This window comes from Vigna unguiculata, chromosome 1 (genome assembly GCF_004118075.2).
Source record: "Vigna unguiculata cultivar IT97K-499-35 chromosome 1, ASM411807v1, whole genome shotgun sequence".
NCBI lineage: Eukaryota > Viridiplantae > Streptophyta > Magnoliopsida > Fabales > Fabaceae > Vigna > Vigna unguiculata.
Window position 1 is genome coordinate 108,600 of NC_040279.1, and position 72,089 is coordinate 180,688.

At 34.3% G+C, this 72,089-nt stretch overlaps 5 protein-coding genes across 5 annotated transcripts; 2 read left to right on the forward strand and 3 right to left on the reverse strand.

The window, feature by feature from the left end:
• Positions 1-4,631: 4,631 nt before the first annotated feature.
• LOC114191509 (O-fucosyltransferase 9) lies at positions 4,632-20,953 on the forward strand. The gene is given in 12 exon segments (XM_028080716.1): positions 4,632-5,350; positions 5,573-5,645; positions 5,856-5,923; positions 11,094-11,181; positions 12,201-12,396; positions 13,343-13,547; positions 14,569-14,653; positions 14,656-14,742; positions 19,092-19,191; positions 19,193-19,256; positions 19,366-19,556; positions 20,500-20,953. Coding segments are annotated over 12 exon segments (1,695 nt in total). The 5' UTR covers positions 4,632-4,972; the 3' UTR covers positions 20,660-20,953.
• Positions 20,954-34,713: 13,760 nt separating this feature from the next.
• Positions 34,714-38,421, reverse strand: LOC114193353. The gene is made up of 5 exons (XM_028083108.1): positions 37,740-38,421; positions 36,681-37,139; positions 36,011-36,388; positions 35,867-35,934; positions 34,714-35,216 (listed from the first exon to the last, which is right to left on the reverse strand). Exons 1-5 carry the CDS (start codon positions 38,286-38,288, stop codon positions 35,000-35,002), a joined length of 1,671 nt encoding a protein of 556 aa, XP_027938909.1. The 5' UTR covers positions 38,289-38,421; the 3' UTR covers positions 34,714-34,999.
• Positions 38,422-44,787: 6,366 nt separating this feature from the next.
• On the forward strand, positions 44,788-48,675 carry LOC114163600 (putative methylesterase 12, chloroplastic). The gene is given in 9 exon segments (XM_028047908.1): positions 44,788-45,131; positions 45,134-45,225; positions 45,227-45,337; positions 46,063-46,087; positions 46,090-46,301; positions 46,392-46,461; positions 46,464-46,534; positions 46,855-46,989; positions 48,155-48,675. Coding segments are annotated over 9 exon segments (1,020 nt in total). The 5' UTR covers positions 44,788-45,100; the 3' UTR covers positions 48,428-48,675.
• A 511-nt stretch (positions 48,676-49,186) lies between these two features.
• On the reverse strand, positions 49,187-50,933 carry LOC114183160 (B3 domain-containing transcription factor VRN1-like). Its single transcript, XM_028070077.1, has 3 exons — positions 50,808-50,933; positions 49,730-50,317; positions 49,187-49,627 (listed from the first exon to the last, which is right to left on the reverse strand). The coding sequence occupies exons 1-3, from the start codon at positions 50,931-50,933 to the stop codon at positions 49,370-49,372; spliced, it is 972 nt and encodes a 323-aa protein (XP_027925878.1). The 3' UTR covers positions 49,187-49,369.
• Positions 50,934-55,388: 4,455 nt separating this feature from the next.
• On the reverse strand, positions 55,389-61,087 carry LOC114181268 (regulator of nonsense transcripts UPF3-like). The gene is given in 18 exon segments (XM_028067677.1): positions 55,389-55,427; positions 55,509-55,543; positions 55,546-55,623; positions 55,732-55,805; positions 55,807-55,819; positions 55,962-56,021; positions 56,024-56,191; positions 56,194-56,455; positions 56,819-56,898; positions 56,901-56,918; positions 57,834-57,936; positions 59,497-59,595; positions 59,846-59,925; positions 60,186-60,284; positions 60,391-60,456; positions 60,459-60,485; positions 60,603-60,709; positions 60,786-61,087. Coding segments are annotated over 18 exon segments (1,572 nt in total). The 5' UTR covers positions 60,950-61,087.
• Positions 61,088-72,089: the final 11,002 nt, after the last annotated feature.

Genomic DNA, 72,089 nt, shown 5'->3' on the forward strand with positions numbered 1-72,089 from the left:
TTGAACCTTTTAAAGAATTAGAGGACCAAATTGAACCTAAAAATAATAAGGGGACCAAAGTGAACCAACCCAATAAATTAGGGGACCAAAATGATAATTAAGCCAATAAATTAATATTGTAATATTCCAATAGTTTGAAACTAATAAAATAAGATGTTTTATCATAGTGTTCAAAACAGATAATCCAGTGTTAAAATGTATTAATACAGTATTATAAAAGATAAGACTATAAAAATATAATTTATATACTTAATCTAAACTAACAAACCTATACAAAACTAACCACTTACTAAAACTCCTCGAGACCTTCTACTACTCTAACCGATGGCTCCTTTCCCACCAGAGGTGTCCATACACCTACAACTTCATATGCTCCCACCAAATAGGTGATCATCACAAAAAAGAGAGACAAATAACACAAAAAGACACAAAGAACACAACATGGTAAACTAGTGTATCTGATCGAAGTCGTACCCGATCAAATAAAATAGATTAAATGTAGTATGTGAAAGTTGAACCAAGTCGTCTCCCAACGACAGATATTTTTGTCCACAACTTAATTTCCAGAATTAAACACAACACCAAAGGGGGAGGGGGGGTTTGATAGATTCCAGAAATTCAACACAACAATAAAACGTAATTGCAATTTTGATTAAACATCCACGAAAATAGCAGTGATTCCTTGCTTCGAATGAAATTTCACCTATCACATATTACAAACTGAATTGGTTTCGTTATTCCTCATGAAACTCGCTGTTAAACAACTAAGTGGAGGTTAACCACGAATTCAACATGCAATTAAGCAATGCAAGCGTTCCTGAATTTGTCAGAGTTCATTAAGCATGAAAATCAACTAAAACGAGTTTTCCACTCTAAAAATTAAGCAAAACCAGATTGAGTTCTTCAATTAAAATGCAAACGCAAATCCACAACGAAGAAACAACAAAATCCACCGAACAAAACATTAATCTCAAGGTTTCATTTCATTCTTTGCAAGGAATCAATGCATACGAAAATTAGTTACCCATAGAATTCGAAAAATATCCCAAACAGAAACAAAAATGCATTAGAACGAAGTGAAAGAGTAAATGAAAGGAAACAAACCAACGAAATTCGAATTGAAATTAGATGAAAAACGCAATATGCACAATCACCAATATGTAAAACAAAAACGAAGATGGAGAAACCCCCAAAATGAAAATGGAGGCTACCAAAGGGAAAAAGAAGAAGTGGTTGCATGAGAAAAATGACCTAAAAACGTGGTCACCTCAATTCTGCCACTCAGAATTACAAAAATGTTATCCTGCCACTCAGAATTACAAAAATGTCATTCTGCCACTCAGAATTACAAAAATGTCATTCTGCTACTTAGAATTACAAAAATGCCACTATGGGCTAAAAATGCTTGCCCAATGACGTGGACGGGCTGACTGACATGGCGCAGACGTGACAATGATGTAGAAATCACGTGACAGCTCTCTCTTGACCTTAAGATGAATGTCCAAGCTCCAAAATTGCTTCACCCAAATACCTAAAAATAATTAAAAAAGAAAATTAGGCCAAATACTATGAAATTAACCCAAATTCGGAATAGTGGCTCAATAAAGCCCAACAAACGAAAATGCACTAAGAACAACAATTAAGCACTGAACAACTATCAAATGGATATACAAAGGCTAGTGGAATGGAGGAAAATAATGACTCATCAGAATCAAAACATAATCATATGCTTATATACATATATACATATATATCCCACACAAGAAACGTACCATGATAGAATAAGTCATATCAATATCTTCATTTATACAATTAATTGACACTAGAATCGATTATCCACATCATGTGCTTGATATAGAATTATAAAGGAAGTATGCACATGTGCTAGTTTATAAACTCTGTAGAGTCTAGACACAATGAGTTATCACCCCAACCACCCACAAGGTTAATCTTATTATGCCTTAGGCCCAATACATCCCAATAATAGGATCTCCTACCACTCTCACCCCATAATTCAGTCTACTATATATGATTATGAACGATTATTAGACTTTAGAATACCTTCCTTATCTAGACATCTCTTATATCAAGACATACACTAAAAATACCACCACTTAGAATTTCTTCTTCAAATTCCTTCAACACCATCATCATACATGCTCACAACAACATATCACTTCTCCATAAAACATGATTTCACACCAAGTTCCTCATACCAAACAATCATACATAGCTCATTCATCATATTATCGTATATATCAACAAACTCATTATCATCATAGTGTCACAAAAATATACTATCACAATTATATGCATCCTTAACCATAATTTCATATTTCATAATTTCACGAAATAAGCACTCTGAAACATCATTGTTTAAGAACAACTAATATAATTTTCATGAAACGCAAAGAAAAACACAAATGTCACACATAATAGAGAGAAGATGAGAGTTCATATTAAAGATGAAGAAAGCAAACAGAAGGTTCCATAAGTAACCTGTGGATTTTCCCACAACCTATGGATTTGACTCTAGGATGCATAATTCAAACAATGGATTTCATAGGTAACCAGTGGATATTTCCACAACCTGTGGATTTAACAACAACAATCAGAATGTAAAACAACGAATCCCACATGTATAACCAGTGGATATTTCCAAAACCTGTGGATTCAACAACAACAAGCAGAATGCAAAATAGCGAATCACACAGGTAACACAAATATTTTCAACCATACAAGCGAAAATAACTATACTCACCATAGATCAAATTCATCAACATGCAATCATTAATTTAGAAAAACACTACAAAGAAAAATAATACTAGCTTCCCTTACCGTACAAAGCAGCTCAACAGACTCAAGGAACACCAAAACACCTTTACCTCCACAAGATGCTTTATCTATACCTATGAACAACACAAGAACGATCAGGATCAATCTTATGATCACTAACCAAAAAAGACGCATATTGATGATTAAAACCTCACATGCAACCAAAGAAGGGTCACATGCAAGCCAAAATAAAGAAGACCCACAAGAAAGCGAGCAAAAGTTTAACTTATACGGTCGAAGAAAATTGATTGGATAGAAAGGAACAACTCACCAAGAGGATCACCCTAGCAGTCTTTGATCGTCAAACAGATGAACATAAGATGAGAACTCCTAGAGAGAAGTCAAAAAACTCTAGAATAGTGATTTCTAGAAAGATGATGTGTTTTAAAATAATGAAACTTATTAACAAGATGATTAATTATTATAATTTCTTTATACGATTGTTTGTTAAATATTAGAATATTGTATATTTTCTATATGTATGAATGTTGATGATTATTATACTTTTTCCTTCTTTTTAAGCAGAAACAGTAGACTTAATGAGGTCTACTCCTTGAACTAAAGTGAAGAAGACTAATATGAAAGTTAAAATTAAAGTAGTGTGAAGTTACCTACAAATTTTAATTCGTGGGTAGTAAATAAATTTCTTGTACCATATTATCTCAAGGATATTAGTTCAGCGACGTGTTCTTTGACAAGGGGAGGATATGACAGAAACAGGGGATGGATGCTTCTTCTACTTTAACTTTTACATTAGAAAAACATTATGAACAATGTATTCTTTTTTGCATGTTTCAACAATAGATATATATAAATAACAAATAACCATTAATTTTAATAAAGGAACTCTTATAAGTTGGACTTAATTAGTCTTTTGGTCCTCGTATATGTTCTGTTGGTTCAATTTGGTCCTTTTATTTCTTTTGGATTCAATTAAGTCCTTTCACTTTTTAAAATAATTCAATTTATTCCCTTCCGTCATGTTGGAGTAAATGATGTTTACATAATGCTGAGTTATTAGAGTGGAAGTCAAACGTGGGAGAAATGGTTTCATTCATCTCATTTCTTCTATGTTCTCTCCTCTCTCAATCCCAAACACCAAAACTTCACTAACCCAATTTCCAACATGAATCCTGGGTATAAATAGACCCAAGACATGCAACAAACAACTCTTTAATTCAAGCACATTAAACTACCCCTACCTTTCTTGTTCCACACTATCATTACCCCCTTCTTAAACTCATTTAAACTCAAATCACGCCCATGGAAACACAACTTCACTATAGAAGAGGAAGAAGAAGAAGAAAAGTAAGAAGAGGAAGAAGAGGTGCTCATTCATAATGGGTTAGTGTGGTTTTGGTGTTTGGGTGTGAGATAAGAGAGAACAAAGAAGATAGGGGAAGAATGAAACCATTTCTACCATATTTTACTTCTACAATGACAACTCCGTATTATATAAACGGTATTTACTCCAATATGACAAAAAAATATTAAATTGAACCATTTAAAAAATAAAAAACTTAATTGAACCCAAAAGAAATAAAATAACCATATTAAACCAATTGAATCAATACGAGGACAAAAAACTATTTAAGCCTATATAAGTTATTAATGGTCTTAATCAATGAAGCATTGAATTGTCTTATTTAAGTAATTAAAGTTGATCACAATTTTAATTTGCTTATTTTACTGAGAAAGAGTTTGACTAAATGTTAGCAAGTGAAGGTGATTGTTGTGCTACATGATGCATGATGCGGTGTGTTTCTAAAATGGACACGCAAGCACGCACGTTGCACGTGATCATCTTTAGTGCTCCCTTCCTTCCTTCAAACACAACACCAGGCTCTTTCTTCCCCACCACTATCATCATCGCTACCTCCTTTCTCGCTCATTCTTCACCGACAAACACAACACCCTTTCCCTTTTCTCGGAATATTATTTTCTCCTCTTTTTTTTTTTTTTCGTAAAGGAAACCAAAAAAGGCCCAATTTTCTCCATTCCTTTCCTCTACCCTTTCGACCACACGCACGCTCTCTGCATTCTCTCGCACCTAAATCCATCCAATGTCTCCTTCTAATCCAACCGTTTGAAACTCAAATTGAGGTCTCCTTGACGGATCTCAATTACTCAAATCCAAATGCACGGTTACAGCCGCCTGGGCGGAGCAGCGCGGTCGCCGCCGACGTCGCCGCGGTTCCGCCACGGCCGAAGCAAGAACGGAAGCTGGAATTCGTCTAAGGAGAGCAATTCCATAGAGAAGTTGATCTTTATTCTTATGTCGGCAGTTTTCAGAAGGCGGGGTTTGCTTCTGTTTGCGCCTTTGCTGTACATTTCTGGAATGTTGTTGTATATGGGTTCCTTCAGCTTTGATGTTGTCAGTATAAAGAATGGTGTCGTTCTTGTACACAAGCGTGCACCTCCAGGTTCTGTTTATAGGAGTCCTCAGGTCTTTGAAAAACTATGGCCTTTCATGGAGGCTGAGGCTGCCAATGCTAATAATGGAACGGGCAATGTGGTACTTAATCTTTTTTTCCCCTTTTCCATCTTCCTGCAGTACTGTCCTGTTACGTCATTCCACGTTTCAAATTGAAAACAACTAATTCCCATGATTCTTACCATTGCTGTAAAAGAGACTGGGCTCTGATGTACTGTTTTTGCTGTTATTGATGATCAATCTATTGTTCTGTTTTTGCAACTGGAACTAATTGACTGAGAATCTGAGATGGAAATCATGCAGTTGATGAAAGCCTGGACCAGTGGAGAGCTTAGAGAGTGGAGACCCTGTGCTAACAGAAGTGTTCCTGAAGCAGGTATTTTCTACTCTAGATGACAAATTGTCCAATCTTCAAAATTTGTTTTAGTTGTTTGTTGCATAATCTTTGGCAGTTAGCTCTCTCCCATTCAATTTATTTTCAACTTCACGTTTAGTTATAAAATCTTGTTTATTTATTTTATTATTTGTCATTGTTCTCTTGTTGAAGGAATTTGCTTACCATTTTCTTGCCATTTTTTCGACTTAGAATTGCCAAAGTCAAATGGGTTCCTTATAATTGAAGCAAATGGCGGATTGAATCAGCAACGCTTGTCGGTATGCATATTGATGAAACCTAAGATTTAATACTTTACTGGTTTATTTATTTGGGATTCTTATATCATGTTCAGTACATGGGAATGGTGATTCCATTCCATGTAATGAGGAAATGCTGAAAAAAAACAGTCATGGAAGATTAATTCAGTTCTAGGTCTCATTATATAGAACCATAAATGAAGCATAGAATACCATTACATCAAAATGAGGGAAACCCAATGAAATCTCCTTAACTGGTGTCACTCCACTTGGGGCTGTGATTCCCGATATTTCCGAAACACCCCTGAGCTTGACGGGCTTCCTTGCGTCTTTGCCTATTTTGTAAGATCTGATTCATACTGTTGAGAATAAAGAAAATAGAAATTGAGATAATCTCCCTTGTGTATAAACCACACATAGGGTAATCTATTTATAATAGAGAGAGGTACAAGTAAAAGAGTAACTGAAAATAAAAAGATTAAATAGAAGATATTGTTTGATATTGTGGTTATCAATATCTAACAATATCTTAATAATATCAAACAATATCTAACACTCCCCCTCAAGCTGGAGCATACAAATCGTATGTGCCAAGCTTGTTACAAATATAATCAATTCTAGGGCCCCGTAAAGACTTAGTAAAAATATCTGCTAACTGATCACTTGAGTTAACAAATTCAGTCTTGATGTCTCCAGACAAAACCTTTTCTCGAATGAAATGACAACCAATCTCAATGTGTTTGGTCCTCTCATGAAAGACAGGATTAGAGCTAATATGAAGAGCAACTTGATTGTCACACACAAGTGTCATTTGAGTAACATCTCCAAATTGTAACTCTTGAAGCAATTGCTTGAGCCAAACAAGTTCACAGGCAGCTGAGGCCATAGCTTTATATTCTGCTTCTGCACTGGATCTTGCTACAATTCTCTGTTTCTTACTTTCCACGAGATCAAGTTACCACCAATGGAGACACAATACCTAGATGTAGATCTTCTATCAGAAGGAGATCCTGCCCAATCAGCATCTGAATAGCAAACAACTCTTGAATGGTTATTAGAACCAATCCTTTTCCAGGGGATCTTTTAATATACTTCAAGATACGAATGACTGCATTCAATGATCTTCACATGGAGAATTAAGAAATTGGCTTACCACACTGACTGCAAAAGAAATGTCAGGACGAGTAACGGTAAGATAATTTAATTTTCCAACTAATCTTCTATACTGCTCAGGATCAGATATAAGCTCCCCCTGATTTGGTAGAAGTTTAGTATTGGAATCCATGGGTGTATCAACAGACTTTGAACTCGCCAACCCAGTTTCCTCCAGAATATCCATGGCATACTTTCTTTGAGATATAACAATACCATCATTGGACTGTGCCACCTCAATACCAAGAAATATCTGAGTTTGCCAAATCTTTTGTCTGAAAATGGTGACAGATATGTTGTTTCAACTGAGAGATGCCATGGTTGTTACTCCCTGTAAGAACGATGTCATCAACATATACTATCAAGTAAACACATCCAGCACTCGAGTGTTGATAAAAAAACAGAATGATCTGTTTCACACCGAGTCATACCAAATTGTTGAATAACATTGCTAAACTTTCCAAACCAGGCCCTAGGAGATGTTTTAGGCCATATAGTGATTTGCGAAGACGACATACCATCCCAGAAGACTCCCCCTGAGCAACAAACCCTGGAGGTTGCTCCATATAGATTTCTTCTTGCAAATCACCATTGAGGAAAGCATTTTTAACATCCAGTTGATAAAGAGGCCATTGTTGAAGAGCAGTCATGGCGATAAATAAACGAACAGAAGCCATCTTTGCCACAGGGGAAAAAGTATCGCCATAATCCAAACCAAAAATTTGAGTATAACCTTTGGCCACAAGACGAGCTTTGAGGCGATCAATAGTACCATCAGGTCCAACTTTGATAGCAAACACCCACCTGCAACCAACAACGAGTTAGACGACTGATGGACAACAGGTTAAAAGGAGACCTAGGGACATAAAGAACATTATCAATGGTTAAAGAAGGGAAAAGTTTAACAGTGCCAACACCATGAGATGAGACTCTAGAACCATCAGCCAGTGTAACAGAAGGTAAATGATTAGGAGAGGATAAAGAAGAGAACAAAGATTTGTTACCAGTAATATGATCAGTGGCTCCTGAATCAAACACCAAGGACCAAGAGAAGAAGATCGAGTCAGACCAACAAAAGATGTACTTGTGTGAGCGATAGATGCAGTGGAACTAGAAGACTCATGATCCTTATACCATTTGAGAAATTTGTTGAACATAGCAGGTGTATCAGGTGAAACAGAAGGAGGATCCCCAGTAGAGGAAGGTGGGGAAAGGTTGGTCTGAACAGCTGCAGCAGAGCGAGGAGGACGTCCATGCAATGCATAACACCGGTCAATCTTGTGACCTGGCTTGCCACAATGTTCACACTCATGTAAAGCATAACACTTGTCAATCTTGTGACCGAGCTTGCCACAATGGTCACACTTAGGACGCCCTTTCCCTGTTTGCGAGAGCGAGTCCGGTCATCGCGATGAGATACCAATGCAGAAGAATCATCACAGAAGCAGGTGTATTAGTGTTAGGTTGTTCTGGTACACGCAAAAGAGTAGAGCATGTTGAAGTTAAGGTGGGGACAACCGGGGAACCCAAAATTTGATCACGAATATGTGAATATTTATCAGCAAGCCCGTGTAATGCTCCGAGCATGAAGAACTTGAGTGTTTGTTCGATCTCCGTGGCAGGGTCGGGGGAAGGAGGCAATAATTCATTGAATTCATGAAATAGAGCATGAATTTTGTCCATATAATCAGTCATAGAGTCTTGATGTTTAGAAGAAATAAGCGTTGCAAATTTAGAACAGACACCATAGAGACGTTGAGTATCATTGGTGTATAATAACTTGGCATACTCCCAGATTTGAGCACACGTTCGTAGGAACGAAAAAGTTGTTTTAACGAAGGATCAAGAGTACCCTTAAGAACCACACATAATTGAGCATCAATGGTTTCCCAACGGTCGTTCTCAGCAGGAGTGAGAGTAGATGCTTTCGGGGCAAGATGATTAAGATACCTCTGACTCTTAAGCCATAAGCGGACGTCTGATGACCATATGGCATAATTATGGCCAGTTAACTTGTCAATGGATTAGTGTACATTAACATAGTTAGTGTAGATGGACGGGTCAGACACACTAGAAGAGTTTTCAGAATGGGAAGAGGCAGTGGAAGACGCCATGGAAGAGGCACGACTTCAAGGTTGTCGGTCAGAATTGGCACTCCAGCAACAGAGGTCCGACGACAGTGGTCCGGCGAAGGTCCGGCGAAGGTCCGCATAGGTCCGGCGAAGTCCGGCAGAGTCCGGCGAAGGTCCGGCGGAGGTCCGGCGGCGGTCCAGCGGTGGTCCGGCGGCGACAGAGGCAGAGGCAACAGCGACGAAAAGAAAAGATACTTTAAGCTCTGGATACCATGTTGAGAATAAAGAAGCGTGGTGGGCCCATAACCCACAGGTCCCAGGATCGGAACCTGGCTCTGATACCATGTTGAGAATAAAGAAAATAGGAATTGAGATTAATCTCCCTTGTGTATAAACCACACATAGGGTAATCTATTTATAATAGAGAGAGGTACAAGTAAAAAGAGTAACTGAAAACAAAAAGATTAAATAGAAGATATTGTTTGATATTGTGGTTATCAATATCTAACAATATCTTAATAATATCAAACAATATCTAACACATACGTTTTGGAGAATTTAACATCCATCGAATTTAATACGACCTATCTCCTTGGAATGGGTTTTAACCGCTGCTTGAAGCTCTTTTAGATGAGTGTTGTTTGGCATGGAAGCTCAACGAAAGCACCAATGTAACTGAAACTATTTATATTATTGAAATGAACAAGCACAATGTGCACAACGCAAGAAAACAGTAAATCAAATTTCAAGAATCAATTAATTCCATTAGCTAATTGCCTTCTTCAATTCATGCTCTGCAATTCACCTGTACAAATAAGATATACCAACCAGATTTAGGATAGGAACAGAAAAGAATGATCAGTATTTTAGAAGGGGAAAAGAATTTCAGAGAGACAAAGCAGAGGGAGCAAACACCTGGATTGCCCTTCACACGAAATCCTTCAGCAGTATATTCTCTTTCCAACAGCCTTGTGCTTGTCCTGATTTTCCTCTCACCTGGATCAGCAGCCATGTGTCCACTCTTCCTAACCGAATTTGACACTAATTCTCTTTCTTTCTTGACACATGTTACAATGAGATTCATTAGTCTAAGAACGGAGAAAAATTGTGCAATTTTATAAAATGAATATGAACACTTCAACTTTCTTTCCTCTTCTTTTTGTGCTAAACAATTCTCTAGTATTAACTGTAGTACAATTCCTGGAGTCTATTTGTAACTGCCTTGGTTGGACAGTTACTATTAACTCTCTGAGTCTTTTTTGTAACAATTTGTATATATGAAGCTGAATTGCACAAAAGACGTCGAGTCCATCTGTTTACACAAGTATTTATATTCAGCAGACTCAACAGGAGTTGGTTATAACTGTCAAATTAAGGTAGTTACAGGAAACTCAAGTCATTCTATTATAGTTAATGCTAAAAAATTATTTAGTACAAAAGAGTTATAAACTCATCCTCACAAATAATAATATTGCTCTTATTTCTGCAAAATAGTTTGCTTGTAAATAAATAATAAATAAATAAACCTGAATGTTTCTTGTTTTGTTTTGCTTGCATGTAGCAAACTGTACTGGAAAATGGAAGTGGTCATGTCATTCCATTTTCATCACATGGAATCACCATTCTGTATATTAAACATGCAATAAGTCCCTTGGGAATGGGTGCAAGGGAATTTGAATCATGTTGGTGGGAGGGATTGGAATGCTGTTAATGGTGATTTTCTTCAACAATAATTTGTTTGTAAATTGGTAACTAATGAGTTATATCTAGAGGGCTTTATGAGGTTGGTGTATATTTTTCTCCTAGTGTTTGTCTTGGTTTCATTTTGCTCTGAATTGTGATATACTGTCAGGGCTAACCCAGTTAATGAATTGAGATGAAGGACATTGATTCTGCAAATTGCTATGTACTTTGCGTCGCATGTCCATATTGTTTTGGCACTTATTATTATACTACTCTTTATGCAGATATGTGATGCTGTTGCTGTGGCCGGACTACTAAATGCAACTCTTCTTATTCCTATATTTCATTTAAATAGTGTATGGCGAGACTCAGGTAATGCTTTTTTATGCTTATTTTAAAATGGTGACATAATTATGGTGGTTGCTTAATTTATGCATGTTTAGTGGCTGTTAAATCTCATTGTTGTAGCTCTAACACTTTTTTTATAACTATATTATTTACATACTAGGTATCTGAATTTGAAAAAATGGTCGATGTTTCATATTATGTTCTCTGTGCCGACCATTATATGACTGGCAAGCAGGACAGGTCAGATAGGATATCAGATCAGAAATATAGTTTAGATGATGAAAGCTTTGGATTGGGCTTTAAATTTAAGGGATGTATTATGCATAGGAAGGAATTAGTCAACTAATACCAAACATCTCAGTGAAGGGCTGAAAGAATATCTTGAACCATTATTTGAGTTTTGAGGTTAGGTATGACATACGGCATCCTTCTGTTTTTCTAGAACGGACAGCGATTAGTGCGGCTTTTGTAAATCATTTCAAGGAACTACTTTCAAATAGAATGACTGGACTGAGATTTGTAAATAACTAATGTGTGATACACCTGAAATGCAACACGGGTGAACAGAGTCATTTAGTTTCATATTAATCTATTTGAACTATTTTTTACTCTCTCTCTCTCTCCCTCTCCTCTCTCTCTATATATATATATATAATATAATATGTATATATATCTTGTGCTATTAAAGTTAATGGAAAGGTAATTTTGTAACCCATTCTATAAGAGTAAAAGAGTTATTCTTCTTTATGTTGTAAGCTGACTGGCTATCCGTCAATTCAGCATAGTTGTTTATTAAAGCTGTTGTTAGTTATTGGCAGCTCAGCAAAGTTATTTTCTTAGTTAAATTGTTGCTAGCTTAACAAAGTCTGTTAGAGCTTCTCTGTATTATGCACTGGTGTCATTGTTTATGAGACCAAAATATGATATACATGCAAAAGTTCTCATATTTTCTCTCAATTAGTTTCTTAGAACTCTATCACTTAGTGATCTTTATTGGTGTATTATAATTTGAAAAATTTATGCTTCTTCTTGATATCTGGCAGCTATTTGGTGAAATTTTGATGAAAATTTCTTCATACAATCACTTCGAAATCATGTGCATGTGGTCAAAGAACTCCCTGTTGATGTACTCGAACGATTTGACAATAACATAAGTAATATTGTCAATCTTAGAGTAAAAGGTTGGTCCAGTTCAGCTCACTATCTTCAGAAGGTCCTCCTCAGCTTTGGAAATGGGGTGTGTTCCTTTTTATCTTCTTTGTTTCCTCACCATTGGTTGGCTTCCAATCCTTGTGCTGTTTTTTAATTTTTGTAGTCTTTTCCATTAAGTTCAGTTATTCTCAATAGTAATTAACATATTTTTTCATATGGTAAAGGTGTAAAATGGAAGCCAAAATAAATAAGATAGAAGCATATGTGTTGTTCACTCCTGAAAAATAATTTCATCATATGTAATGCTGCTTGGAGTTTCCATTGATCAAATCTCTTTATTCACTGATACTTTGATATCGAAATCATTGACTTCTTAAATCGTACGTGTCATCACAGGAAGAATGGGAACTCTTCAAATTCATTATACTAAATAAAATCCCAAACAACAAAAATAAATACCTGATTTTTGGTCCCCAACAAGTAACAGCTAATTACTCTACAGTGTCCCTGTTGACTTGGTAGCCATATATAGTAATACTACTACCTCACTGACTTTTTGTTTCATTTTTTATGAGCATGCTGTACACAACCCATTCTTACAGTATATATAAGAAAAAGACATAAGGGACCATACACTTAGGTATTGGCACAACAAAGTTTCTCCTATGCCCTAATGTTGATTCTTTTGATAGATGTGCCTGAATTGTTCTATAATTTGGTTCTTTGTCATCTTAGTCTCACTCTGGTTTGATGAATTATTTTGCTGTCAAACAATTTTCTGATTACATTGTGATAATCTCTTGTGAAATCTGGAATCACTTAGGCTTATGCTAACACACATTTAAAACATAAAAGTAGATACACAGTACGATAACATATGAAAATTTGAGTAGTTGATTTTTAAATCTACTTGCTTAAAAAGTCGTTGAATTTGTTCTGATTTTTTATTATTATTATGATCACTGTTCTTTATTCCGTACAGCTAGTATGCCATATATTGTTGGCTCCTAAGAGGTGCTCATGCTTGTTGCAGGGCTGTTCGCATTGCGCCTTTCTCCAACAGATTAGCTCAAGCAGTACCCTCAAAAATCCAACGCCTTAGGTGCTTTGCCAACTTTGGAGCTCTTAGATTTTCTGAACCTATACAAGCACTTGCAGAAAGCATGGTTGATCGGATGATTAAACATAGCTCCCAAAGTGGAGGAAAATATGTTTCTGTGCATCTTCGTTTCGAGGAGGTGTTTTTCTAGTGTCTCTGTATTTATGTTGTTGAATTTACTAGGTTTCACTTTAGATAGTTTAAGGATTTTACCTTACCCATAGATATATTATGTTTTAGCTTTGATATTTGAAGCAAGGTTGACTATATACCTACTTTCCAATTATGACTTATAAATACCCTATTGATCACTTGATGCTGGTCTCTTTTGCCAATTATTGATAAACAAGCTGTGAACTTTTAAGTCTCTGGTGTTTTACCCCCTGGTTCTACATCGATTGATATTCAGAGCCTTGTCCCGCATGTTCAAATTATATGTTGCACCAGAAGCCTTTTGTCGGACAAATTTCTATAAATTGGTCAAGCTCTTCTGTGTGCCTGGAATATTCATTTTTCCATTCACTGAATGCTAAGCACAAACCAAGAATAATGAAAACTGCACCAATGTCTGCTGTATTAGAAAACTGCTCAAATGAGCTCATCTAGAGTCTTAAATTTCTGAATCTTCTCTGAAATCCCCCTGGGGTGTGTTCAATGAATTAAACGAAATCAGATCCAGGAGGCACATAATGGTCTCTGCACAACATCAAATACCAGAGGAGTTGCCTGCATCACTCTCTTGTAGATACGATGTTCTGAGCAAAGAATAAGCCTGCAGGAGATTTCTCTATTGCTCTCCTAAATTGCAGATAGGGGGATGTCGTATTTTTCTTACCGAGCCTCTTGAAATGGTTAAAGATGTTTACCTCTGCAGAATAGAGTTGTAGCGCAGGGGTGTAATGATGTGAAATAAATATATAGTTTAGGATAATTTAGGATATTTTTATGATTTCCCCTTATATCTAGATAAAGCAATTCATTTAAGCATTTAGTATCTGTTCATCTGATTGGAGTTGACTATATGTATGCTGTATGATTTAATATCCAGTTGTTACTTGCTGTGATATAGGCTCTTGTCAATTTTATGTGTGTTGTGTTTTGGCTGTTTAGTTTGCAGTAATTATATATATTTATTATAATTGTTTTATCTCTATATAAAGGATATGGTTGCATTTTCATGCTGTGAGTACGATGGAGGGGAGGAGGAGAAACATGAAATGGATATTGCGCGTGAAAGGAGTTGGCGAGTAAATTCAAAAGAAAGCATAGGATAATAAAGCCTGGTGCTAATCGTGTTGATGGAAGATGCCCGTTGACTCCATTGGAGGTATGCAGTTACAGACTCTTGTCCTTTGTTGGGGTTCTTCATCGTTTCCATTTTTGGCTGTACAGTTGTGGGTTTTTTCATTGATAGAAAAGATGGATATGCTTGATGCCTTAAAACCTAAATAGTCTGTTGCAGTTTGTTTGGCTAGAAATTTGATTTGAACATAGTAATTAGATTAGATACCCAAGCGTAATGTATTCCAAATGATTAGTAAATAGGACACTGTGAAGTATTCTCTATCTTTCATTTCTGAAGAGGTCAATCAGATGCTACTAGCATCAGTGGTGGTATGCTGTGATATAGAATGGGCATTTCTTTTTTCTCTTTTTTCCCTTGCTAATTTAGTTAAGCTTCCAAAATGATACATTTTAATTTTAATATGATCTGTAGCCATCTTAGATTCCTGTGAGTGTTACAGGAAATACTTTAGAAAAAAGAGACGAACAAAATGTATGCTTAGAAACATTGAAAGGCAAAATTAAATAAGATATTACAAGAAAAACACAATCTTGTGATGAAAAAACGTGTCTTGTGAGTGGAACTTATCTAGGGAGAAAAAACTCCGGGGATGTAGAGAACCCAATGGACGGGGAATTAAATTTTGGAGAAAATTCCCAGTGTTCAAGGGTAAGAATATTAGAAATGGGACTGTGATAGAGAAATATTTGGTGGTAATCGGTCCCTTCCAAATCACAACCACCACACATATGCATTGGTTAGTTACAAATCCAAATGATTGTGCATTGCCATTGCCACATCTGCAAATCACATTCAAAAGAAAATAAACCAAATAAAAGTTTTAACCAAGGTTGTTAGAATGAGAATTTACATCAACTCAGAGTTTCTGTATACTGGACTTGTAGAACCCCTTAAACTTGATTCCTAGCCTAAATAAATAACATAATAATTCAAAATTTCAATTACATAATAAAGCAAAATAGCTAGCTATAATATCCCAATACATTGCACTCTTGGATGAAGGAATAAACCAGGGTATTATTTAGTTTATTATATTTAATTTGTATATCATACAGTATGATTTATTAATTTATTACATTTAGTTATTATATTATATGTTATGCTTCAACCATTTTTTTAATATTTTTATTACTATTAAATTATTAGCTATTTAAAACATAAGGATATATAACAAAGATGCCCTTATGAATACAATTTATGTTTCTATTTTACCCTTAGTCATAACAAGTGTATTGTGTGACGTGAAAGAGTGAAGAATTAGGTTTGACAGGGAGTGCAATCTTGGTGGGTGAGACTCTATTAGTATCAGGTACGGCAGGACAGCGGGTTTGCCTGTGCTCGTCTTCAATGTAAAACCGATACCCATCCCAGTTCCTGATGTTGACATATATGAAATTCATGTCCCAATCGATTTGGCTAATGGCTGTACCGCCCAAATATTTGTTAAATGTGTTTTACAAAATATAAAATTCACAACAATGGATATAGCTACAAATCCCCCAATTCAAAACCTGCTTGAGTTGGTTAGCATTGTTATCAATATTGGATAACAAAAAATATTGGTAACTCAAAAAATCCTTTATGAAGATATATCGGATGCCACAATGAATTATGGCAGAAGCATAGCAGACAAAATTATATATATATATATATATATATATATATATATATATATTGAAATGCAAAAAATAATGAATGACATCCGTGGAATTAATGATAATAACAAGCCTAGACTTTAGAATTTCAAGTTCCAAGAATTAAAATAAGAACAGAACGTATGATTAATATCCAAACTTTCTAAGCATATGGCTCTTCCTCAATCCCAACATAATTATCCTCAATGTTATCCAATGGAGTATATCCCTCTTCCTCTTCCCCTTCAAAGAAAGCTTGGTTAAAGTTAAATATTTCTTCAGTATTTTCAAACTCAGTGTTAGAACTATCAAATTCCAATTCATAATCAACTCCAACTTTAATCATCTCTTTGTCCTTCCTTTGTGTTCAGGCCAAAGTTGCACCTCCTTTTTTTGGAAGATCCAATAACAATACGACCTTTCTTTATTGTTGCTTTTCTCCTTGTATAAAGTATTGGCTCACCTACACCTGAAGCTTCATAAAAAATTGATCAATTAAGAGTGAGATCATCATCAAAAGCCAACTCATTCCCCCCATCTTCATCATCATTATCATCCACTTCCCCCCACGAACCACTCATTGCACACATCAATGTCATTAAGTACAATAGGATCAATTTCATCTCTAATATTGTATCTTTGGGCAAGTTATTGTTTATACTTGATATAAACCAAATCATGCAGTTTTTTGTGATCTAGCCTATTTATCCTTTTTTAATGAATCTGCATTATGAATAAATAAAGTAATAATTACTTTCTCTTTTCCTACTTTGTAAGAATATAAAAATGAAATGAGGCACAAACAACAATTATTACTTGTTCAAATGCACTCCAATTGCATTTACATCCTGATGAGCTACATGTCAAGCTCAAAATCTTAATTGCTGGCCTTTGTAGTTTTGGAGCTGCGTGACTGTAATTCATGGACAGTTGAGATTTGTCCTCATTAGTAGTGGTCACAACTGTCGCTCCATTGCCTTCTATTATGTCTATATCTTCATCCACTGGTTCTTCATCCCTAGTGATTGGACGCAAGGTGGAAAACCATTGAACTCCTAGAACCAGCTCACAGCACCCCAAAACTAACACCATCACATTAGAAGTAAATTTGGATTGTTGTAGCTGTCAAGAAGAAACCTCTACAGATATATTGAGCATCCAATTGAGTCCCATCGGCACAGTAAGTGAATGTGGTGTATTCCAATTTACACCTTAATTTCTTAGCAAGAACCAGGCTTAAGAAATTATGTGTACCACCTCTGTCAATTAAAATTTTCAAGAAATTGTTTAAAGGCCAGTTCCCTCGTGGTTTGATGATTAGATGTCCCAGACAAAACATTCCTTGACAGTTGAGGTTTGTCCCCATTAGTATGATCACAGTTGTCACTTCATTGCCTTCTATTTTCTCCATCTCTTCATCCACTAGTTCTTCATCCATTTCCATCACCAGGAGCTGAGGTTTTTTATGATGCAGCTGGTGGCCTCGTGTAAATGACTAATCACATAATAAATCTTTAACCCTCTTATACTAGCTATCCCTGCTGCATTTTAAGTCCTAGGTGTCTTACCAATGAGAGCTTTAGTTATACGTGTTGCTAGGCCTGAGTAACCTCACTCTTAGGTTTATTGACTTCTTCCATGGATTTAAAGAATGAATTATTTGGGTGGCTATCAAACTTGTTACCAGTCAGGTTTGACCTTGAGGAATCATGCAATTTGGCACCAATTGCTATTGAAGTATGGCTGAACATCCTAACATTCATTTGGGTGTAATGGTATCCTGCTAGAAAAATACTCAAGAAATGTGTCAGTGTCACCTGGGTCAAGGCTAACTCAAAATCAACAATGTTATCTTAAACTTTGCGGGTTTGCTTCAATTGTATGGATCATCATATGCATCTTCAAAGCGCAGGATAGTGTCATATATATATATATATATATATATATATATATATATATATATATATATATATAATGTTTTGATCTCATCCTTGATATAGTTGGTTTTTCCAATTTTTTATTCTAGAAAGTTTTCCACTTCATCCATGATGCTACACAATATAACTTATTTAAATGCATTAAGTGCTTTAGTTTAATCTTTAAAGGCTAATTCCTTTTATGCAGTTGGCTTAGGATCTTGGTGTGGATCCTTTGTGGTTTATACCGGTGGTTGGGGACATAAACCCAAATACCTTGCTGTACCTGTATAAGCATTCTTTAACTTGCCAACCATTGAACTTAGAGTATTGAATATAGAGAAAATAGGGATTGAGATTAATTTTCCTTATGTAAAAAATACACATAGGGGCTATATTTATAATAAAGAACATATGAGCTAAGTCCAAAATACATATGAAGAATAATAACAATAGAAACAGAAATAAGATATTAAAGATATCTTAATATAGAGAAATTCAATCTTTGAAGTTGTAGTGAATAATTGTTTTTGTCAGGAGATCATTGTTTCTCGGGATAGATTTCATTACAGATTCTCGTTTGGGGCATGTCTAGGTCAGTAGTTGACGAAACCTCTTGCTGAGAGAGGTTCTCATGATTCGTAAACAACCTCTCTTCCACCCTACTTTAATGACTGTGCATTGCCACTCCAGCAATCACATTAAAAGGAAATAAACCAAATAAAAGTATTATTAACTATCTAAGTTATAGCCTACAAGTGATACCATATGAAATGAAAATGGTCTTAGCTTATATTTTTCATGCCTCATTTTGTTTGATGCTGTAGTGGGATTGATGCTTAGAGGCATGGGTTTTGATAACACAACCTCAGTATATGTTGCAGCAGGAAAAATTTATAAAGAACAAAAGTACATGGCACCACTTAACGATGTTTCCACGATTGCAAACCAAGAATACACTGGCAACACAAGAAGAACTTGCTCAATTTATGGTATTTAAGCGGTCTATAGTTGTTTAAGACAACACAAATCATTTTATTCTTTATTGCAATGAAAGGTGATTCATGGAAAAAAAAATTGTAATGCATGTTTATGATGTAGGGGCATTCGACTAGGTTGGCTGCTCTTGATTATACTGTTTGCCTTCATAGTGAAGTATTTGTTACAACCCAGGGTGGAAATTTTCCCCACTTCTTGATGGGTCACAGGCGCTATATGTATGGGGGGCATGCGAAGACAGTAAAACCTGACAAGAGAAAACTAGCTCTATTGTTCGACAATCCTAATATAAGGTACAACTTTGACTATTTCCTGGTCTATTTATATTTGCTTTTGCAATTGCTTTTTTATTAAAGCCGTAAAGTAGTTAATTAGGAGATGAATTTTATTTGTCTAGGATGAAGTTATCCTAATAAGTGGAAACACCTATATTTGACTATGATGCACAAGTATCTGATACTGCAATATGCTTATTTGAAAATAGTAAGATGAGATACGTGATATATATATATATATATATATATATATATATATATATATATATATATATATATATATATATTATTTTATTTTTGAAAAATGTACCAAAAATCTTAAAAATATGATAAATATATGATTTCAATCCAAACTAAAGTCACATGTATTAGACATTATCAAAATAAAAAAATTACAAATTATTATCATCATCAAAAGCAATGGTGTTTTATAAATTAGATTTTTCATTAGTAAGTATCGGTAAAGTATCGGTCAAGTATCGGTCAAATAAAGTATCAATGCATTATTGATTTTTGATACATCCCTATATAATGTACACAAGAAAGAGGAAATACTGAATATTCTTTCTTATAATAACTGTACTGAATGTATTTACATTATACAGACCTATATCAATAATAATTCGTCTAAAATACATTGAGATAAAGCTAATAAGGGAATAAAGCACTGCAGTGGACACGAAGTTCAGCAAACAATGATGAAAGATGAGCTCAATAATTTTTGTTAGTAGGACAAACAGGAGTTCCGCCTTTTAGAGTTGTCTGCTTTCTGACTATTTATATCAGTTTTCAAATAGACACTGAAATGTTCTTTATCATATATTTTCTAGTCTAAAATGTTGATGTTATTATTCTACCCAGCTCCCGTCCACCCATTAGATTCTTACCCTATATTAGATACCTGGATAGTTTCTGCACTCATTATAAAGTTTATTACTAGAATTTTTTACTGATTTGGCAGATGGAAAGAATTCAAGCAGCAAATGAAAGACATGCTTCGTCATAGTGATATAAAGGGAACCGAGGTAAAAAAGGCTGGTGGATCTGTATATACTTTTCCCATGCCAGATTGCATGTGTAAACAGGCAGTACTAAAAAGTGAAAATGCTAACACGACGTAATATATGATATGAAGCTATAAATGTAGATGAATTTTCTTTAGGAGATCAAATTGTTCAATACTTGTAATTTATTTTGTACTATTACCTTTTTGTCTTTCTAGTTTAAGTTAGCTGTGAAATCATAATCATAATTATTGTATATTGTACACGGGATTCATTGTACATGAGATTCAATGTAAACCAGATAGACTTGCACGTCATTATTGTGAGCTGTCACAATTTAGTTCACTAAACCAAGCTGCTTCGTGTAGCCAATCATAAATAATATCAACGGGTGGCAATTCTGCGCTCAGATGGCTCATTCCCAAGTCAATTGTAGAAATAGTCTACAATTTTTAGTCCATTCTTATCTAATGCATTTAATTGCATTTAACAGGTTAAACCAAATTGTTAGGCTCAAGAGGTTGCACCCAAACAAAACAGTTTTATTGGTAACAATTTTGGATAAATCCAAAATTAGAGCATAAACCTACAAAACACAAGCGTGATGGAAATAAACTGAGAAACGAGTAAAAAATGTGTAAGTTGATGTGACTGAGTTATAGTGTATATAAATTAGTGTGTAGTTGTTTATTCTTTTCCCATAACAAATGTCTTTGTATTAATATAAAAAAAAGTTGTGATTTCATCGTAGAGAAATTGATCCGAGAAAAGAGAGAAAGAATTGAACATGAACTGAATACTTTTATTATTGTATCACACATCCATGGGAACAATATGTATTTATAGATGGAGTTTACTACTAACTGTTATAGAAATTGACAATTGTACAATGTACAATTACAAGTAAGCTTATAGTTGTACAACGCATTTGTAAACTATACAAGTTCATTATAGTATATATACTAATAGTCCTCGTGGAATTTGCTACGAAGGAATACAAAGCGAGTTGAAGACAGAGACTTGGTTAAAATATTCGTCTACTGATCTAAAATTCGAATATGAGATGTACAATTGCTTGGTCATAATCTTTTCTCTCTTCTCTCTGACAAAGAAAACATCAATCTCCATGTACTTTGTGCGATTGTGAAAAAATGGATTGTTAGCAATGGAAACGACACTTTAATTATCTCAAAGAAGAGTTTGAGTGCGGAAAGTAACTTGGATGTCCATGATAGTTTAGCACAAGTTTCTGCTAAAGTCTATATTCAGTTTTAGTACTTGAGCGAGCAATAATTAGTTGCTTTCAAGACCACCATGGTATTACGTTAAGACTAAGAAAATTTGTTGCACCTGAAGTAGATCTCCTATCATCAAATATCAGATGTCCAGTAAACATCACAGAAGGCTTTCAAGAAACTGGACTATGTAGCAATGCTGACTAAAAATGAAAATCATGTTCCTTTCAAGTATGCTAAAATATGTTTGACCACGGCTCAGTAAGAAGTTTGGCCATAAAATGACAAATTTTTGACAGCAAAGCGAACGTCTGACATGCGCCAACTACTGATCTGAACAAAGTAGGATCTAAGAAAAGACCATAACCATGTTTAGATAATTTGTAATTGGAGACTATAGGAGACGAGATGGAATGAGCTTTAGTCATGAGTTTTATGAAGTAAGTCTTGTGTACACTTGTCTAAGTCATAAGAATATATTGATCAGGTAAATGTTTGATCTCAAGTCCAAGAAAATAATCCAATTCATCAAGTTATTTTAAATAAAATGTTGCATGAAGTTTTGTTGTGATATTCTAAATCAGACTAGTAGAGCTTCTAGTTATGATGATATCAACAACATAAACCAAGAAATAAATAACCTCTTATTCCTTTTTTAGATGAATAAAGTATCACAAGTAGTATTAACAAACCTAAACTGATGAAGAGTAGTTTATAAACAACTAAACCAGTGTCGACTTGCTTCAACTCATAAAGAGCATTATTCAACTTGCAAACTAGGGATTTGTTAGACACCTTGATAAGTTATCATTAGAGCTATCAAATAGATGTTACTCTTCTAATGCATTGTTGCAAAGAGAGTGAACAAAAGAGTATAGTTAAGATTAAGCTAACATCAATTGTCTCCCAATCAAAACTTTACTTAGAATAATACTTTTAATAGTTAGCGACGAATCTGATTCAAGAACTTCACTTAGAATAATACTTATAAGAGTTAGTAGAAAAGGGTTAGAAATAAAAACATTAAAGAGGAAAAGGAAATGGGTTTAAAACAATAAAAGAAACAAAAGAAAATAGGATCAAATGTAAAATCCAGGTTGATCCTTCAGCTCTTCCATAGTTGAGTTCTTCATTAGCTATCACATTCTTATTATTCGCCTATTTTATAAACAAAATCATCAACTTAACTAAATAAGTTTCACTTAATCGGTTGAGAATCTGTTAAGAATGTTATCCATTCCAAGCATTTATAAATTAAAGTAATAATCTATTCTTCTATCTTTTAATTAGGCAAACCATTATATAAGTTTGATTTAACTAAATGATTATAAATTAATTCATCTAGTTTCTCATTAGTTCCAAGCTTATACAAATAAGAACTTATTAATACTTGAATTGTTCCAAGCATATACAATCTAAGTGCTCTATTACATTACACGTGTTCCAAGCGTATATATATGAAGTTTTTCTCTTTCACCTAAACAAAAGATTATCAGTAATAAGCAAACTGACCAGAATCTTAATTAAAGATTAAGATTGAATTATCAACAAGCATCTTAAGATCCTAAAAATAGAAATGAGAACTATAAAAGAATATATAAAAATGGACTTTATTTGAATAAAATAAAGAACAATATTTTGATTGCACATACCCTTAGAATTCAATATAAAATTACAAAAGAATTGACCAAGAGAGATTAATCTTCCATGCGGAAGACCACCCAAAACATGAAGGGAAGTGGTGGATGGTGATGGAGGAAGTGATTGATGATTAGGATGATTCTAGTGAATAATGAAGACGAGAAGCTTCTGGGCCAGTGGGCCCATAAAACTCACTAGGATAAACGGTATTATTAAACTAGATAGCGGAGCTCTTTATTTATAGAAGTTACAGATGGACTTCAATTGCTATTGGAGATCCATAGGGGTGACAAAATGGGTTAGGTCTAATAAACCAGACCGCCAACCTATCATAGAATAGGTGGGTCGGGTCAGAAATTTCAACCTGTCAGCTTAGAATAGCCGGTCCCACACAACCCGCCAAACCAGCCCGCAGATCAAGCCCACCTGTTTAACAAAAGAAAAAAGGCATTCTCTTTGCTCACACACATATGCTTCTACACAATGCCTCTCACATACTGATCCAACATAGTGTTAAACAGCTCACACATATGAATACCCATTAAAAGTTTATGTAGCCAAAAAACTTTTTGTGGCAACAAGGAAATCTATGAAACCATAAAGTACAGTCCTCAAACCATTTTAGCTAAGAGGGAAAATAATTAACTAACAACGAATTAGCTTAGATAAAAAACCAAAATATATCATTATAAAGAAAAACACAATTATCACACTTATTGATAAAATATGATAACAAACTATAATTAATTAGATATAAATTTACTCCACGCTCTCACGTTATATGATGTTGTAATAGTTAAAATCATGAAATACGACATATAAAATCATAGAAAAATGTACAGGTCAATAGGTTATAAGTCAATATTCTATCATTGATGAACACATTGCCCACTAGTCAAAGCACTTAACTCAATTAAGGTTGCACCAATCTTGGGCTATTAAATAGTAAAGCAGTGTAGGAAAAAATTCATAACTAGCAAGCCAGCCATGCAGCTTGCAAGTCTGTCATGTTTCGGGACGAGTTCTATTCTGCAATTCATTTTTAGGTTGTGGGTCAGTCCGACTCGATCCATTTTTCACGAGCCAATGACAGGTCAAGTTAAAATGGATCAAGTTGGCCTATTTTGCCATCTCTAAAAATCCATAATGCTCACTAAAGTTGCTTTGCTCAGAGATTGTGTGCAAATTTTGTGCTTAGAGATTACATTTATAAACTATACTATCTTTAAAAATATCTCCAATATTTTCTCTAAGATCATCCTCAAGATAATCTCCAAAGTTATCCTAAGATTATCTTTAAGATTATCCTAAGATTATTATTAAGATTATCTCTAAGATTCAAGGACATTAATTTTTGTTTAAAATATATTCATGTATGGACAATGACATTTTGTCTTATATCAACAAGTCCCATGAAATTCGCCCAGAACAATAACCAAGAACAATAATTGTAAATGAAAAGCCCAACCCCGGAATCGTAGAAGTCGTCAGGTGAAAATCTAGGCTTGTTGGGTGAATTGGCACTAGCATATTGGACTGAGTGCTAGCGACCTAGGATTGAGCGCTACTTTGCTACTTCTTGTTTTATCTTTTATCTCCATCTTTTAAGAACACTTTATTTTCTTCACTAAGTGGGTAACTTAGCTTCTTGCAACATTTGGAGTTCTCCAAATTTTCTTTGTATATGATAAAGCTTAAGATGATGATTCATCTTTGCACCTTCCGGTTGCACAAGCATACATTAGAATGTTCAAACAAGATGATTTTAACATGTTTTCATACTCAAAAGCTTATTTTATCTCATTAAAACAAATACTAGTTAAAATAACATATTTGAACAAAGTTATTATTTAAAAATGCTAAATTTAAGTGCTTAATGAGTGCATAAAAATGCACTCATAACACCTCAAAACCAAGAGGTTGTTGAATATACATTGTTTTTTCCCGAAACCATTCAAGAAAGCATTATTGACATCAAGTTCAAATAATGTCCATGCATAAGAAAGAGTAATAGTAAGAATAACTCAAATTGCAAAGTTAGATCATCGAAAAAAAAGGTTTCATGAAAATCATAATTGTTAAACCATCTTTAATTTTATTAGATAATCTTTAGATTACGATTTAGATTACGAAGTTGTTTTTATTTAGCAAAGTGATAGAATATTTTATATTTGGTGAATTAGATTTAAGTTAGTTGTTATTTTAGTCACTTGGAGTATTTAAGATTTAGTTTGATTTGTTAATATTTGGTTTGTAAATGGTATATAATAGTCCATTCTCTATCAATGAAAACAAAAACTCCGAATTACGTTGTATATTCTTTTAGTGTGTGTGAGTTTTTTCCAACAAAGTGGTATCAAAGCTCTATGCTCTAAGTACTAAGTGCAAGAAAGAAAGAAGGGAGAATGAAACGGTATGAGAAAGGAAGAAAAGGAGTATGATTGAGTGAGAGATGGCTAAAGGTGTGTGTCGTAACCGTAATCGCGACGGGACGACGAACCAAAAAAAGAAAACGGGTTTTAAAAAAAGAGATTTGGGAGTCGCCACCATAGTTATTCTGGAAAACTATGGAAAACCATAAAGATAAGACAAGTCTGCGAAAAACAAGATTTTCGATACGGGAGTCGATTACGCGTAGGGAAGGTATCACCACCCTACAACGCCCGCCCGAGGGCGGTACCTTTAATCAAATATGCAAAGTTGATGTGATTTTCAAAATGTTAATTTTCCCCAAAAATAATGAGAGTAAAATGCTAAAAAGAAACAAAAATATTTTTTTAATTTTTTTGGGCCCGACAAGGATTGACCTTGGTCCTACGTATTCTCATGAAAATGAGAAATCAGGGTTACGTAGTTCTTTAAAAGATAATTTTTTTTAAAAAAAAAGGCTATTTGGAAAATGATTGAGAAAACGATTAGATTTTTTGAAGGTGAACCTGACAAGGACTGGCCTTTCTCCTACGTATCTCACATGGGAGAATCAAGGATCACGTAGTTCTTAAAAAATGTTGGAAAATGTTGATATTTTGTATTTTTTAAATTTTATATATTTTTTGGTGTTTTTGAATTATTTGAAAACAAGCGTCATACGATGCGAGCGATCGGACAGACACTAAAAGGGAAAGAAAACTATTTTTGGTATTTTTGAAAATGAGTGTCACACGGTGCGAGCGACCGGACAGACACAATAAAGCAAAAAGAACATTTTTTCATTTTTTGGATTTTTTTTTATTTTTTTTTTGTAATTTTTAATAATTTACAAATATTTGATTTTCTAGAAAAAAAAATATTAATGATAAATAAATAACGAAAATAAATAAATAGTAATAATAAAAGTAAATAAACAAATAAACAAATAAATAAATAAAAGGAAATAATTTATTTAAGAAGGGTGAAAGTGGGAAACAAAATATGAGGGTGTATGAGTGATTAATGGGATGTACATGAAGTAAATGAGGTGTATTTATTAAAGATGGTGGTGCGGCTAGTAAAATATAAAACAAATTCAGAACAAGAGTAGAAAGTGTGTGCAGGGGTGCGAGATTAGTAATTGTGGAGGTGCGCAGGGAAGTAAAAATGCAGCAAAAGCCCAGCAAGCAAAAACGAGGCGGGGGTGCGGGCTTATCAGAAATGGAGGTGTACGAAGAAACTGTCCCAAGCCATAGCAAAGTCGGGGGTGTGAAGAACTTAATATTGGGGGGTGCGCGAGAAAAACCACGCAGACCCAATTTTAATACACAGGAGGGTGAAAATGTCAAAATGGGGGTGCAAGGAGTGAAGTGAGCTGAGACTTGAATGTGATTAATCTAAACCCTAGCAGCTCACGAACCAAACGCCAAACCCTCTCTCTCGACGGCACCAAGACCACGCCAGCGAGTGCCGCTGCCTACCAACATACCGCCGTCACCTCTGCTCCGCCACGCCGCCCCGCGACTGGTTGCCGGCGACGCTAATCGACGCCGGAGGGTCGTCCTCCCTCTCGGCGGCTCAACCACCTTGCTTTCACTCATGCACCGGAACGCAACTCCAAGAGATCAACGCCGACGCAGCGCCTGCAACCCACCGTGAACGCCGCCACCGCCGCGACCGACGCGCGTCGCCTACGGCGCCCATTTCCCCTTCTGCGCGAGGATTTCTTCCCGGTCGAAGCTCCGCGCGTTCATCCGTTGCCAGCCCGTCGCGATCGCTTCGCGTCGCACCGCCTCGCCGCCACCGTCGAGGGAAACGTCGGCGCCGCTGATGCGAACAGGGGGTGCGTCCTCTCCTCTAATCTGCGAGGTCGAACAGAGGCCCACGGCGATAATGTTGGTGAGCGAAACTAGAGCCGCTGTCGTTAAAGCTCCGACTCGCCGGCTTCTCTGTTTCGATTGGAAGTCTGTGATCGGGGAAGATTAAAACGGGGGGTCTTTGGTGCTATTACGGATTTCGGTCTGGTGTGATGTTGAGTCGCAGAGATGGGATTGTAACAAAGGTAATGGGTGGTGTATATTGATGGTGAAGAATGAGTGTGGTTCTGATTTTTGCGCAGGTGGGAGACAAAGATGATGGCGAGTGAGTAAGCGGGTGAAGACGCGTTCTACAAAACCGTTTGTGAAGTGTGTTTGGGGTTCTGGTTTGGACCTCCTGCAGGTGGATGAATGAAGCACGAGCTTTTTGGTGTGTTGATGACGGGTGAGGGGGATAGAGTTTGGGTTGCCGTTTTGGTTCGATTGGTTGCGAGAAGAGAAGGATGAATTGGGGGTTAGATGATGGGTTGAGGAGCTTGTTCGTTGGCTATGGCTGGCTATGTGCTGATGAGTGGTGAGATAGTTCTATCTTTTCAGTTATTTCGTGCAGGTTGGATGAATAGTGATGAGCAAATAGTAACGAAACGAGGACGACAACATCTCAAACCAATAAAACATAACAAATCCAGCAGAATACAAGATCATATTCATTCAAGCAACCAACATAACACAAGATCATATTCATTCCAAGGTTCACGTTCAATTGGTACTTACCTCTTGTAGTCTCCCTGTGTTTGTAGGGTGTGATCAATGGAGGCTCCCCTGTTCTCGTTCTTCCAATTCTTTTGTTACTTGGTTGCTCTGGATATGAATTTTTGAAATTCCTTTCTTTCTTGCCGGTTCGCTCTGTGAGATTGTGAAAAAAAACCGTGTGTGATGTCTCTTTGTTATCTCCTTGTGTGTGATATTGTGAAATCGTATTCTTTCTCCAGGGAGTCTCCTCCTTTTCAAATGGCTTTTTTTCCCTTGATATTACCATGCCAGTTTCCCCTTTCATCATACTCTGCACAACGTTCTGAGATGACCAAAAGCATAAGCCAGGATGCCTCCCAGCCACCCTATCAGTGTAGCTACGTCTGTTGTCCGCTGCCATGCCTGTCATTGGTGCAACCGTGATACACTTGCCCACGATTTCCTTTTGAGTGTCGAAACCTCAAGAGCAGAGTAACGTGGGAAGATCAAAAAATTTCTTTGCATGAGAGTGGAAAGGTCAGCAGAGATGGAGCGGAGGTGGAACAGCCAAAGTTGACTTCAAATTTTCACCCTCTTTTTTTCGTTTTAATAAATTTTTTTAATACAATATTTACAAAAACACAAAAACGAAAATGATAAAAGGAAATAAAATAAGAAAAGATAAAATTAAAAAAATTAAAAAAAATAAAATTAAAAATAAAAGAAAAGAAAGAAAAAGAATATAAAATAAAATAAAAAATCAATAAAATAAAAGAAAGTAAAAAGGAGATAAAAGAAACGAAAACATATGTAATAAAAATAAAAAAATAAAGAATAGAAAGAGAATGTGAATGATGTAGAAATTAAAAAAAAGTATGACTAAAACAAAATTTAAAAGAGAAACGTTTTACAACCTTATTATTCATTATTATTATTATATATTATTTTTTTTAAATTTTGCAAATCAATTTTATGTATCCGGACAAAATTAGGTGTTGACAGTGTGAATGGTATGACTGTGCCAAAATTGACGACGAAGACCAATTATGATAATTGGTGTCTATAGATGAAGACCCTTCTGGGATCCCAAGACATTTGGGATATAGTGGAGACTGGGTACCAAGAACCCGCGAGGGACGCAAATGAGACGGTGGCCTAGATTATCGCGGTGAAGAAGACGCGAGTGAGAGACAAGACGACTTTGTATTTCTTGTACAATGTTGTGGACGAGTCAGGTTTCAAGAAGATTGCGCAAACATTGCATCTTCAAAGGAAGCATGGGATATTCTGGAGGTTGCATACAGAGGAACCAATCGGGTTAGACAAGTCCGGTTTCAAGCTCTCAGAGGAGAGTTTGAAGGCCTAAAGATGGAAGATAAAGAGCAGTAACTGAGTACATAACTCGAGTAGAGAAAGTGGCCAACCAACTCGGCCGAAATGGAGAGCCAATGCCAGCAAGTTGAGTTATGGAGAAAATCTTGAGATCACTGATAGATGATTTCAAGAGCTTTGTATGCATCGTCGAGGAGTCAAAGGACTTGTCAGTTCTCTTAGTGGAAGAACTTGTCGAGTCACTTGAGGCCCACAAACAAAGGAGATGGAAGAAGAAGGAACCACGTGACCAAGCATTATAGGCACAACTCAGTTTGAATGAAACTCGGAATACTCGGGGCCGAGGTCCTGGAGGTAGAGGACGAGATGGACATGCGAGGTGATGTTGAAGAAAGCACAGATGAAACCAGGCCATAGAATTGGCATGGTCGTGGTCAAGAAAAGGGCCAAGGAGATTGGTCTAAGTTAGAAATGGAATGCTTCCGGTGTGGCAAGCACGACCATTATGTAAGAGAATGCAGATCGACAAGTTGCTACAACTGTGGCAAGGTTGGTCATATAGCAAAGTTTTGTTGAACTAAAGAAAAAGAGAAAAATCTTCTCATAGAGGAAGATGACGAGAAAGAGATAAGAATTTTCATGATGATGCAAAACTTAGATGTCGAACTCAAGAGTGGTAAATCGGAAGTCGAGTGGCGTTCGGGCTATATGAAGGAAAAGAGATCAGGTGACGAGCTTTGTCCAAGTTGTTTAAACAGCTTGGTCTAGTATCTGGACACTGGAACGAGCAATCACATGTGTGAAAATGAGAGTTTCTTCAACCAACATCAAGATGGAGGCTGGATTAGTGTCATGTGGAGATAATTTCAAGATGGTGATATAAGGGCTTGGAACAATCCGACACAAGTAGAAGGATGAATGAGTTGGAGAAATCAGGGATGTCTATTATATTCCTGAACTGAAGAGTAATAAGCATAAGTCAGATAATGGAGAAAGGAAACTTGATTCTGATAAAGAACATGGTACTATACTTGAAGGACAAGCGTGGTTGGCTAGTAGCCTAGGTAGAAATGAAGAAAAATCGGATGTACAAATTGGAGTTGAGCATCCTGCAAAAAAGGTGTTTGAAACGTGTGGACAACAAAGGCAGCATGAGATTCGTTCGAAACGACATGGTGAAGAAAGAAACTAGTAAGAAAATTAAAGCAATGTGATCTGAAAGAGAAAAGACAACCAATCTCGTCGAAGAAGTTGAAGAAGAAGTAGTGTTATTGATTATGGGATGTAGCTCGGGGGATGAGCACAAACAAGTGGAGAAGCCAGCAAGAAGGTTGAGTCTCATAAATCAGTCTAGTAGCATGGAGAGGTAGTCGAGACGTGCGGATAGCTCGAAAAGCTTGGTAGAGAGTGTGGAGATCTCAGACAGCCCAAAAAAGGACTTGGAGAGCTCGGTGGAGCATGAGGCCAACTTAGGTAGCTTGATGGGAAGTCTGAATTGCTTGATTAAGTCGGTGGAGCAAGTGGAGTGCCCAGATCGTTCAGGGGAGCAAGTGATCACCTCGAAAAGCTTAGCAGGGAGCCAAGGTAGCTCGGTAAAGCGTCTAGCTAGCTCGAATAAATCAGCATGGATTGTGGATAGCTCAGATCTAACAATAAGTGTTAAGTTTGCAAGAGCAATTGCGTGCCGAGAAGGTTCTAAGAGTTGTACTGGAGGTGCAAGATGAGAAGTGGCGACTTAAAATGGATGACAAGTTTGATGTGAAGAAGGCGCGAAAATTGTCTGATCTCTTAAAGAGAGCTCGGCCTATTTAGAGGAACTCGGTTAATAACAAGTCGGCCACAAAGACAATAAAGAACCCAACAAAGTGTAAGTCAGCCAAGGTTAAGATGAAGTCAGTCAAAGAGAAGATGAAGTCGATCAAAGAGAAGATCAAGTCAAACAAAGAGAAGATCAAGTCGATCAAAGAGAAAAGCAAGTCACCTATGGAGATAGAAGATTGTTTAGGATTAGAAAAGAAAAAATTTAAGATTATGGGGGAATTTTATTAGATAATCTTTAATTTTATTAGATAATCTTTAGATTACGGAGTTGTTTTTATTTAACAAAGTGATAGGGTATTTTGTATTTGGTTAATTAGATTTAAGTTAGTTGTTATTTTAGTCACTTGGAGTATTTAAGATTTAGTTTGGTTTGTTAATATTTGGTTTGTAAGTGACTATATAATAGCCCATTCTCTATCAATGAAAACACACACTCTGAATTATGTTGCACATTTTTTTAGTGTGCATGAGTTTTTTCCAACAATAATCATGGTGATGAAAACATTTTGCTACAAGACAAGCTTTACATTTATTGATCGAGTTATCTGTATTTTTATTACTCTAAAAACCCATTGACAACCAACAACTTTTCTATTAAAAGGAAAAGGTACTAGATTCCAAGTCTTTATAATTTAGTAAAGTCTCATATTTTTGCACATTACAACTTGCCATTTTTTTATCTTTAAGAGTTTGTTTAACATTAGTAAGTTCAAATGGGATAATAACACAAAGGGATGAGCTCTGTGTTGAATAATACCATATTCAAACTTGGTTTGCATGGGATAAGTATAAGGAAATGTGCAAGAACAGACTCTATCACAAAAGATGATGAAACAACTATATTTGAAACGACAAAAGAAACGTTTGGTGTTGAATCATAGTCAAATTGTAAAGAAATGCTTGACACTAAATTTTAGTTTGTTGAGGTGGTGAAAATTTTGAATTTAAGTTAAAGTATTAGCCAGCATATTTAATTGAGTTTGAGGATTTTGAAAACAAGACAAAATAAAAAATATATATATTCATCAAATAAGACATTTTTCAAAACAAATATACGACCACCGGAAGATAGACACTTATAACCTTTTTGTAGCTAAGAATATCCTAAGAAAAGACATTCTTCATAATTGAAATCAAGTTTATGAGACTTACATTGTCATAAAAGAAGAAAGTAAGAACATACAAAAGTTTTGAGGAAATGAATATTAAGTTTTTTATTGAACAAAACAAAATATGGAATAACAAAGTTTAAGGAAGTTGTAGGTAGTTTATTAATAAGATAATGACAAAAGCATAATCCCGAGAATGTAAACGATGAGAAGCACAGTGTAGTAGTGTAAGGCCTAATTCAACAATGTGTTTATGCTTATGTTCAATGACTCCATTTGGATAATCAGTGTGAAGACAAATGACTCTATGAACAATGCCATGATAAGCTAAAAAATTGGAAAAAGGATAATATTCACCACCCTAATCAAATTGAACATTTTTAATCTTATAATTCAGTTGCAACTCAACCATTGTCTTAAAAATTTGAAAACTTGAGAAAGTTTCAGCCTTAGTTTTTATTGGAAAAATCCAAGTGTATCTAGAATAGGCATCAACAGAAGAAATATAGTATTTATATTCTGCATGAGAAGTAATATGTGCATATCCCCACTAGTAAAAATGAGTTCTGATGGAAAACACTCAGCATCAGATTCATGAGAAAGCAACCTATAGGATTTGCAAGCACAACAAGATTTGCATAAACTAGAATCAACTTTATACACAAGAATTTTACAATGTATGAACACAAGTTGCATAACATGAACACTAGGATGACCTAATCGGTTATGTCACATATGTAGACTAATATTTAAGAAGTAGACTTATTAAGATTTTTAGAAATAGTGTTTGTTGCAAAGGAAGGTTGAGTGAACTGAGAAGTGAACATAGAAGAAACTACAACTGAGAAGATTGAGGATTGCAAAAACAAACGCTCGTGAAAGAATACAAGTCATCAACGCCAACAACTCCATGGAGAATGATACAAAAAAAGCTGAACCAACACCATAGATACTCAAACTTGCACCATTTCCAACAAAAAAATTATTTGGTCCTTCAAACTGTTAGAGTTGTTTTAAGGTTCACTAGTGACATGAAAACTGACACCAAAATCTGGTCTCCAGAAAGTATTAGCATTACCTTGTGTGTATGACTTCATCAATATAGCACTAGGTTTATTAGTATTATTAGATTCAATGTTTGGATTCACCAAAGTATTTGAAGTCTTGTAAGATCCAACTAAATAGGGAATAGATTGTTATATAGTTGAATCAATAAAACACAATGATCTAAAGTGACAGACATCAGTTGTAAGGCCAAATTTTAGACAAATTTGTCATTGAAAATTAACAAACTTGCCACCATGTCCTCTGGTAGGACCCCTCCACCGCTAGAGGATCCACTAAAACCTCCTCTTTCATTAGCACCTCGAGAGTAAGAATCTTGAGTGTAGTTCAGTGACAATGTAACTAAAACTTTAAGTCTCTTGTACATAACGATTACACCTTGTTTCATGACCATACAAGAGAGCTTCAATCTCATTAATATGAGGTGTGTGTTTCTTGCTTTCAATTACATAAACATGAGCATAATCATATGGAAGTCCTTACAAGCAAATTCATCAACATAGTTCTTAATTTTAAGCAAGTAATCCTCCATTGATTTTGAATCAAGTTTGACAGCTTGCCTAGTTGTACGAAGTTGTCTATCACGAGACTTAGTCTGAAGGCTAAAATTCTAATGAACCTTCTCCCAAATCTCATAAGAATGAGTGTATCCAAGAACTCAAGATAAAACAAATTTTTAGTGAGTAGACTGAAGCCACACCACCAATGTTTGATCTTGAACCTCCCAAGCCCCATAATACGGATTAACTATGTCAGTAGCACAGTCATGTTCATTAAGATATCTAGATGGAAAAAATGGATTAATAACAAAACAATGCAGTTTATGACTTAATTACTAGTTTAACATATTGACGCAAGTATAAGTAATTAGAATGATCAAATTTCTCGGCAATAGATGTAGGAAACAAAGTAGAAGCCACAGTAAGCGAAATGATGAAGAGCGCTAAGTGAAAAGAGAAAGCGCATAGCGAAAACAAACCAGAAAATCAGTAGTTCACTTTATGCAAAGCTAGGACGAATTGAGCAAAGTGAGATAAATTTTAGCAAAGCACAAATCACTAATGCAAGCGCACAATTGAGCTGAGAAAAATAGGAACCAAATGGTGATATAAACGTGGGGGAAATTATAGGCTCAAGAGAATGATACATCATAAAAACCATCTTTCTAATCACAAACAAGACTAGCGTGTCAGGAAAACGTCAGGCAACCACTATTTTACATCAGTCAAGGTCCGGAGTTACAAAATCTTTACATGCTAGAAAAAACGTGAAGACGTCAACAAGGTTTAGCAGCCACTAGCCGGACATGAATGACATTGTTCGTCTGAAGTCCAAAGGTTTGAGGGCTTCCTGGGGAAAAGGCTTTCCATCTGGTAGCCACAGTCCACCTTCATGAGGTAGCAGCACCTGCGGTTGGGCTTGGCTACTTCTCGCATCTCCAACACCTTCCTTCGATGGAACCTCTTGCTTTTTCTTCACAAATTCAAAAAACTCTGCAACTTGGCGAGCATATCTGCACCACACGCAAAGCAAAAAATTCCAATGCATTAAAGATCAATTGAAAAATAATTTTAATTCAATATATTTTCATGCATAAATCTCTCACAAATGGAATTCTAAAAGCAAGTACTGTAAAAGTTTAAGCCATTGCAGTGGGAGTAGACATACTTCCAATAAGGGGCTCAGGTCCCATACCTCACAAATGGAATCTAAAATCTGACATTTCCACCACGCACTGCGGCTCGGTTTACATTCACACACAACAAGGCTGTGCACTAGTCTAGTTGCATTCCAGGTAAAGACTGCATAACCAGCATCACAATTTCATAATCTATGATGCTCGTTTGTAATGGAGAGACATGGTGGAAGGCTCTAATATAAATTTATATGAACCAACGAGAACCACACTACAAAAGCTAACCATTATGGAGGGATAGCTGAAGTCCACATAAACCCCTCATATGTTAAAGATGTGGAGTTAAGGGTTTAGAACATAGCATACAACTAGTACAAGCTCAGCTCAACAACAGTCCTAACATAACAAAACTCCTTGGCACAATAAAATTCATAATATTCCAACGTAAGCAAAGAAGTCTGAGGGAATAAAAGGCATACTCCATCATAAGGAAAATGGAAAATATGAATAAGAGAAGTTTATCTTACTGTCTCTTTGCCTCAATATCTTTGCTGAAATCAATATTGGGTTCACAGTCCAGAACCAGTGCAGGAACCTGTGTAGTTAAAAGGGTTAAGCCAATCTGCCCCGGCAAATAAGAAATTCAAATATGAGATTTCCGAATATTATACCTTCTGAATGCATGAATGCATGTGACCACCCTCCAGATAAAAAACACGGTCTCTTATATCAGGGTGTAAAGAGCTGTCAATATGATGGGGTAGCTTATTGACTGCTAAAACTCCATGATTGCCACTTTGGAAGGGAAATAACCAGCTTTCATGTTTTTCATGGAGGTCACGGAGATAGTCCAGGGTGACTCCACCTTCTTCTTCTCTCTTCCGTAACATCATTCTCTTATGGCAAGTATCAGGACTTGCCCTAAGATAGATAAAACCATCAGGAACAAGTCCAGGCAAGGAAGACACGACAGGATCAAACCACGAGTCATAAATACTGATCTCCATCTCATTCATCCAATTGGCTTCATGAACAGCTCGCACAAAAACCTTAATAGAAGAGTGCGTAGTGAGATGGAAAAAACAAATACAGCAAAGGAATTCCCTTCCTCTCTAATAAAACCAAACAGAAAAGCACGGAAATGTGGTTTCAAATTCAGTAGTTGCTTGCTATTATTTTGTAACTGACATCCAAAAGAAGTTGCATCGGTGAGTGAGGAAAAAGGTAAACTACCACGCTCCCCCCAAATCTAAGGAAAGGAACAAGACCAATAGACAATCAACAGCCAGAGAGGATTTAAAGAGGGGGTCGAGAATACCAAAGGTGTAAGTAAAGACTCACCATTCTGTCACTGAAAACGCTCCTCTCCATCAGACGAAGAGGCTTGATTCCACCAGATGACTCTCTTTCCTGCATCACCCTTGTAACAAATACATAGTTCTGGAAGGTGTAGGCATACCTTTGTGGCTCCGCATAAAAAGCATCCAAAATATTAAAGTGGTCAGGTCCAACATCCTGCCACTTGTTAACGGGTTCAGGAACAATCTCAACAAGGTCACGCAATTCAATCGTTTCATTTGCAATTCTCTGAAGGAAGGTAGTCTTGCCAACGCTGATATTACCCTCAACACAGAATGTTAAGCGCTTCTTCTGCTGAGGCTGCGAAGAGGAATTCTCTTCCAACTCCTCATCGACACTCTTTTTGATGAAAGTAGTTATACTTTCAGCATGGTTCTTGTGGATTATCCCAACAGAACTCTGCAGATACTCAACCATCTTGTCACTGGATTTGCCAAAGAACTGCGGCAGATGACCCAAACAAACAGAACAAAAAATATTGTGAAATAGTCAGTATGAGCCAAAAAAACATTTATTTATCCTTCCTTCATAGCTGAAAGTAATATTATAAGAACTCGGGTAGTTATTTAATCTCTTAACTGAACAAGAGTGGACAAATAATTATAAGCAGTGGCAATTATTCATACCATTCCAATAAATTGAATTGGAAGATATTCAGCAGATCCAAACTCGGAAAAAAAAAAACGCAAAAGGAGCATTCAGTAGGAGATTTACTTTACCTTTCCTAGGAATCTTAGGTTAGGAACGTTAGACTCCTACGATTAGTATGACAATTTTCAAAATAATTCCGATAAATCTTAACATTCACAGAATCACGTTTAAAAATAATTTAGAAAACAAATTTATCCAAGTTCCAAGAAACATATACTTCAAACGTGTTCCAAGAATTTTGGTGTTCCAAAAGTGATTTCCTGGAATGAAAAAATGTGTTGTACATCAAACAAACTGAACATGATACACTAAAACAGCATGTGCAACTAAGAAACGGGTTTAAGATATATATACACATATATATATATATATAGAGAGAGAGAGAGAGACCTTATCCTTGTAGAGTTGCTTGAGTTGAGCAACACCAGCGATACCTTTCTGAACGAGCTTTCTGAAATTTCTGGGTCCCACACCGGGGATGGCCAACAAATCAGGATTTGACGGAGAGGGAGAGGAAGTAGTAGGACCCTTTTGCCTCCTATTTAACCTGAGGCTAAAGGGTGTCTTCTCCTTGGCGTGGTTGCTCTCCACAGAAAAATCGCGAAGAGAGTGAGAGAAAAAGGAGCCGTGAGAAGCCGAAAACAAAGAGCGGTTTGGGGAGTGGTTAAGGAGAAGAAGGGTGTTAGTGGTGGTGGTTAGACTTAGCCTACAGACACAACAAGTATTGGAAGAAAACGAGAGATAGCGAGAAGAGAGATGAGGCCTGAGGGCTCCAAAAGGCTTCTTCTTGTCGGAGAGGGAAGAAGCAGGAGCAGTTGGAGGCTGCGGCGCGGCTGACATCGGTAGAAAGTTTGAAACTTGCGGAACGGAGAGAACAGAAATGGAGAAGAAGGGAAACGAAGATGAAGAATAACAACAAGGGCTTAGCAGTTTCTGCATTTCACTCACTCACTCACTCACTCACTCATAGTGAGGGCGGGAAGGGAAGGGTTTTAGGTTTAGCCTCTTTCTGTAATGTTTTGTGCTATGCTTTGCTCTTCTCACTCTTCTATTTTTCTATTCTAATATTCCCAACCAAATTGGATACGCATACACATTCCCCAATAAAAAGCAGAATTCAGAGGATTCAACGTAATTCTTTTCTGTAAATGCGGAACGGAATCAAACTACTGTATTTTTACTTATTATACTGATTTTTTTTATCTAATTAAGCATTTTTTTTTTGTAAATTATAATTTACTTTTTTAAAACCTGTTTTCCTTTTATTTCAGATATTCTTTTATTTACTGTTTTTACTTTTTTCTTATGAAAAGGACTATGAGTAAAATTTAGTATGATGTATCCAAGAGGAGGTTGCATAATTTTAAAGCCTTCTGTTCAAATTTTATTGTTCTTACATAATTTTAAAATTGGTTAAGTATTTTTTTTAGTCATTGAACTTTGACCTAAAATTGGAATTTGTTCATGTCTGAAATTTCGATACATTTCTCTCCTTAAATTTTAAAAATGAATGAATATAGTTCTTTTAATCCAACTATGTTAATATTTTTTTACGTGTCGAACGCGTTTCATGTTAGTATTAGAGTTGTTTACACTGCTTGACACATTCTTAGTTCAATATCTGTTGACAAATGTGTTCGACACCTACAAGAAAGTTAACATAATTAGGTTAAAAGGATTACATTTATTCATTTTGAAAGTTTAAGCATCAAAATGTATTGAAGTTTCGGATAGGGACGAATTTCAATATTGGGTCAAAGTTCAATTACTAAAAACATATTTAATCCTATTAAAAGGGTTAAGTATGTGTAGTTATTAAACTTACACACGAAATAATTGAAATTCATAATTTTTCTAAATTTTGATATATTTTAGTTCTTAAATTTTATAAATGAGTAATATAATTTTTTTAATCCAATAACATTTGATTACTTTCATACATCTTCTTTAGTTATGAGCTTCATTAGATATGCTAAAAATGACTTAGAGTTTACCAGCATAAGTGGTTGGTCATTATATTATAAAGGTCGTTCTCAAAATTATGATAGCATTGGTTGTTATGACTGTGGAAACTCCTCATAGTATGGTTATTGATCATATGATTTAAATGGATGCACTACCAGTTGGAAATTTGAATCATAATCCATTTAAAAATTGCATTATTGATTATTTTTGTAATGGAAAATAAATTCCATATGAATATGATGCTAAAGATTTATTTTACAAATACTACAAAACCTTATTTATGCAAAAAAAAAAAAATCAAAACAAACTAGTAACATGTTAAATGATATGTGTGAGAATATAGAAAATGACTTAAAAGCAATGGTGTTGAGAACACTATACTATTTTAATAATGAAAGGTTTAAGCTATGTAAAGGTTTCTAATGATTGAAATTCATTTTTATAAAACCACCATCTTTTAAAAAATTCTCTTTGGGATTCCTCTATGCCTTCTCTCATCGTTTCTAACTCTAATCTTCATTTGGTTGAATATCAAAGACCATAGAACTGATCCTAGCGAAGAGTTCTACATTTCCATCTGATCAAAGAGTCAAATAAGGTAAGTTTTCATTTTTCCCTATTTTAGGCATTTTAGCTTTTGGGTTGCATGTGGGCCTTAGGGTGATGCATGTGACTCAAGGTTGCTTTTGGTGAATCTTTGTTACTCTATGATCATGATGTTATGATTATAACTCTAATCGGGGTTTTGATTGGTTGTTTAGGCGATCTTGTGTGTGTTTAGGGCTTTAGAGCAATGTGTAAGAAAAGGGGTTTTCTAGATCTTAAGTGAAGGAAGCTAATTTTTATTTGTATATGTTATGTTTGTTCTAATTGTTGATCGTAATTTGGATGCTATGATTTTTGAATTGTGAATTATAACTTGCTTTGGTATGTATTGTGTTGATTATTTATAAATTTTACATTGAGTTGTGATATGCATGAAAATTTTGGTATGGTTTTGTTTTAGAATATCTTTACGTGAGTCTCGAATTGAGTAATGTGGCACTTCTTGAGTAAGGAACCTGAAAGTTTAGGTATTTAAGGGTTTATTAAGTGGGGATTAACTCAAAAGTGCCAAATTACTTAGTCCAAAGCTAAAAAAGGAAGTTTTTGGTATTGATACACCATTGAAACAGTGGCCATTGACTTAGGGGCGTAAGGTGTCACTTTTGGACTTTAATTGGTGGGATCTTTGATTTGAGGACTATAGTTAGAAAAGTTAGTCTCTTATATTTGTCCTATTTTAGGTTTCTCTTTTGTGAAAAGCTTCTTATTTGTGGTTTTGGTTTGATCTTGGAATAAAATAATGTATATGGTGAATGATATATGTGTATAAATTGATATGTAAAACATGCTAATGTGATGAAATATATATATATATATATATATATATATATATATATATTTTGTGGTTAATGTATGAAGTTTATTTGAATAAAATGTGGTAAATGTGGAAACACAAAGAATACTTGTGAGAATGAAGGCTTGATGGATATGTGATTTTATGAGGAGGTTATGCATGTAGTTGATTTGACTAGTTTAAGGAAATGTTATCAGGTTTGAGGAATGTTATATGTGGATTGAATATTGTGTTTGAATTGTATGGTCATATAATTCCTAAGGAGGAATGAATGATACTAAACTCTCATACTCATATAGAGGAAGGAGTCCAGATGTGAAGAGGGAAGGAGGTTCCTATAGCTTGGTCTTGGGGTCATGCTATAGGTGAACTCACTTTATCATGAAAGAGGGGACCATGTATCATTACTAGAATTGTAACATTGGGGATTTCATTTTACATGACAAAGCAAATTTTATAACGTTTCAATGGATGCATAAATTCAGATAATTGAGTCTAGGTTATATGGATGTTAACGATTAGGAATTGTCTTGCGAAATGAGAATTGTTGTCTTGGACAAAGTTGGTTTATCGCTATTGAAAAATATATTATTATATAAGAATTATATATGTATGTTTAAGTTGTCATTGACTTACCCTCATTTGTTTGTTGGTTGTTGGGTCTCTTTTGCAATGATCACTTGTATGGTGTGAGCAAATGATTGTAGGTCATGATGGTTATATGATACGATGTAGTTTAATAGTCTTGTTTCATATTTTGAAGGAAGTTATTAACTTTTGTATTTTGAAAGACTTTAAATTTTGTGATAAGACTTTAAATACTTTATGTTTATATGCTTATATACATTTCTTTTGCTCAGTTGTTTCCTACTTAACGTATAACAATCTAAAAGAGTAGAAATATTATATTTTCTTGGGTTGTTATAATATGCACATAAATTGTTAGTTCAATAAAACTTATAAAAGATAGATATTTATAAATTAAATCAAAACTATGCACATAACAATAAATTTGTAAAGTAAAATTCAATTAAAGTTTATTCTAGTCAAAAAGGATAAAATTAAATTAACTATAACACACAATGGGTGATCTGATTTTTCTCTAGTCTTAGTAGTCCCTTTATTCTCCTTTCTTTAATCCTTAATTTCCTTTATTAATCTTGTATAACGTCTCCTCTTAATTTTGCTTTCCACCTTTATTGTTGTTCTTCAATATCCAACCATTCCATTTTTCCTTTGAAACCTTCCGTAAATGCTCATCAAATCGATCATTTCCTGACTAGGCCTCTACTAATGTTGGCCTACCACTAAACAACCCCTTCAGCCTGAGCATTGCTATGCGTAGGGCTGTAAGAAGCCATCAAGATTTTACTGATTTGGACCTTTAACCCCTCCAGCCTAAGCATTATTATGCGTAGGACTAGAAGGATCCATTAGAAATTTCTCTGTTTGAGGTCGTGTAACATTGGATCTTCTTTAAAAGTTTGGCTTTCATAAATGGGTGTTTCATTGCATTAGTCAGGCAAACCATCATTCCCCCAAGATTGCATCCTCATACGTCTTTTGTTTCTTTAGAGATAGATAAACTTAACTAATGAATAATACAGATTAATTTTATTGCTAATAGTTTAGTTAATTTTGGTTTAAAACAATTCAATTAATTAAGGTTAAGTACAATTAAGTTAGTTTTGCCATGTTCTGCATATAAGAAAATCCTACACCCTTTCAGATCTATCGCTATCAATTCTATACAACTCACTAGAAAAATATTATATAAACCCCTTGCATACATGTTGTAAGTTTGTCATTTCATTATCTTTTCTTTTTCTCAACTAGGAACAACATATTTCATATTTTCAATGCAACCAACTGTAAGTTTTGAAATGGTTGAAATGCCAAAAAGGGGGTTGAATTGGTTAGTTAAAAAATAAGGTGACTTATAAAAGCCTAAAATAGTTTTCAATTGAATCAAATCAATCACCAAGTATGGATGCAAGCACTCATGGATTGGACACTTCCAATCTATCAAAAACAGAGTTAGCCGATTGATTTCATTAAAAAGATACAAACATAAACAGTATTGATAGAATCAACATGTTAAATCACAAAAGCAGTCGACTGAAAAATTGGGAAAACTGCATAAATGCGAATTTGTGATTTAAAGCAAGATCAATATGAAAGATCAGTCAAGATATGTTCAAATGAGTTACACAACATGAGCAATGCTGCAGATAACATCATATCACAATTCTTCAAATTTAAAGTGTAATACAAGAGAGAAGGGTTAGAGAAGTGATCAATGCATAAGATTTTTATACTAGTTCACTCAAATCAGAGATACATCCAATTAGTCAGGACAACTCAAGCTTGACTTTGCACTATTTCAAAAGATTTAAAAAGTTTACAACATGACACTTTTAAAATATGCAAGATCACACACACACACACACACACAATGACTCTTGATTCACACAAGAATCAAACCAGCATAGCAAGACACCTCTTGCAGACCTGGAAAACCACCAAGCACAACCTAAAAGCTTAAGAAATATCAACCTCAATGGTAGAACAACCTTACCTACCACAACCACCTTCTCCAAGTTTCAAACACCAAGCAAAATGCTCCAAGAATGATACAAGATCAATCTTCAAAAACTGCACACTGTTTGATCACGAAAGAGAGAGAATTCCACAATTTCCAGTATGATTTCGCGCTAAAAAAATGGTCTTCATACCTCTCTTTCGAAAAATACAACTTTTATAATCAAACTGTTACAATTTAATATGTTGATTTCAAATCAATCGGTTTATTTCACTTAACTTAAGTGAAATCAGTCGATTACAAAATAAATCAATTGATTGAATAAGTTTCAGTTAAGACTATTGGAGCTAACCTTTTAATCAGTTAAATTCCATTCAACAAATTAAAAGACACTATTTAACCTATCGAAAAACATTTCAACAGATTAAAAGACACAACTAAGACCCTACATTTAATTAATACAAACTGGTCTACAACATGAATTACAATCTTCAGGCTTGTTTTCCCTATGATTAATCCAGATAGAGAGCACACATACAATGCTTGATTAACACGTGAAACATCAAATCTCCATATCTTCATCAATGGAAGCATGGCTCCAACATGTTCCAAGTAACTTCAAGTATATTCATCAAATCTTCAAGCACCAAATCATCTAGGCTATTTATGCCAAGACCAACTTGTTTAAGACACAAACTAACCATGATTTACTAATTCAAGACTCTCTAATATAAAAGTGCTATAAACATCTCTATAAGATCTTACTTTAACTTTAAATATATCTCATTTTTGTCACATTATTTTCAATTTTTTACTTTAAATAAAACATAAAAATCTTATTAAACTTGAACTTCTTACAAATTTCTATTTGCACTTCAATTTTTTTTAAATCTTAAAAAGTTAATTTAAGACACTTGAAATTTTAATATTTCAATACACTTGAAATTCTATATAAAAGTTAATTTTTCAATGCATATTTTAATATTAATTAAAATTATTTAAATATGAAATAAAACCTATGGATTTTATGATTTTGAAAGCATATCAACTTATTAATTATAAAAATATGTGAGCAAATACAAATACAAATGAGATGTTAAGGGAAACCAAATTTTAGTAAGACGAATGAGTTATTATTCTTTCTATGTTTCATTTTAACCAAACCAGAAAAAAGAGACTTATTTCCACCCTGACACACTACTCATTTTCAAATCGAATCATTCCTTAATAATCTAAACAAAGGTTTAACGTGACCAAGGAACTTTTTGGCCCAAGAAACAGAGTTTCCTTCAACCTTTACAAGAGCACAGTAGAAGACGAAAAATTTGACCATTTTGAACAAATTCATATTTTTTTTTTTCAAAATGATGACATGGGTTGCACACTTGTCTGCACGTTGAAAACCATCTACATATTATGCGCTTATTTTTAGCTCAGTCTGTTTGGGTTCAGTTTCAATTCTCTACACTACGGCACTGTTCTGGAAAAGTAAAAGACACTTATTAAAGCAAAGTAATTAAGAAAAGGTCTATTTTTTTTTTTGTTAAGTTGAAGTTGAAAGTAATAGAAAGAGAAGTGAATTATGAATTGAAAGTCTGGAGTCGTTGAAACACAACGCATTTAATAAGCTCTAAAATCAGTTGGTTCCTTAGCATATTTTTTCCCTTTATATTTTTTTGGCATTCATACCCAACAACTTAACTCCTCCACCCTCCCTCACCACGGAAAATCAAACAAAAGACAAGAGATAGCGATAAAGGAAGAAAATCAGGGACCATAGTAGGCAGAGAAGAGGAAAAACCCCGGCTTTCTTTGTTTTCCGAGGAGCAGTGAAGAAAGTGAAAGATGGGTAACAGTTTTATTTGCATGACTAAGAGGATTCGAAAGATGTTGGATCGAGAAGCAAGAGAATGGGTAGATCACAGAGGAAGCTTGTGAACGAGGAAGAGTTGCATCTTCAGGCACTGTCCTATGGCACTTCAGCAGCATCAATTGTCTCAGAGGTTCGAAGGGTCCATGTCTCGGCGAATTGGCTCCTCTAGAAGGCATGCGGTGTCTGAATCTTTTTCAGCCAACAAGCAGGTGTGTGCCTGTTTTGTTTATTTAATTATTTATTATATTATATTTGCCACGAATTGTGGGTTTTGATTGAAAAGTTTTGATTTTTGAATCATTTATTCACTGCCAAAAAGTAGCTTGTCATGATTAAGATCTTTGTGTATATGGGATGGGTAGAAGTGAAAACTAGTGTTTGTGATCAGTGCAGCATGTTGACCCAAAATATCAAGCCAGGGCTGAAAAGTGCACATACAAAAAGAAATCAAAGGGCTACTTTTTTCAGGTTTTTTATTTATTTTTAGATAAAAAAGGGGCTTGTTCCTTTGTGCCTCAAAAGGTGCATCTAGAAAAGTACATGGCCAATTCACTGTGCTTTCAAAGAAGATGCGATTTGTTTATGATTAGTTGCCCGCATCCTGTACTGGTTAACATACCCCACTTTCCTTGATTCTGTTATATACTTGTGCATTTTGACCCTAGCTGTTCTGAAGCTTCATGGGAAAATGCTTTTTCTTCTAGCCTTTTAGGATATTCTAGCACAATTGTCTAAAGAAAAAACTGGGGCTGTTGTTTCATGGTTGGAGATAGAATGTTTTGAGAACTAGAATGGAAAGGAAATTGGTTAGGAAGCGTTGTTGGTGGTCAGACATTAGCTATAATAGGGTATAACAATGCTATCTCTTTTTCGATTGTGCATGTTAAAAAGTTAAAATATGTATGAAATATTTGCCTTAGTGTATCCTGTGCAGGTTCCAATAAATCTGGAGAACATTAAAATAAAAAGTTTGTACTAATCCATGGAGAAGGTTTTGGAGCATGGTGCTGGTACAAGACTGTTGCTCTTCTAGAAGAAGCAGGGCTGCTCCCAGTTGCCTTAGATCTTACTGGCTCTGGAATTGATCTCACAGACACTAACAGTGTCACTACATTGGCTGATTATTCAAAACCTTTGACTGTTTATCTCGAAAACCTTCCTGAGGATGAAAAGGTTTGGCTGTGTGACATTCAACATTCTTGTAACTTGAAGCATGTTATTATACATCATTCTTTTATATTTCATGAAGATGGAACTTTGCAGGTTATTCTTGTTGGTCATAGCATTGGTGGTGCATGTATTTCATATGCGTTGGAACATTATCCTCAGAAGATCTCAAAGCAATTTTCCTTTGTGCTACAATGGTATCTGATGGTCAAAAACCTTTTGATGTTTATGCTGAAGAGGTATCCAGTTAGCTTCTTTTTGTTGACTTATGTGATCAGTTGAATTTTTGAGAGTGGTGAGATACAGTCCTACTTAAATTATTCACAAAAGCTTCCCAAGTATGGAACCATTTCTTACCAATTATGTTATATGTGGGACATGTATTGCACTTCATCCTTTCTAAACCTCTAATATGCTAGTTCTGGAGGAAAAAGTTCTTTATTTTGTATTTTCTTCCTTGAGTGAACATGTTTTGTTTAGTTTATTATTTCTGTTATTCTGATTCCATCCCATTTTACTTTTTTTTTGGAATAGTTCTCACTAATTATCTGCACTGCAGCTGGGATCTGCTGAACGTTTTATTCAAGAATCAAAGTTTTTGATACATGGGAATGGTAAAGATAAGCCCCCGACAGGGTTTATGTTTGAGAAGGAGCAGATGAAAGGGTTATATTTTAACCAATCCCCAGCGAAGGTACACAGAATTTAAGACTATTTCTAACTTCTTTTCCTCAAAGTTTTTTTACCTGCTATATTCTGACTCATTCAAATTAGATACTTCAAGTTGTATGATTTGTGCCCATATACCTTCAATGATGATCACACCTTTTATCTTCACTGTTTACTCCACTTGCAAGCTTCATGCTTGCAGAAGATTTAAATTGACGATCCCCATTAGTGCAATAAGCCAAACACAACTTTGTTCTCCCACCTATAGTGGACACGAACAGTTTTGTAATTGTTGTTGATCTATGAGCTTTGAGTGAGGTACATAACGCCCTCAGAACTCAAAATTAGCTTGCTGGTTTTCAACCAAGCCCGCTTTAAGTTGAAGAAGTAAATCCCTTCTCTAAAAGCTCATCCGTTGTAGTTGTGTTATACCCCTTTCCAAATGCTTTAGGACAGAGTTATGATTTCATAAAGGTAGGTCTTTATGGACAAATCTTCGAAACGATTTCTTAAACTTGTTTTTTTTATTTTGAAAGTTGTTTAATTGCCCCAGAAAAGGAAAGAATTTCTTAAAGCAGATAACACAAAGCAGAAAGTAGTCAACTGGATCCTTTAAAGTTTGAGTAAAGGGAATGTGGTCAATTTAGGATTCTTATTGATTCTGATTTTCTCACACACGTGACCAGAATGATAGCTTGAGCATTGGGATTCAATCCCTTTTGCTTCTACTTGATTCTTGTCATTTTTATTCCTTGAACAAAAAAGGAGAATTTGACCTGACTCTTGGTTTGCTTTTCAAGACTGAGAAGGAGCAGAATTGTTGAATTTGTAGGTTCCTGATTTTTTTTCTTCTTCTATTATCCATTTTGGATCCGCTTGAACTCGTTGGCGTTGTGGAAAATGTTACCGGAGGTTTTTATGTTTCTAGGAGTCTGTTTGGGCAAATTTATGCTGAAGCACTTCTAGAAGGAGAGTTTCTACACATTTTAGCTTATGAAGAAGCTTATTTCATTTTTTTTTTCTTCTAATTTTTCTTTTCGAAAAGAGCTTCTGAGAAATTTGTCCAAAAGACACCAAGTGTTGTTATGTTAAGGTGATATTTGTTCTTTTCTATTCATGACATTTTTATTTGTGGTTGTTGCATTAACACTTAGAAGTTCTGATAATATTTGGAATGAGTTGTATTTCAGGATGTTGCTTTAGCCATGGTTTCCATGAGGCACAGTCCTCTTGGTCCAATCATGGAGAAGCTGTCTTTATCTACTGAGAAATATGGCAGCGGGCGCCGGTTTTACATTCAAACATTGGATGATCGTGCACTTTCACCAGATGTCCAAGAGAAGCTTGTGAGGGAAAATCCACCTGAAGGAGTTTTCAAGATCAAAGGCAGTGATCATTGTCCATTCTTCTCCAAGCCTCAATCTCTCCACAAAATTTTGGTGGAAATAGCTCAAATTCCATAGCTTAATGCACAACATCATTTGTTCTATCTTTCCATCTCTTAGGATCACACAATTGTAGAGTTGATATTGCTTTTTCTATATTGACCATGAAACAGGAAGCCCAATTGGGAGAAGTATTTTTATTTTTATAATCTTGAAATATAATAGAGGAAGAAGCATGATTTTATCCCATTTAAGACAATATTATCCAATCAGTAAGTGACCTCTGTAAGTTTTTTTTTGTGTATAGAAATATTTTATAGTTCTAATTCTGCTTTGACAACTAATTTTTGTTGCGAGTTCATGTTAGAGTAAAATGGGAAAATATTCTCTATACACTTTGTCTATGCATTAAATATTTTCTAATGTCAGTCTATGCTATATAGTGTTCCAACATCGTGGTCATAAACCAAAAAAGAAAAAGAATCTCTAAGATTGTAGGAAGTGTCTGTGACCTATTATCCTTCCCATCTGTACTTAAGGAACCTTCTTTCAAAATTCTATAATCTCTTAGGAAACTTCTTACAAGGAAACAGAAGTTAATAATTTTACTGGTTCTTACTATTTAAGAAATTTTGTAGTGTTACTGTCCAAGATTATACATTTGAGCAAGACAAAACATACAGGAACCATCGAACATAAATCAAAATACCTTAACAGGTTCCTAAAGCACATTTCGGTTGGGGAAGATGCATGCATGGTGATGGGGTTTGGCAATCCGTGTACGAATACGAGGAAACTCTTGACCATGTAAACAATCACCCTATGTCTACAAGGAAATAAGGAATGCACACACATACATACATACTAATTGATTAAGGTTTGTACTCTGGTGGGTTAGAGTTCTGATACATCACCAAGATGATAATCTAGTAATAAATTCTCACCCAGCATTCACCAACCAATTAACAGCTGATATTAATATTGAAAATTAAACTACTTGGTGCTGCTCAAACGTCAACGTCATAATATTAATTGAGCTTTGCCATGCAAAGTCAATCTTAGCACAATGGGGTCCCTCTTCATCAACTCCAACATGCATAGATCTCCTTCTGATAGATCGTTGTCCCTCATAAATTTAGCCCATCCCCTCGATATTATTAATGCTCTGCTACGGCTATGACATGAGCAAGAAACATTCCACTGCTCTCCGTTACTATTTTGGAGCATCATACCAACACCTGGCTTCAGATACTTGCAAGCAAATTCAGTTGACACATACTGCATAAGGAACACCAGCTTTAATTTGATCAGTGCAAAACATTATGCATGTATAATTCACTACTTTGTTTTAACTCTATATTGAAGCTAAATTATTCTCACCAATCGAGAAGACTTGATGGTACAAGTAACAAAAGGGTTTCTTGGCATCAATCTATCACTAGGAGTAGCAACATGCTTTCCTATCTCCCAAGAAGAGTGATTTCCTCTGCATCCACTTTTGACTTGTTTCCCATGAGAAAAATCACCTTTTCTCTTCCTTACCTTAGCCCCACTCGGACGTATTAAATTCACATCATCTTCATCACCAGTTGCTACCCCATTCCCCACCATAAGCTCTTTCTTTTTTGTTTCATGGCCGTCGTGCTGCTCATTCTCAAACTTGGACCTCTTCCAATTCGCCGAGTTTGGTTCATTAGTGCCCCGAGTTTGGCGAGGATAACAAATCTCAGCAGCAGTAATATCAAATATAAGAACACGAAATTTTGAGTTCCCGACATATCTGAAAATTAGGTGGGAACCATACCCTAGAGAATAGTAGTTTACAAACTCTCGCCATTCGCTGCCGAAGAAAACATCTTTACCACATTTCTCCAACCTCATTTTCCAAACACAACCATCAGGAACAGTAATTGTAGCAACAGTTGATAGTTCATTTCCAAATCTCTTTATAAATTCCTCGGGAATTCTCTGCAGTGATCATTTCCTTAATTAGTTACTCACACTAAGTTGATAATTTAAACTACAACACTTTCTTCTCAAGTGAAGAAAAGGAGCAAAGAAGAACATGCTTCCCAAGTCATGTGCAATGCCATAGTTATAACTATTTAGCTTACTCAACAGCATCAAATGTTAAACATGCAAAGAAGTTACAAAGTATCTAAACAGTGAGAGAATGAAACAAAAAAGAGATAAGTGCAAAACATTTTTTAAACGAAAAAGGAAAGGATTCATTTTTTTTTAAATGAATATATTTAGATGCATAGAAGTACAAACAATTAGGCTAATCTTCCTCCAAGTTCAAAACTTTCCGGTTGTGCGCTTATAGAACATAGACAAATCTCCAAAGTTTGATCTAAAAAAGGAAGGAAGCATGCAGAATGATGCATGATGGAGGTCAAAGAAAGAAGAGAAAGAAAAAAAAAAAAAGCAATCAGAAAACGATTAGTTTTGTTTTTACCGTTTGGTTAGCATGAATAGCAGAGGGAAGTATGACCTTCAGAAAATGATTAGATTCCCTCTTCGCCGACCTTCCGCCGTGCTTTCTCCGCCGATCTTCCATTAGAATAGAGGACTCTACCCACATCCACCACTTCTTGGGTTGACAAGTTAACATAATACCATATATATTCTTTCGCGCATAAATTAATTTTATTTTTAATTTTCGTATCTTATAATTACATTTTAAATTTAATTATTTCTAATTGAGTTTTTATTATTTTTATTTTTATTTACATATTTTTTAATTAAGTATGTATTATTTAAATTTTTTTTCATTAATTACTTGATTTAATTGATTTAGTTATTATTTGTCCTCACTTGTTAAAAGATATAAGGTTTTATGTCTGGTAATAGAAGAAGAAACTATCTTACTATCATTATGATGGTTGAAATCCTTCTTGACCATTTAACATGTTTTCAAATAGAACAATAAAAATCATTTTACAATAATTGAAATATCATTATTTTATATCGAATACACACCCTCACAATTACTAACATTTTGTTTACAAGTCATCAAAATGAATGAGTAAAATAAGAGGTTATCCATCTAATGAAAAAATAATAGAAAAAAACTTAATTGGAATATATATATATATATATATATATATATATATATATATATATATATATATATATATATATATATATTTTAATATTCAATAAAACAAAAACAAACATATCACAAAATACAAAATTCAATTGAAATTTATGAAAGAATTGAAATTATTACATTTTAACTTTAATCTGATTTATTAAATACAAAATAAATTTAAATTAATAAAACGTATTTGTTTTTTTTTTATATTTATAGTGATCATAAATATCTTTTATTGGAGATAATTTTGCTGGAATAGTTAGTTAGGACACGAAGAGTAATGACTATTAAAAATATTTTATTTTAATTTATTTATTTTACTTCATTGTACGAGATTAATAATCTGAATAAGATCTTTTGGCTATATGAAATATAACTATTTTTTAAATAAAATTTTTAACACTTAACTTTTAAATAATTATTCTTTTATGATAAAGTGATACAGATTTTAATAAAAAATGTTAAAAAGTTAAAACAATGAAGACATTATCATAAAATAAGTAATATATTTATTAATACATATTTATTTGACGTGTGATGTGAAAATAGAAATATTATTTAAACTTAAATACATTTTCAATCCTGTAAATATGTTAAGTTTAGCCTTAATACTAAAACGAAAAACATTAATTAAGATATTAAAGATGATAAAATTATAAAAATTAATATATTTTAGGTGTAAGATTCAGTTAAATCATATATATATATATATATTATATATATAAAGTATTATTAAAAATTATACTTGAAATTGAAATAAAAGAAAATGGTTTTTCATCAATTAAATAGTTTATACTTTAGTCTATTATCACGAACGTACTTATATTTTTGTTTACTTTCTAAAACCAAAGGAAGGTTGTAGTTTTCTACGACGTTGCGAGTAGAGACAAAATCCAGTCTTCGTGATTCAATGGTGCAAGGTGAAAAAAGTCGTCATTCAAGGAGTAAAAGTTAATTATAGCATAAGAATAATATTCTCCAATGGCTTACCTCGACAGAAAGTTTCAAATTTCTTTAGTCTAAACAAACATCCTGATCAACCTTCAATAGGTAACTTATTTTTCGAATCAACTAAACGAAAAAACCATTATAAACGCACTATATTCCTAGTGTTGAACTTTTTACAAAATAATTAATACAACTAAACAAATTTATGTTGTGATAAATACAAATGGTATTAGCCCAAGCCATTCATTGAGCAAAGAAAGGGGTTAAAATAGGATAGGATGAGATGGAAGAAAAAAGGGTCAAAAGAGGGATGAGGTGTGAAGAAAGGGGGAATTAGAAATTACACAAAAATTCCTCTTTTTTGCGAATCTATTAAAAAATCTTCATTCATGGAATATGGATGATTCTTGAGGACCAAGGGCGTTATAATATCCTTACAGAGTAACACGTACACCATGTGCACGCCAAATTAAACTACTATCCTTCAATACAAAATACTATATAACCAACTGCTTGTCCACTGAACGGGACAAGATTTTTCACTCTTTCCAACATAGTGTCCCATGTTATGTACAAGAACTTTACAGTTACAACCCAAACACAACATTTCCCAACACTGAAATATTCTCAATTCAAGGAGACACGAACCATAATGAGTCTAACCCACCCATATGGTTAACAATGCCAATCTGTTTTCAGTAGATAATCATGTCAACGAGGTCTGTAACTTTGCATTCCCTTTATTGTGCAGGCTCCGTCAGGCAAACAACTGGATCATTTTACTGCAAAAATCCAGATGTGACATCAGAAACCAAAAAAATTTCAGAAAGTAAGAATGCTATTAATCACATAAAAAAGAAATTGATCCCTCTTATGAGACCCAGTAAGGTTACTGCTTTGAGACTTTGAAGGTTACAGGTTATATTTCCACAAACAAAGGTTACTGCTTTGAGACTTTGAAGGTTACAGGTTATATTTCCACAAACAATCTCTCAGGTTGTATGGGTAGGGCTGTACATATATTTATCCTCCCCACCGTGAGGGGCTCTAACACTAAGTCCTTCTTCTAAGAATCAACGTTCAATTATTCAATGAAAATCATTTTAAGAAAAGTATAACATGATGCACATACCTTTCAAGTCTCTTAGACTCAGGTTGACCTTAATTAGTTGTGGATGATGAATGATGTCCTTAACAGAGACCATAGCTCAACTTTGCAGGAATGATGTCCTGACTGAGTAGACATAATCTGTTTTACAACATTACTAAGTTAATTGCAGTATTGAATGTAAACAATACTCTTTAGTTCAACCTGTCCAACCAAATTAAGGGTAAAGCGGCATCTTTTTGTAAGGGCACATTTGTTCAACAAAATAACAAGGCTAAATTTATAGCAACAAAATTCTTTATCAAATCTTCCAGTATGGACAAGGATCAACAATACCAGATGTCAGATTTGACATTTAGAGGCATCGGATCAACTTAGTATAGTAATCAAGTACCATATTATTACATGATGGTAAAGAAACTTAGTCAAACAATCACCTTATTTCAATAGATTTTAACCAACAAAATAGCAGTATATATAATAATCCAATCATTGGAAACAGGAAAATTCTTACATGAACTCAGTGTAGTTATGTGGGACCCACTAGTTTTTTTTTTCTTCACATGAGAGAGAAGATAAGCATGGAAATAAACATTCAGTCACAATAATCAATTACATGGTACATATAAGCATATTTTCAATTACAGATAAGATTGTCTCAAAGAGATGATAATTCTAATTCTCACATGCTGCAAGAACCTATTTTGCTTTATCACTGAGTATTAAAGAAGTCCAAACCATGGTTAGCACTTGATACAGTTAGAGAAGCTAATGTTTTTATTTATTGACATTGCCATCTATAAAGCAAGTTTGAATCTATCATCTCCCTTCCTAATCAGTGAATGAGGCGACCAGAGCCAAGGTTCAAAGGCTCCTCTAATTTCTCCTGGAGTCTCCTCTTATAGCTCTAACTAAGCATTCACAGGCTCAGCCTATTTTTTAAAATGGCTAACCACAGTAGTTTCAAATCTCACTTCAGAATGACAATACTATACATTTTCAAGCTCACCACCCCAATGTAAAGATGCGAGAACTTCTACACTTTGTCATAGTAAACAAAAATTTAAGCAATAAACTCTTAAAATAACTACTTGAGACCTTGTTTTGCATTTGCTTTAAGAAACGCATTCATATATACACAGAATACAAGGATTCAAATGCTTTTAATCACGTGCAATCATATTTCAATGTTTTCCCAATCCATCAAACGTTCACTTAGACTTCAACTGGTTAGATATTATTTCTATTTTGATGTGATATTCCTATAATCGTAATCTTCTTCAATCAAGTATATATTTGTGAAGCTAGCATCACATAGTAATTCAGTTTCATGACTAAAAAATCAGTAATCATGTTGAATCACATAGAAGAAATAGTAGACTCCTTGGGACAAATATATGCAAATACTTCGGAATGAAATAAACTTTAAAATATCGCATGAAATGAAATTACAGTGAGAGGAAGATGGGCAGATGATTTGGTCATTGATACTGATAAGTAAAAATTGTAATGAGTGAGGTCTAAAATCCACACCATGGCCTTTCCATCCTTTTCTCCTTTTTATTCAACTAAATTGGGGTTAACTGAAGCCCATGCCACCGACCTACACTATGCTTTCTACAAACATATCTTTTAATAAAAAGTTCTAAAGTGCACTCAAGGTAAGGGAGCAATGTAAGCAGTCGTGGACCTACATTTCTAACCTATTTATAAAACAAAAGTAGTAAAAACATCACATAACAGTTACAAGTAGCCAAGACAATTTCAGTAAAGATTTTCAAAGTGATAAATCATAATATCAGAATGAGATGCTAGTCCCCCCAATACAATAATCTCAGGTACAAGAGGAAACATACGACAAATGCAAATCAGGCTTACCACATATTTTAAGACCCTGAAGAAGATTTCTGAACCCAGACTTGCTTCTGCAGACATAAGAAGTACCTTACACACAACGAATCAACAAAATTAATAATCCAAAATATATCAGCATATCACATGTATACCTCATGAGCACTGTGTCCAACACTTTTCTTGAAGGTTTCCCTTCACTTATACTGACTGCACCATCATCCTTCACTACATAGGAAGCTCCACGACGAGCAAAATTTCTTTGTGAACCTAGAGGGTTCAAAAAGTATGGTTGAACAAATTTAAACTAAAATAAGACAAATAAACTCTATTATCAGTCTTTAATTTATAAACAACAGTTAGTAAAGAGACTCCAACCATTCTCAATAGAAGGATTGCCTCGTCCACCTGCAGAAGCAGAGAACTCATTGCCCTGTTCCCAGAAGTAACATTTCTTTTACTTCTCCTGTTCAGGTAAGAAAAACACCACCAAACTCAGATTTATTTGTGAAGCAGTGATATCATACTGTTTATACTAAATATTCGAAATTAATACATCATTTATTTTGTTTGTAAACAACTCACAATAGCCTAGTCAATAATCATACCTTCAGTGGATTCAGGATTTGACAGAGTAGGTTGTGCCATTGAGGATGATGAGTAGTCACACCCGCATGTGGAACATCTGAACGACGAAGAGGTGTCCAAACACCTCGATCAGGTCTATCCTTGTTTCTAGTACGCTTTTCTGCTTTCTCACCGCTACCCAAACCATGTGGATCCCTTTTTACGAATTTTTCATCCAAAGCCCTCTTAGAATCCCCTTCAGAATTAACTGTGCAGTATCATGATTTGAATGTTGATCATTTAACCCAGACCTTGAGCCAAAAGGACGAGGTGGCCGCTTCCCATTCTCTGAGCTTAAAATTTGAATTTTATGTTGTGTTCCAGTAATAGACTGACTTTGACGAGCATCATTATTTAGAAGTATGCTCCTAATCAATCGTCCACTATTTTCCCGTCTCTGGTTCTGTTTTGCAGGAGTTGAAATAGGAGAATTTCCAGATTGTACGTTTTGCTGTTTTACTGTACCCTCAGTGGCCTGAAAATTCCATAAAAATGTTCATAATAACAAATTTACAATGATGACCATATTAACTTTGAGCCCAGGTTTCACAGGGCAGTTGACTGATTAGACAGCTTCAAAATAATTTCAGGAAGATGTACACTCAATTGCTTCCAACCAGAAAATAGTTTTCTGGTGTCTACTTGTATTGAACACGAACTAAACCTCGTATCGCAGGGGAGACAGATATAATTTTACTTAGTCTTGTTTATTATGAAGAAAATTATTTAAAGAAAATAAGAGATATTATCATATTAATGTGATTAGAAAATGCAGAAAAATGGGGAAAGCAGGTATAGTTGAAAAGAATGAAACGTTTAGAGGTAAAACAAAACCTACACTGGGAATTTCCCGTTGTTTCCCTTTCAGAAGAAGGATTTTTTTCTTTCCTGAGTCAGAAGACAGTGGAATTCCGGAATGGAACCTTCAATGCCATGCACTGCAAATTCATCAATCACAAATAAGAAAATTAAAACACTTACAAGCTAAAATATATGAAATTCAATTAGAAACTTAAGCACTGTTATACTATGGCTAAATCTTAAAAGTGCAAATTAAGAACAGCAAGCATGTCTCCAAAAGAGTGATGGTTCCAACCACCACTTTCCTAAGTCAGGTCCACTATCATTTAGAGAAAGTACAGCTGCAGGGATCCAGATATAACATTCAAAAAGGAAAGAGTAGACTACTGAACCATGTAAAAACAAATGGGAATAGTTTCAGAACTCAATCTACACATCACACAACAATCCAGAGCAAAGAAGCTAGACTTAGAGTAGTTAGAATTTGAAGTAAATCATTGGTATTAGTTCCATTTAGAATTGCAGTCCATACAAAGGGTTTGACCGTCCTATTGGATAGTCCAGTGGCTTTTAATATGATATGTGGTTACGTTAATGTAAATGAAAAACAAGAATGAAACTCAAGAGTTGCATGTGTTTGAATTGAGGTTCAGTTCCACTGAACAGAAAAACAATGAGTTGAGTTTCATTGACTGTGTCTTGGAAATCAGGATTGGAGTACAATAAACACTTATTAATTAAGACATTATGCCAATCATACAGCATTTTATGAGTACAATCTAGGAACTAAACCATAAGCGGCCAACAAAATGATTGCAATGCAAGATACTTCAGAAACAAAAGCTGAGGTCATGCCAGACTGCATGTCAGGCATCTTAACTCAAATATGAATGCAACTAAATATAGCATACACATTGATTTGTAACAGCTCAAAATTCTGTAGATGAAGTGAAAGTTGATAACAACATTAGATGTGGAGATGTAGAATAACTAAAAATCGAAAGTCAGAAAAGATGAATTACATGCTTCAATTTCAGAAATTCCTTTCATACTTGATTCAGCTGATAGATCCTCTCGTCGGGGAACCACAATAAAGGATGACTTGTCTTTTGACTCTTTGCGAGCAGCACTCTTGGCATTGTCCTTCTGAACATACTGACAATAATCAAAGCCAATTTTCAGTAGTAACACAGTCCACTGTTCTTTTGCAAGCATAAATAGAACATCTATATATCAAATCAAGCAAAGGAAAAAGTCAGGCATAAAAGAACAAATTCTTCAAATTATTAGCATTAGAAAAGAAATAAGAAGTTCAAATGCAATGACAAAAGAAAGTTGAGAAGAAAATAAGTTTATATGTATGTTGAAGGATTGTGTAGCTGCCCAAGTAGATGTATCCAAAAAGATAAGCTTGATAGTATTTTCAATGCTATAGAGAGTAAAACTAAACACCTTGGTCATGTATCAAGATAAAGAAATATTCAACAGTTGTCCTTAAATGTTATCTTCACATGTTAGAACATAAGATAAACACCAGCACTTGGGAAACCCTCCGTCAAAAGCTAGTTGTTAAGTAGTAGAAACCAAGACATACACTTATTATAACGTTAGATTAAAAGAAAACGATTGGTGAGAATGAGTTACTCTAGGCGTAACTTAGTCCCTTCTTATGTGTGAGTGTATGTGTATGCATCGTTTAAAAGTATTTTTGCATTCATTTTTATTTACTATATATATTTCTTATTTTTAAAATATTTATAATTCTTTTATTATTATGTACCTTATATTAAATACTGTTTTATTTAGCTTTAATCACTATCATTATTTAGTTTATTATATTTTGATTACTATAATTTTTAATTTATTATATCATATATTATGCTTTACTAAGTTAATTATTATTTAATTTATCACTTTATATGTTATGCTTTAAATATATTTTTATATTTTTATTATTGATATTCTTTAGTGCATTATATCATAACATAAGTAACAAATCAAACTAAAAAGCTAAGAACCCACCCAAGAAAAAAAATGGCACAGAAATGTTGGACTCAAGTTGGACACAACTTGAGGCCCAACAAATACAAAAGATAGAGCTGAAACCTAACTAACACAATTGCAAAACAAACCAAGGTTTTGAAACAATGTGGCCCCTATCAGTGAAAGAAAAAGGTAACAGAGAATCCAGATTGAAGAGAGGGGAAGCCTGCAGTGGCATGAGGGAGGTCACAGAGGCTTTCCAGTGGATGGGATTTCACTTGAGAACAGAATCACCGGACATTCTGATGTGTATCACCATGACGATAGCAGGTGCCGTGGCCACCATTGACAATTTATTTAAAGTTTTATACTGGTGATAAAAAGGTTGAGCGGGTACTATCAAAGCAAATAGATAACTACCTATATGGCCATATACCCATACTTAACCAGTTCACAAACAGATTGGTTTCTAGGCATCAATAAATTCCCTTAAATTTTTTGATCAGCCACTAAGTAGATCAATAATACATTTATTGAACATTAAAAAGCTAAGAGGATTAAAATTACCACTTAGGAAGGAATAAGCCAATAAAATAGTTTATACTGGCTTTCTTCAATCAAAAGAAAACATACAGCTTTTATGAGAATGAAGTCAAAGCTTCAAAATAACTTGCGTGATTATGAATCCACAACAGCAATAACAGTACATGTGCATTCAATACAAAGGTTTACCTTTTTCTTTTCAGATCCTCGTTTAGTATTGCCCGAGCCAGGCTTGCCAGGCAAAGCAGCTCTGGATCTTCTGCTAACTTTTGCCACTGCTGATGAAGCCTGTCATTGATTGTTATACATACAAGTGGAGTATTATATGTCAACATATACACAAGTAGAAAAAACACCTAAACCTATATTCATTTGTGATATAATAAATTAAAAAGATATAGTAACAGAATAATTTCTTTCACCCAGCCCAGCAGGAGAGTAAGTTGTAAGCTATAATTATGTTTAAGGCATAATTTAAACAAAAGGTACATATCATAAACTGCAAATATTGAGGTAGTTCATGTACCCAGAATATTACCTGCATACCAGTGTCAACAGCACGTTTTTGTCGAACATATTCCATCAAGGGAGTGACAATAGGTGTTTCCTTGTTAGCCCCTGGAAAGGAAGATACAGAATGAGACCAATGGTACTGAAATTTGTGTTCAGAATCACAGATAAATCCCAATGGACACGTTTACCCTAGAACCTAGCGCCAAGATCCTCCAAAACACATTTTATAATAGAACAAGTGGAGAAAAAACACAGCAATGCAATGACAGAGACAGATGAGTCGTGATGCTGTTTCTACTGTTTACTTATGAACACACTTAAATAAAAGTAAATAAAGTATAGTTGGTGAAGTAATAATATCTAACCAGCTTGTTCAGCTTCTTTTCTTTCCAATTGTATCTCTGCACTGGGAAGATGCTCATGTGGCTTTGCAATCAGTTTGAGGAACTCCAAATAGTCTGGATCTGTCCTTGTGAAATATAAAAAAAAAAATGAAAATCACAAATATAAAAAGAGCACATGATGTGGCATGTTACACAATTAGACAACAAAAATCACAAGGATACGAACCTTTGTAGATGGTTCCTTCACGTCCGTCCTTCTTGGTAGTTGGCTTTGGAACACGCTGGGAAGGGCGTACTCAACAATCGCTTTATGTTGGGCACCTGATTGAAGATTCAACATTGATAATTGAAAACAGCAGTGACATAGTGAGTTAAAGACGTGAAGTGTAAAGGAAAAGAAAAAAAAAAAAAAAAAGAAAAGAAACACAAATAAATTACCTCTCTCGTTAACAAAAACATGTCCATCGAAGAACTCAGCGAACTCGAAAACATCATGAGGAGAATTGAAGTCTATGTACGCTCGGGAATGCCTCAGACGCTTGTGGCTGCAGATATGGCTAGGGTTTTGTTACAAATGAATGAGGTAAAGAACAAATTGCGTTTGAATGGATTGAAAGGAACCTGGTGTTGCCGGGTCTGAAAGAGAACCAATTGTAGCGTGAAGCGAAGTGTGAATCGATGTGCTGAAAGAGATCGGATTGAGTGAGAGAAGGAGGCAAATGCCTAATCACCACTTTCGTCTTCTCCCTTTCCGAACGAACCTTCATCTTCCTTTCTTCCATCATCACTCACTTTTTCTTTCACATCATTCTTTCTCTTCCTTCTTTTCTTAATTTCTTAACCATTCGCAATTCCAAATTCACTCTTCTCTCCTCTTTAAAATAACTTCTCTCTCCTAACCTAATTCCTAACAATTAAGCGTCCTCTTCTTTGATAATTTTTTTTTCTATTTAACCGTAGTAATAACATTTTATTGTCTCTATTAATTTGTATATAAATTGTTAAAACTAAGTAATAAATTAATAATTTAACCATTAAAAAGTTCAAATAATGCCGTGGAAAACCGAGAAATAAAGAAGTATGATACGGTTTTTGTTCTCAGATAATTATAAAATAAATCAAAATTCACCAATTTTGTTTGTCCTCGATGTTTTTTTTAATTTTATAGAGGATTAAATATATTTTTCTCTAATAATGAATGAATTAAATTATTTTAATTAAATTTTAGTGAATTTTATTTAATGTTTTAAAAATGTGCAACATTAAAATATAGATTTATCGATCCATATAAATAAACTCAAATATGAAATATGTTTGAAACATTAAATAAAATTAATAAAATTTGGTTAAAAGAACTACATTCATACATTTTAAAATTAGAGAATTGAATTTGTTCATAATTTTAAAGAAAAACCAATTTTATTTTCATTAAAACTTAAGAAATAAAAATATATTTAATCCTTTGATAGAATATGAATGAAAGGAACCTAAGCATTTTACCATGAATTAGGCTTAAAAATTAATCATTAAAAATATAATTTATTTGTTTAGAGTAGCTTCTTTATCAAAATTGTTGTACTTAACAACATTTGAAAATTCTTCACAAAAGTAACATTAACGTGTATTTATGTGACAAAGAGTCACTATTTTTGTTTCTGAATAATGTTTGTCATTACATAGATAGATAATGTAAAATTGTATTGTGGTATAAGGATATAAACAAAGATAGATGTTTTTTTTTCTAGTTTCAATTAATATTTAATAAATAAGGGAGGATCAATGAAGTTTTGACATGGTGAAATGGTACTAAAATTGATATAAACTCTATGAGATTGAAATTGAGTACCCATCTTAGGACTACTCTATTAATATGTAGAGTCAATCTATGATTCTTCTCAGAATCGCAACAACGAACAGATCCTACTACAAAAACAAAAGTAATAAACTGATGTCGTACTAAAAAATGAGCCCCCCTTGGAAATCCCAACACTAGTGCGGTAGTAGAAGTTGACGATTGAGTGTACAAGGTAGAGGTCCAAGTCACAGACCTTCATCGCATCATTCATGACCTTCGCAAACGTAGTAGGTTTTTGTGTCTGTTAAAGTACAAAAAAGATTAGATGGAACAATGTTGATAAGTGTCTCCATGACATAAAAAACCATAGCAATTTAGACACTTATTAAATGCTTAAATTGTGTTCATTAAGGAAAAAGACCCTTCTTTAGTGACATCATTGAATATCCTACTTAGTTAAATGAAAAACAAGGAAACTAATGAAATAACACTATTTTGTAGGAGAAAAATGAAAGAAATCAGGCACTCAGCTAAGGCAATAGAAGGGGGCTCAACCACAATAATTGAAAACATAAAACTGTCACGAGGAATCTTTGGCTAAGCCTAACAAATGTTGTAAAGCTGCACATGAGTTTGAATTAGTGATAAGGTATATTACATGGAATAAATAGTGAAATAAGGCGTCAACATTAAAACACCATAAGAAGATCATATAGTTAAGTAGAAAAGTAGAAAAACTCATAAAAGAAGCCAATGTGGTTGAGCCTAGAAAACTTGGCTGAACATTGATCATTTCAACCTATAAAACAATACCCTCTCCTCTGGCTAGAACATCATCTCATGAGAGAATAGGTTTCCTCGCTTTGTAAAACTCTTTAGAAATATTGTTTAGGGAGAGACAAAGTAAAGATAGAGTGAATCTCTGTGTAGTAATGAGTTTATTCTCCATCATGAGTGGTCAAAACTCAAAGTGCAAGGTTGGATGTAATTGAACTTCCTCTTTTTTGTTTGTAATTTATCTTTTGATGCATCTATTGTTGTCTTGAATTATTAGATTGTGAATTGTTTTATATCTCGTTGTTATTTTAATTGGTTCAAATTGAGTTGGGAAACTAGTTTGAATTGTGGTCCAAACAATTTGCCATACTTGCACTAGTGCTTATTAAGTAGTTAAAGGGGATGCTGGGCCAAAAAGTAGATTCTACCAAGTAGGGATTTATTCTACCAAGAGTAAAGGAATCACCATGGGTCTAAATTTCCCTAGGTTCTAGACTGTAGGGATGCATCTAGATCTACTCAAAAGGTACTTTCAGAACAATGATTCTTGATAGACTTTAGGTGAAAGAGGAGAAATTAAAAACATAAATTGGGGAGGGACAAAAACATTCAACCTTGTCACTAAATTTTATTATGCTTCTTATTAGTTTTGCTTACTTGAAACCTAACATCAATCAACAGTAATACTTTTGTAGTATAAATATTGGTACACTTTAATAAATCCTTGTGGATACGACACTTGAATTATATTTCAAGACACCAGCCCACTTAATGGAGTTGATTGTTACAAAATCTTTATCAAGTTTTTGGCACCGTTGTCGAGGATTTGTCTAAAGATCAACCATTATTAGATTAAGTTTGCTTTGCATGCCAAGAAATAGAGTAGGACAAACCTTACTCTTTAATCTAGAAATTGAAAAATCAGCGAGAAGAAATAATAGTAGAAGCATGAAGCAAAAACAAGTTGAAAAATTGCAGCAACAACAACAATAGGAAAATATATCCAGTCCAGATGTGATTCCTCAAAATCACTCAAATATCATTGAAGAGGGAAATCCACTAGAAGAGTATCAGGGGACTATGCATTACAACAAGGACCTAGATACTTTTCTAGTATTGTAAGGCCCATAAAAATAATAGAAATGAAACCAGTTGTGTTATCTTTAATCACATCTAACCAATTTGCATAATTAGATGATGAGGATCCTTACAACCATTTGTCTACTTTCTATGAGCTATGTGGTACCATGGGAATCACGCAGGAAAATGAGGATGCTACATATCTTAGACTTTTTCCATTTTCTCTAACATGAAAAGCAAAGACTTGGTTACAATCACAACCAAATTAAAGCTTGACCAGTTGGGAAGATGTGGAGAGAAAAGTTCTGAACAATTTTTTTCCTCCATCTAAATATTTAGGAGTTAAATCATCCATTGTCGCATTCTCTCAAACAAGTGATGAACCACTGTGCGACGCTTGGGAAAGATTCAAATCTTTGTTAAGGAAATATCCAAATCACGACTTTGATGAATTAGCTCAACTCAACGTGTTCTGCAATGGATTACGTCCTCAAGCAACAATGATGCTAGATGCATCTATAGGAGGCTCAATGATGACAAAAAGTGTTGAAGAAGCGATGGAAATCATAGAAGCAATAGTTGATAGTGACTACCAAGCTCACTATGATAAAAGTCCACCAACAAAAAGAGACATCCTGGAGTTGGATACACAATTTGCTATATTGGCCCAAAATAACCTCATATCACAACAAATGTAAGATCTAAAAAAATAAATGATGAAAATGCAGATTGGAACAACAACAATTTCTTCTTATCAGCAGCTTCTCAAATGTGATTTTTGCTTAGGAAATCATCATAATGACCATTGTTCAGATGTATAGCAAGAGGAGAAACTCAATTACATGAACAACTAGAGAAAATCAAAAAATTTCAACAACAACTATAACCAGAATGTTGGTTGGAAGAGCAATCCACATCAGTATCAAGGTTGGAGAACTGACATAGGATCATCTTAGAAGCAAGCCACTACCCACTCTCACAAATTGACCAAAATGGAGGAAGCCTTGGCACAATTCATTCAAGTATCAACCATTAGCCAAAAAAATACTAAGGCCTTAATTTAAAACTTGGAAATACAAGTTAGGTAGCTTGCTAAACAAATATCATAACAATAGGACGGTCAATTCTCAACAAATACAAAGGTAAATCCAAAGGAACATTGCCAATCCATTACCACTAGACAGGGAACTGTTATAGGAAAAGGGATTAGGGATAACTTGGAGAAAAATGAGGGAGAAAAAGAGAAAGAAAAATAAAAAAGAAGTAAAGCATAATGAGTCAAAAAAGAGTAAGGAAGAAAAATAATTAAATTCAAAAGAAAAGGGGGTAGATGCAGAAAAAGCTCCTATTGTAAACCTCCCGTACCCTCATGCTCCAATAAGAAAAGATCGTGAGAGACAATTCACTAGATTTTTAGAAATGATCAAGAAACTACAAATCAATATTTCTTTCACTAAGGCCATGAAACAAATTCCTACATATGGCAAGTTCATGAAAAAATTATTGACAAAGAAAAGAATAAAGTTGAACAAGAGACAATGGAATTAGAAGCACGATGTAGTGTAATAATTCAGAGAACACTACCTAAAAAATCTAGTGATCTTAACATTTTTACTTTACTTGTTGCAATTCGACACTTGACCATAGTGAAGGCTTTAATAGATTTAGGGGCAATTATCAACTTAATGCTCTTATCCATGCTTAAAAAGATTGGAAGCATAAAGCTTCAATCAACAAGAATCACCTTACAACTAGCAAACAAAACTGTTAAGCATCCATGTGGAGTAGTGGAAGATCTTTTGATTAAGGTGGACAAATTCTACTTCCTAGTAGATTTTATGGTAATGGATACTGCAGAGGATGCAAAAGTACCTCTAATCTTGGGCAGGCCATTCATGAAAATAGTAAGGGTAATCATAGACTTAAACAAAAGAAAACTAAAGGTGATAGTGGAAGATGAAGAAGTTAACTTCAATGTTTTTGATGCATTGAAATACCCTGCTGAAACAAAAGAATGCTTCAAGATTAACACTTTGGAAGAAGTATGTTTAGAAGCAAAAAAGAGTTTTTCTACAATAGAACCTTTGGGGATAGCCATAATGAACCTAACAAATTATTTTAATGAAGAAGCAGTTGTAGCATATTGCCTTACAAAGTTGAATAGAAACAAAGAACTCAGTTCTGGCTTAGCCTCAAAGTTTGAGCTTAACTCGACAAAAAAAAAAAAGGTGTCTCAACTAGAATTGAAGCAATTACCACCCCACTTGAAGTATTTTCTTCCTCAAAGATGGAAAACCTGTCATTATAAACAATAAATTATTGAAAGAAGAAGAAAAGTTAATAGAAGTTCTACAAAGGAACAAACAAGCTATAAGATGGACACTCTCTAATCTAAAAGAAGTAAGCCCATCCTACTACATGCACAAGATCTTGATGGAAGAACATATAAACCAGTTGCTCAACCTCAACGAAGACTCAACCCTGCTAAGAAAGAGGTAGTAAGAAAAGGGGTGGTCAAGTTACTAGAAGAAGGAATGATATACCCTATATCTGATAATTCATGGATAAGTCTAGTGTAGGTGGTTCCTAAAAAAGGAGGAATAATTGTCATAAGGAATGAAAAAAATGAGGTAATTCCTTCTAGAACAATAATTGGTTGGAGAATGTGCATTGATTAAAAGAAACTCAATCAAGCCACGAGAAAATACAACTTTCCACTACCCTTCATGGATCAAATGCTTGAAAGATTAGTTGGACATGCTTATTATTGATTCTTGGATGGATATTTAGGTTATGACCAAATTGTAGTTGACCCAAAAGATCAAGAAAAGACTTCTTTCACTTGTCCTTTTGGAGTATTTGCATACAGGAAGATGGCTTTTGGATTATGTAATGCACCTGCAACATTCCAAAGATACATGATGGCCATTTTTTCATATTTGATTGAGAAAAGTATTACAGTTTTCATGGATATTTCTCTATTTTTAGGTCATCCTTTGAAAGTTACTTAGAAAATCTAGAGGCAATATTGCCAAGATGTCGAAAAACCAATCTGGTGTTAAATTGGGAGAAGCGCAACTTCATGGTAAAATAAGGTATTGTAGTTAAATACAAAATATCGTAAAAGGGAATAGAAGTGGACCCAACAAAGGTAGAGGTTATTTTCAAATTACCTGCACCTTCAAACATTAAAGGAATAAGAAGCTTTCTTGATCATGTTGGCTTCTATAGAAGGTTTATAAAAGATTTCTCCAAGATTGCAAAACCTTTGAGCAACTTGTTGGTTAAGGAAGCAAAATTCATTTTTTTTGCACCAGTTATCACTGCTCCTAACTGGACTCATAATTTTGAGTTAATATGCGATGCAAGTGACCACGCAATAGAGCATTGTTAGGATAAAGAAATGAAAAAAAAAAAATTCCATGTTATACACTACGCTACAAAGTCTCATAATTTTTAGTTAATATGCGATGCAAGTGACCACACAATAGGAGCAATATTAGAACAAATAAATGAAGAAAAAATCCATGTTAAACACTACAATAGCAAAGTCTTAAATGAAGCTCAAATCAACTATGCAACCATAAAAAAAAAGAGTTGTTAGCTATAGTCTGTGGTTTATAGAAATTCAAAGCATATTTGATAGGCACATCTATCACAGTATTCAACGAATCATGCAACCATCAAATATTTACTCACCAAAGCATATTCAAAACTAAGACTAATAAGGTGGATGCTACTCCTTTAAGAGTTTGATTTGACAATTAATGATAAAAAGGAGACTGAAAATGTCATAGTAGATTGACCTATCAAGATTAGATAATGAGAAAATCACAAGCAAGGAGATGGAGATAGATGATCTTTTTCCTTATGAAAAACTATTCATGATAAAGGAAAGACCTTGGTTCGCTAACATTGCTAAATTTAAAGTTGCTGGTGTGGTTCTAGAAGACTACAATGGGCATCAAAGAAGAAAAATCTTCAATGAGAAAATCATGCCAAATTATGTCTAATTCCAAACACGAATCCAATATTACTCTGGGTGTTGCCTCTAATTCCCCATCTGAAAGGTACCATGTCAATAGGCTTGAGTTAAATTATGTTTTTAACTTAAACGATTGGTTTATAGACTCTATGGCTATAATGGTCATGTGTGTGCTGATAAAAAAAATTTTCTCTATAGTAGATGACCTATCAAGATTAGATAATGAGAAAATCACAAGTAAGGAGATGGAGATAGATGATCTTTTTCCTGATGAAAAACTATGGATGAGAAAGGAAAGACCTTGGTTCGCTAACATTTCTAAATTTAAAGTTACTGGTGTGGTTCCAGAAGACTACAATGGGCATCAAAGAAGAAAAATCTTCAATAAGAAAATCATGTCAACTTATGTCTAATTCCAAACACGAAGCCAATACTATTACTCTGGGTGTTGCCTCTGATTCCCCATCTGAAAGGTACCATGTCACTAGCCTTGAGTTAAATTATGTTTTTAACTTAAACAATTGGTTTATAGACTCTATAATTGTCATGTGTATACTGATAAAAAATTATTTTCTCTATATTAGGAAATAAGCACATATACGGTGAGTATGGAAAATGAGAGCATGACACATCTTCTGGGATAGGATAGGGTCAAGTGAAATTATAATTGTCTTCTAGAGATTATCTTATTTTAAATAGTCTTTCATATTTCTGAAATTAGAAAAAAAATTTCATATGTACTTCTTTGTTAGTACAACAAGGTTACAAAGTTGTTTTTAAGTCCAATGGAGTCGCTATTAGCAAACATAGTGTTTTTGTTGGTAAAAGATATATTTGTGGTGGTTTGTTTAAATTAAGTCTTATGTCTTTTTCTTCTAATAAAATATCTAGTAGTTCTTCTTTGATTATTACCAATGTTGAAAGTTGTGATATATGGAATACTAGACTAGGTCATATAAATTTAAATTCTATTAAAAGAATGATGTCTCTTAATCTTATTCTTAATTTCTGTTGATTTGAAGAAAAAGTGTGACATATGTCTTCAATCAAAGCAACCAAGAAAACCTTTCCATATATGCATGAAAGGATATTTTATTACTTTTATTGATGATTTCTAAAAATATTTTTATGTGTATTTAATAAACCACAAACATGATTTTTCTAAAAAAGTCCAAAATATATAAATCTGAGATAGAAAATCAATTAGAAAGAAAAAAAATAAGATTATTCGTTCTTATAGAGGGGTTGAGTATATATCTTTAGAAATAGTGCTTTATGTGAAACTTGTGATATTATTCATGAAATATCACCTCCATATAGTCCTCAATCTAATGGTGTAGTTGAAAGAAAAAATAGAACTTGCTTCATATGGGAATGTTATGCTTACAAGTTTTGGTTTGCTAAAAATATGTGGGGTGAAGCTTTATATTCTGTATATATATTCTCAATATATTCCTTATAAAGATTGTGATAAAACTCCTTATGAGTTATGGAAGAAAAAAATAACCTTTTAAACATATTTTAAAGTGGAGGTGTCTTGCAAAGGTTAACATACCACTCACTAACACAAAATGAGGTTATAACGTCACCGTTTGACGTATGCCACGAAAGTCCCAACATAAAAATGATTGGTGACGTTTTGTAATTAAAGGACAAGATTAATGTTGCCCCTATGGAAATGACATTTTTTTTCAATTTGACATTTGTGTCCTCTAGTTAAACGGTCAAATGATGTTGGATTCCCACCCCTCGACATCAAAGCACGTTAGATCTCCCCATCCCAATGTCATAGGACGTTATTTTTTCGCTTCCTTATCGTCAAATGACGTTGGTTTCTCACTCCACTGACGTCAAACATTATAGAAAAACCCTAGTGCAGCGCAAACCAATTGTTCCTTTGCGCTTTCGTTTTTAGGTGAACTAGAACCTTCGTTGATGAGTGGGAGGACGAACAAAGGTTAGTTTCTGGTCATGAAACCTCAAATGCACATAAGAGGATGTGCTCAATTGGGCTTTTTTAGTTTTGATTGAATGGTTTTATGTTTTCGGGTTGCAGTGGCATCGTTCGTACTAGGCGACAACGACGACAAGCTCCACCACTTCCGGTAGCACAACGACGATGAGCTCCACCATCTTCACATATCAATTGTTCGTTACTTTGCCTCTGAGTTGTTGCGTCGCTTGAGCTTTCCTTTTCTATATATTGCACTTTCCATTGTACAAAAGAGAGAAGTTGTTCCCTTTTTCAATATACAAAAGTTTGTTCTCCTCATTCTATCGTTTCTCTGTTTTCCCTTTTTTTGTGGTTTTTGCTTCTTGCATCTTGCGATTTTTTTCTCTTCCTCTTTCTTTCATGGATTTCTTTAGTAATTAATATGGTTACAAACCCAACCTAACAAATATAATATCCACAAACTAGAGATTTAAGGTGCTTCCTCTTCTCCGTTCGTGATAAGGTTGGCATCACCAACATTTGCAACAAAAATGGTTTCACTAAACTGCAGAAGCACCTCATTGTTAGCATTCTCAAGTGCGCCGGAGAAAAGGGACATCAAACGTTATAGGTGACAGACGTTCTTGAATTTCGTGTTTTAACATCGACGTCAAAAGTCAAAAAGAGTCGATGTCAAAAGCCATTTTTGTTGATAGTTAATAAGTAAAGAAAAATAGGAATTAAATAGTTGATTTTGTTTTATTGGTTACTCTTTGCATAACGCTACTTATAGATTCTCTAATAATCTAATCTAGAGATGCGATTTTCTTTGAAAATCTTTCTCCTTTAAAAGAAAAAATTGACTAAAACTATTTATAATACCTCTAATTTTGGTTTGCCTTCTGGTGGTTATGTTATTTGTGATGGTTCTAGTTCTATTTTTCCTTCAAGTGAAATGCTAATAAAATTATTCTAAATGAACATAGGAGGATAAAAGAAAAAGAAAGGCTAAAGATTTTGGTCTTGATTTTATTATTTTTTGCTTGAGAATGACTATGTAACTTATGGTGAAGCAATGAGATCTATTGATGCTTCCTTTGGAAAGAAGCTATTAGTAATGAAATGAACTCTCTTAAAGAAATAAAACTTGGTTTTAACTGATATTCCTCCTGGTTGTAAAAGTACTGGATGTAAATGAATTTTTAGGAAAAGAAATTAAGGACTGATGGGTGTAGATAAGTTTAAGGCAAGACTAGTTGTTATTGGTTGCCAACAAGTATAAGTGTAAATTTCTTTGATACATATTCACCTGTTTCAAAAGTAACTACCATTTTGATTGTTCTTACTTACATTTTTAATTTAGAATTCATCAAATGAATGTTTAAAACTGCCTTTTTAAATTGCGATTTAGAAGAGGAAATATATATATGAAACAACCGGAGGGCTTTATTGATTCAGAGAAGATTTGATCAAGTTATTCTTTCATATGGTTTCAATTAATAATAGTGATAAATGTGTGTATGTAAAACAATATGATGATGGTGTTTATGCTATTTTATGAATATATGTAGATGACATATTAATATTTGGTAGCAATATATAAATTATAGAGGATGTGAAACATTTGTTGTCTAGTAATTTTGATATGAAAGACTTTGATCCTGTATGTGCTATTTGGGTATCAAGACTTAAGAAAGATGGTAACATTATTTAATGCAATCTCATTATGTAGAGAAACTGTTGAAGAAATTCAATTATTTTGATGTGAAACCGGTTTTAATGCCTTATGACCCATCTACTAAACAAAAAAAAAAAATAGGTGAAGGCATTTCTTCTCATAAATATTCTCAAATTATTGGTTCCTTATTACATTTGAAAATTTTCTCTAGACCTGATATTGCTTATGCAGTTGGTAGATTAGGAAAATATATACATAATCTTGATCATTCTCACTAGACTGCATTAGAAGGGTGTTAAAATATTTCAAAGGAACCATTAATTATGGAATTCACCATACAAAATTTACTGCTTTATTGAAGGTTATAATGATGCAAATTGGATTTTGATTCTGATGACACAAAGTCAACAACTGGTTATGTTGTTACTTTGGGTGAAGGCGCGATATCATGGAAATATGCTAAACAATATATTATTTCATGATCTACCATGGAAGCATAGATTAATGCTTTAGATATTGCTACTGTGAGGCAAAATTTCTTAAAAGTTGTATATAATTTACCATATATTAAATAAGCCTATACCTCATATTTCAATGCATTGTGACAATCAAATTATCATATCTAAAATTTCTAGCAAAAGTTTTAACGAAAAAAAATGCATGAGAGTGAGACATAA

Bases quoted from the DNA above. Each gene is read 5' to 3' on its own strand.
- LOC114193353 (XM_028083108.1), bottom strand. From the start codon at position 38,288: ATGCAGAAACTGCTAAGCCCTTGTTGTTATTCTTCATCTTCGTTTCCC. The intron at 37,140-37,739 runs GTCTCTCTCTCT...CATCTGCCGCAG, and splicing joins AGCAACTCTACAAGGATAAG to TTCTTTGGCAAATCCAGTGA. The intron at 35,217-35,866 runs GTAAGATAAACT...CGTGTGGTGCAG, and splicing joins GATATTGAGGCAAAGAGACA to ATATGCTCGCCAAGTTGCAG.
- LOC114183160 (XM_028070077.1), bottom strand. From the start codon at position 50,933: ATGTGGGTAGAGTCCTCTATTCTAATGGAAGATCGGCGGAGAAAGCAC. The intron at 50,318-50,807 runs GTAAAAACAAAA...TGATCACTGCAG, and splicing joins CTATTCATGCTAACCAAACG to AGAATTCCCGAGGAATTTAT. The intron at 49,628-49,729 runs GTGAGAATAATT...TTCCTTATGCAG, and splicing joins CCATCAAGTCTTCTCGATTG to TATGTGTCAACTGAATTTGC.